This window comes from Cibotium barometz, chromosome 44 (genome assembly GCF_041138505.1).
Source record: "Cibotium barometz isolate CiBa-2024 chromosome 44, ASM4113850v1, whole genome shotgun sequence".
Taxonomy (NCBI): domain Eukaryota; kingdom Viridiplantae; phylum Streptophyta; class Polypodiopsida; order Cyatheales; family Cibotiaceae; genus Cibotium; species Cibotium barometz.
The window spans coordinates 8,759,753-8,829,284 of record NC_141089.1 but is presented as its reverse complement, the minus strand read 5'-3'; the positions used below and the strand labels follow the sequence as shown (position 1 = coordinate 8,829,284).

Below are 69,532 nucleotides of genomic sequence, written 5' to 3'. Positions count from 1 at the left end.
GCTTTCCCACATACACACAACACCGCGATTACATCTCTCAACAATGGTCTTATGGGTCAAAAAATTACAAAGAAAATGTTGGTTTGACAATAACTTGAAACAAAAGGAACTAGAACGGGGGACCTTGTCCTCATGTATGGTGTAAGAAGCACCAGAAAAAAGAAACTCAAGTACAGAGGATTAGGACCTTTTCGAGTGTCCGAAATCATACCTCAAGGATCGGTTAGAATTGAAACAATTGAGGGTATAAAAATGGAGGGTTGCGTCAATGGAAGCAAACTTAAAAATTATTTTGGACCACTGACCCAAGAGATGCTCATGCAAGAGCATCTTTTAAAACAACAGAAGGTGCTCGCAAAAGAAAAAATTAAGCAAGCTTAGGAAGAAGCTAAGGCAAAAGAGGCCAAGGCCAAATAGATACTCCAAAAGAGGGTATTGCATGTGAACATGACTTCACTAACCCTCCTTGATGAGGATGAACTGGACATTGAGCCAGCATGGCTCAAGGTGGAAGTCTCCACGACTAAAAGTCATACAACAAGCATTGCATTAATAGATTTGGGATCAAGTCATAATCTGATCTCATATGAGACATGGGTAGCTCTAGACAAATCACACCTTCTTGAGGCTACCAATGCACAAGTATGAAGTGTGAACTTGTCAACTACGAAAGCTGAGGTATTAATGTTTCCATCAGAAATAAGCCCTTGGTTAGGAGGGTGTTTGTTATGCCTGCAGGATCTATAGAAGAAGAAATGATATCGGTCGATCTTGGATTTGCGCGAGTAATTGTAATATCCAATGGGAAAAGAGAACGGCACAATTGAACGAGGGAAATGATGTCATTTTTTACTCTCAAACAGGGTATATGCACAAACTGTTTCACGGGATTATACCCTACATTTTCATAGAAAATAGTTTCACGGGATTACACCCTACAATTTCACAAGGTTACACCCTGCACTTTCATGGTTTAGACTATCTCATGGGTTTAACCTGTCTCACGAAAATACCGTTTCACGGATTTAGAGTATCTCATGGAAAAACATCTCACGGATTTACACCTTGCACTTTCATGGTTTTAGACCATCTCACGAAAAAACTAATTCACGGGTTAAACCATCTCACGGTTTTAACCCATCTCATGGTTTTAGCCCATCTCACGGCTCTAACCTATCTCACGGAAAGATTGTTTCACGGCCTTAACCTATCTCACGAAAACAATCTCACGGGTTTCACACCCTGCACTTTCATGGTTTTAGCCTGTCTCACGGCTTTAACCAGTCTCACGGAAAAACTAATTCATGGGTTAAACAATCTCATGATTTTAACCCATCTCACGGTTTTAGCCCGTCTCACGGCTCTAACGTATCTCACAGAAAGACTATTTCATGGCCTTAACCTATTTCACAGAAAACAGTCTCACAGCTTCACACCCTACACTTTCACAGTTTTAGCCCATCTCACGGGTGTCATACCCTGTCATCTCACGATACATAAGCCTGCACTCTCACGATGTGCACCTTCTTACCTAGAAATTCATACCTCCTTATTTTCTCACACCACTAACACACTTCTCATCAAATATAACCTTACACGAAAGAAGAGAAGAAGAGAAAACAACGAGACATGTCACATGCTCTCACAGTCATCAGACTGACCTTCTTCTCATTCTTACAAATGTCAACCTCAGCTACCTCTGCCGAGGAAACTCTGGCAGTAACACAAGCCAGTGTAAATGGATCATCAATTACTAAAAAGAAAAGTCCCACAAGAGGCCCAAAATTAAGCTATTTGGGTCAGTATGCACAGGCGTTCCATGGCTCCATCATAAGCAAGGAAGTTCAGACTGCTTATGGAAAGATAGCTCTGTAGTACCATAGCCCAGAGTGATTGCAGATCTTGGAGGATGCAGAGGTCAAAGACAAACTAGATATAGTTGGCCTAGAAAGAATGGTTGAATGTCTCACCCGAACCATCAATACAGAATCGTGTGTGCGGAGTACCTTAAGTCTTACGTGACAAGGCCACTAAGGGGGGAAGGTGGCTAAAGCAGATGGAACCACATAACAGGTATTACTCTGAGAAGATTTGATAATGGGAGGCTCTCCAGTTACACCACCTCTTCAAATAAACTCTCACACTTTGAGAAGATGCCCCTGGACGCCATGCTGAAGAAAAGTTCTTACAACTCCAATGGGGCTGAGTATGACAACATCAGAGATGAGGTGATCAAAAAATCCTACAGAGCCATGTCCCTCATAATGCAAGTAAAGCCAGTGGGACAGGTACAACAGGGTTTTTTAATAGGATAGCCAAAGTACATGAAGAAAAAGAAGATGACTGGGCATGGTATATGTTGAAATATACAAGTGAATAGGGTGTGTGTGGGAACAAGCCCTTGGCTAGAGGCTGTAAAAGACAATCTGTAAATGTAAGAGAGCCTGTGAAAAGGTGAGAAGAATCTACTGGGAGAGAATAAAGGGTAGCATGAGGAGATTTAGGAGGTGTGGACATATTCTGGGAGAGGTGGAGAGAATCAAGCAAAAGAGGTGGAGTGAATCAAGGAGAAATCAGTGGGATTGGATGCTTGGATGTAAACTCTATAAATTGAGGTATTGGCCTAATGAGAATTTACTGGTTTTTTATTATCCATGCCTACATTAAGCTATTAGTTAATTGCTCACTAATCACATCTTAATTATCATCTAATCTCTTTGTTAATGATGTTGATTCTAGCATTTGATCCACCATAGCTCATCACATTGTTGTAATATTAACATGGTATCAGAGCCTAGCCTAGAATCCATCAATTTGTGAGCCCATTCTCTTGCTAATGACCTGGCTAATTATTAGGATTAGTAGCTAATTAATATTTTTACCTCTTTTTTCAACTAACCTCTGCACCCCCAGCCAGTGGAGGGGCTTGATCTCCCTCCAAGAGAAACATTAGCTCAAAAGCTTTCAGCCATAGCTAGCCATACTCATTGGGCTCCAGCCCATTCAAAAATTTTGCCAAACCGCCAAGCGCAGCTCACATTTTTAGCTAATTTTCCAGCGCTTCTTTTTCTGATGAAAATGGAGATCTTGTCTTCCACAAATGCAATGGCTCTAATTCCTCTTGGCCCTAGGGTTTTCAAGGGTGCTCTACAAGCTAGTGAAGTCAGAATTTGATTTGATCAAGTCTACAGTGAGATCCAAGCTCTTCATCATCATCAAATATGCAGGTGACTTTGGTAAAACAGAGATTAAGCATTCAATGTTTGGTCAAATCTTGTGTTTCTTGGCTTAATCCCCTACTAGACTAATTGCTATTGATGGCCTTGAAAGCGTTTGAGCTCATTTGAACTCTAAGACCTCAAATATGGGCTCCCGCATACTCTGTTTTCTACACACAAAACAGAGGATTAATTTACTAATTAGTGATTAATCAATGCTAATCACTATATTTTGGTGCAATTGAGGGTTCAAATCAACCATTAGGTATCTGATAATACAGATCCCTATAACTTTATATTGCAATTCGGAGATGGTTTGATACTCTAACCATTCCGTACAAATTGGTTACCCTTGATTTAATGTAATTTCTGGTGATTTTATGTTGATAAATCTGTTGTAATCATCTCCTAAACACCAGTTGAGTTGTAGAAGGATAGACACTGCCCTTGAATCTTGAAATTGGATCAAGAGGTAAGACCCCCTTCACATTATCATGAGTACGGTACAAGAAATAGCCAAATTTAATGGGGAGCAGTTTTACACATGGCAAACAAAAACCATGTATCTGCTCATGAGGAAAAATCTGTGGGGGCTAGTTGAGGGAAGAGATAAATGCCTAGAGGTGAGAGGGAAAAATGAGTGGAAGAGCAGGAATGAAAAAGCATTGGGACTTATCACACTCAGTCTAAATGATGAAATCATTCATCACATCACAGGGATACAATGGGCAAAAGATGCATGGGATGAACTTAATAAATTATTTGGCACACAAGCTAAAAATTCAAAGATAAATCTGTTAATGCAATTCTACAAATTGGATATGAAGGAAAGTGAACCTTTAATCACACACTGGAACAGATATAAAAGCATTAAGCAACAACTGGCAGCTATTGGCAAAAAGGTAGAAGATGATGAGGCACTAGCAGTGCTTTTAAAGAGTGTGGACAAAGGTGAATATGAAAATATTGTAGCAACACTAAAGAATGTACCTGAATTGAAGCTACACGAGATAGAAGGAGCTCTACTAGAGCAAGAGACCAGAGACAAAGAGAAGAAATGGCTCAACTCAACAGCAGGAGAAGAAAAAGCATTCTTCACCCGAGGAGGATTCTCTCAAGGACGAGGACGAGGAAGAGGCAGAGTAGGAGGAAGGACCTTCTCTTGCCACAACTGTGGAAAGCTAGGACACATGGCAAGAGACTGCTACAGGCAAACCCAGTGGAGAAGGAACGACATCGGCAAACTTCATGGAGGCTCCTAAGGAAGTGGAGTCGGATCATCTTTTCTGAGAGAGAGAAACCCCACAACCCAATGTAACCTGCCCCAATAGAGTAAAACCATCTCTGAGCCACTGATGATGTAGGCCATGTGGTAGATGTATGTGTGAGCACTTTAGTCAAGGTCATGGGCACTTGTAGTAGCCTTGGACACATAGAGAGAGAGAGAGTGTCAAGGACTATAAGTTTAGGGACTTGAGGCACTGGTCACGGACTATCAAGTAAGAGGGAAACTTGGTATAGGGTCCAGGTGTGCTAGGAGTATTCACTTGAGGGGAGGTGTTGAAATATACAAGTGAATAGGGTGTATGCGGGAACAAGCCCTTGGCTAGAGGCTGTAAAAGAGAATCTGTAAATGTGAGAGAACCTGTGAAAAGGTGAGAAGAATCTACTAGGAGAGAATAAAGGGTAGCATGAGGAAATTTAGGAGGTGTGGAGATATTCTGGGAGAGAGGTGGAGAGAATCAAGCAAAAGAGGTGGAGTGAATCAAGGAGAAATCAGTGGGATTAGATGCTTGGATGTAAACTCTTTAAATTGAGGCATTGGCCTAATGAGAATTTGCTGGTTTTTTATTATCCATGCCTACATTAAGCTACTAGTTAATTGCTCACTAATCACATCTTAATTATCATCTAATCACATCTTAATTATCATCTAATCACATCTTAATTATTGCCTAATCACATCTTAATTATCATCTAATCTCTTTGTTAATGATGTTGATTCTAGCATTTGATCCACCATAGCTCATCACATTGCTGTAATTTTAACAGTATATCCATAGAGAAATGGAGAATTATGAGAAGGCACACCAGTCAAAGGTATTCAATCCATACTTTATGACAAAGGTGCTGAATCATATAGCATAGCGGCCTCTTCCAAATCCAAAACAAGAAGAACAGATGCAATTGGCAATAGAGATAGCGCCACCACCACTTACCTCTCAAGAGTTCTAGGAAGGACAAGCCTTATTGATGGACACAAAGGAAATCATGAAGGAGCTTAAAAAAGGCAGAAAGAAGAAAACTTAAAGGAAGATAGCGCCACCACCACTTACCTCTCAAGAGTTCTAGGAAGGACAAGCCTTATTGATGGACACAAAGGAAATCATGAAGGAGCTTAAGAAAGGCAGAAAGAAGAAAACTTAAAGGAAGATGAGGGGAATAATGCGTGATGTTGCAGAGGAAACACAAAGAATAGAGGCCAAGCAAGCCCAAGAGATAGAATCTTACGAGGAAGTACTGGGGCAGCGGCGGCGGGAAGCAACAAGTTTCAACTTATCAGCACCTCCATAGGGGACGGCAGCGGAGACACATCAACAAACCCCACCTCCAAGCCTAGTGCAATCAATTTTCAAAAACGTTTCCCCTCTTCGGAATTCAACCATGTTAGATACACCTTCCGCTGAGTTGCATACAGAAAAAGCCACTCAACAAGAAAAATTGCCATAAGAAGAGCACCAAAGCCAAGAAGAAACCACGTCATTACAAGAAGGACTCCCTGAAGAACGCCTGGATACAGGAAAGCGAAAAAGAATTGAGGAGACACCAAGCCCTAGCAAGAGGCAACATTTGGATGATGTAGAGGAGATTCCAGAGATGTCTTTCCTTCATAACCTAAATTATGACAAATTCCTTCATGAGACTATGGAAGGCCTAGACGATCTCTTACAGTCGCCACACTCTGGATTGGAAGGAGCAACAATGGGAACAAGTGCTTCAAGAGCAGAGGGTGTGACGATGCCATCTCTTGACCACCCATATGCTTCATGACAGAAATACAACACTATGGAAGCAGGTCCAGGATGCAACTAATCAAGTTCAAACAATCCCAAGAGCATTTAACATCAACAGAAGCAACACACAGAGCTGTAATCCTAAAATGCTTAAAGGCTACCGAGGAGCAGGAAGTGAGATATCAAACACTCGAAGTAATAATCTTGTTCTCAGCCAAACCTTGGTACAAAGAATTACGGAAAACACAAACTTGAAAGCACAACTCGAGCAAGAAAAAGAACACATTCAAAGAGAAGTGGCACACAACAAGGAATAAGAAAGCATCCAGGCTCAACAACTATAGGAGTTCCAAAATACATTCCATGCTAAGGAGGAAGAACTACAAGGTAGCCTGAAATCAATATCTGCAACCCTTAAGGATGTTGATCAAAGAGTGCTCCAACTTCAACAAGAAAGAGAACAACTAAATAAAGCAAATGCAAAAAAAGTACAGGCATTGAATAAGGCCATCAACACCAAAACCTTGGAGATGTAGAAGTTGAGGGACACACACAAAGAGGAAATGTTGCAGATTACTCAGTAGCTCCAAGCTAGTCAAGCCTTGGCCATTGAAAGGCTTCAAAAGATTGCAGAGGCTCAAGAAATGGAAGCTGTGGGCCAGACGAGCAACAAGAGGCAGCAAGACGCTTTGAAGAATTGGATGCTGCAAGAATGGTGCAGGAAACCACCATATGAGATATTCTCACCTCTAAGGATTCTCAGATACAAGAATTGGAGCATCAACTGGCAATCCAGGACCACAGTGAAAGACCAAATCCTACTACCAACAACGAGTTGTGACTAATTCTTGAGCAAGCCTCGAAGATAGGTTCATTGCTAGTAACTCCTTGGGCCTCTCCCCTCAAACTTTGACTCTCTTTTTGTCTACACTAACACTCTCTTTACTACAATATGATATCAATCTGTCTCATGATTTGAGCCTAGGAGAATTAACACTTATTAAACAAAATACAGAGCATGATGCTGACCCTACTATAATCATGGGAATTTTTTGGGGGGGACCTAGTATAGTACTGACTGATCCAAAGGATATTTTCTTCTATCCATTACACCCCATAGTGCTCAACCTTTGTAGTTGGTGTCAAGTGTTATAAAACTCAAACATCCTGGACAACAGTGTCGATAAATTAGACTTGTATGTTCCAGATGATATTCCTGATACACAAGCCAATTACGAGGTTGTAGCTCACAGTTACTAGTGGATCATAAGCCATGGGTGGTTAGAAGTATATAATACTCACCAACATTTAAATCTCTATGAGTCTATACTATATCATCCTTTTGGCATTCTTAAACTATATCAAAATATCCACAAACATCTAGAAGCCATGCTGACTATCGTACTTTATAATTTTGATAAAATACATATTGAATATGCTAACATATCCCCGAAGGATATCACTGAGCTACACGAATTTATGAAGCTCAACAAACCCATCCACCCACCCCCTAGTTCCAGCGAGGGTCAAGAGGAAGCATCAAGTTCATCACCTAATCCAACTTACCCTGTATTTTCAAATGTCACAAGTAAATTACTTAATCCATACCCAAGTGCTCCTCCTACTGAAAAATCTCAAGCCGATTGTATATTTTCTAGACTTCTTGCTCGACCCTTTGATTTTCCCACTAACACTCTCGCCCCCCCCCCTCCCCCCCCGAGGAGTTGCTGCTGGCGCCCGACCCATCTCCACCACGGCCAACTCAAGAGGTTAGTCACACTCTACCCCAAGATACTCTTGAGCCATTTACTAATAATACTATTCTTGAGTCTTTGTCTGCTCTATAGAATATGAGGGTTTAATCAGAGCATGGAATCCTGTACTCAAGCCAAAGTTAATGTTCAAAGTGTTAATGCAAATAAGACCTTTTGAACCTACTCACTGGATCCTGCCGCCGCCGCCAGAGGCCTATTTTGATGTTACTCCAACGAAGCAGCCATATGTACCATACCCTATCTAAGCACCAAAGGCAAAATTAGAAGAGTTATTACCCTTGGCTGGAGAGGGAACATTATGGTCAAATGTGGCATGACATACAAAGCTGGCAAACCTGCACCACTAGGTAGATCTACTTGAAATTAGAATTGTTCCATTCATGATCAGTTTATATAGCCACTATCATAGATGATGACAACCCCAAACTAGAAGATTTTGGTATACAGCCAGCATGGAGGAAAGAGTATCTGACTATTCCAGAATATAGTCATCAATATATGTGTGTGCCTCCCCCCAACACGAAGAGTGGACCCTTTGTATATGCCAGTGAAAAGAAGGTGGACACCATTGGAGTTCCAAGAGGCAAAGAAAAGGGATTCACATGTCTACTGCAACTTTCCTTTATTCTTGCCAGCAACATTTACAAATATAGGATAGAAAACTTGGATACATGCATGGTGCCACATCCCAGACCCTGCCGTTGTCGCCACCAGTGTCCGATTTTTGAAATTGATCGTGGTCCTCATAGATCAACCTAAAGAAAGATATGATGGATATGATGCTAATTAGCTACAATTCGACATGAATCGCATCCCAGACCCTGCCGTTGTCGCCACCAGTGTCCGATTTTTGAAAGTGATCGTGGTCCTCATAGATCAACCTAAAGAAAGATATGATGGATATGATGCTAATTAGCTACAATTCGACATGAATCAAGGCCCTAGTGATAGAGGCATGATGTTATATTATCATCGCCTAAGGTGTCTACCCGCCTACATGCATGTAACATTCAAAGATATGGTTGACATCGGGTTCTGGAGATCACACTCTACATTCAGAAGAACCCTCTCAAAAAGCTTCAGTCACGCCGGAACTTCTATCATCATGAGTTCGGCGACCAGATCTTTAAACTTCGGGTGATAGGTTCTAAGAATAGAACCTACATTAGGTAGGGGGATGTTAATCCCATTTGGTATTAACAAATATGCTCCTCCATTTGAGGACATTAATAAGTGTCATTCAAAGGCACTATAAAAGTTATACATTATGAGATATTGGCCACCCAAGGCCTTAGTTAGTAAGTTTTGGGCACCCAACTGTGAATAAGGGCTAATTGTATATAAGGCATTTTCTCATAATGAATGGACACAATCCCCCTTTGTTCTATGAGAGTTCTTACTTTTGTATTGAGAGAGAGAGAGAGTACTCTAGCACATGTGCCTTCTCTATACTTATATGCTTGTGTGGAGAAGTGAGAGAGAGTGATTGCCTTGTGTGGTGGTGTGAGCGACTCTACGATGACAGCATGGAGGTGAAGCTTGGAGGATTGGAGCTTCTCAAGAGAGCTTGGAGTCCTCAAGGGACACGAGCTCAAAGCATTAGCAAGTGCCCTATGACAGTTGTGATCTATTGCTTCTTCCAAAGGTGAATGCATAGATTTCCTTCTTGGAGGTGTGGTAGCCCATAACAATGTTTCCTTGGTCATAGTACTTAAGGAAAATATGTGCTGTGTGTATTGCTTTCCTTGTTGTAGTACTTAGGGAAGTTACAGGCATTGATGACTATATGGTCTACACATACAGACACTTGTTTATAACTTTTTGGACCATTTTCGCAAACAAAAACTCTTCTTGAAGGGAAAAGTAAAAAGGCCAATATTTGACCAACTAATAGGATGTGAAAACAATTGACTTTGAAAGGCTCTTTATCAAGCATCTCTACAAACGATGTGGCCTACATGCACAGATATAGTGGGGTAGAGATAGAAAGTTTGATAGTCATCTTTGAAGGAAAATCTTCAAAGGTTAAATATCACTCTTAGAAGAGTGAGGTCAAACCACCCGCATAGATTGATGGTGGTCAAACTGAAAACCCAACAAGGTTCTAGAGTAAGGTCAACCACCCGCGTAGATTGATGGTGGTCAAACTGAAAACCCAATGAGGTTCTAGAGCATGTGCTTGTGCTGCATAGATGAATAATCTAGTCTCACCTCTGGAATCTTCTTTTTTTTTGTTCTCCATTTACGTTATTTTATGGACTCTAGTCTAGATCTCCTATCACTGTAGAGCTATGCAAGGAGAAGAGCTATGCAAGGACAAGAGTCAACAAGTTGGTAGCATAGCATGGTAGCGTAGTCTACAAATGGTTGCTAGTGTAGTCTACAAACTTGAGTTCCCCCCGAGATATCTTCTAACTTTTGAGCTAGTGGTGGCATGCAAAAACTAGGGCACATAGTTTGTCTTGAAGTTGTCGTTGAGAGATTGGAACACGAGGTTTACTATGTATTGATAGACACTTGTTAAATGACTGGACTAGAAAATATGGCAAAAGTGTGGGGGCATCAACATCATAGAGATAGAGATTATGCTTGGTGGGTTATCATAGATTAATGTTTTATTATGTACCGCAATGCTTTTAGCATATATGGAGCATGATGAAATTAAGAAGACCAAGATTCATCACCACTTGGTTTGTTTACCAGGGTGCTTGAAAAGAAGAGACCATACATGGAGCATGGTGAAATTAATAAGAGCAAGATTCATCACCACTTGGTTTGCACACCAGGGTGTTTGAAAAGAAGAGACCATAAGCACTATTTTTTTCAACTCAACTTGGTCCGTTGCTCGACACGCCTGTAAATTTTCTTCCTTGATCCCATTTGATGAAATATTTGTAAAATAAGGTTAATGAGGGGAGGCCATGTTAGTCCTAAGTCTTGTATTTAAGGAAGTAGGCATCCCTTTTTGACTATTCTTTTTTGGAGCTATAGTGTTGGGACATAGTGTTGGGACATAGTTGCAATTTAGCTCTCGAATTGCAGTAGCCAGTGTTCATCAACAAAAGGGACTACCTATGGCATGGATACCATCACATGGGGTGTCTCATCCCCAATGCCCTAGAGACCATCACATGGGGGGTCTCATCCCTAATGGCATACCTATTGGTGGCTAGAGCACTTATGGGTGAGAGAGGATTTCATCAAGCCATTGGATTAAGACTAGAAAGCTTTGTGTTCTTCTAATGTTTTACCCCATTAAATGTCATGCATGTGTTACGAGCTACGTGACATTACTCCCCCCTTCTAAAGAGTTTTTTTTCATGAAAATAAACTGGGGAAAATAGTTGGTAAGCATGTATAGTTGTTCTCACTTGAGACCCATCCTCACAAGAGAAATTGTACAAGAAACATCCAAAAATCATACCCCTTCTTCACAAAACATCAGCATATGTAATGAATGACCAATTTCCAAATAAATTCCTTTGGCTAATTGACCACCTTTACGAGACATGTATTTTCTTTACAATATCCACTTAACATGCTTGAAAGGATATCACAAAGATCCTCATATTTGGACTTACACAATTTTTTTTGCATCTCTTTGAATAACTATAAAGCCTTGTCTCCTTCACTTTGCTTCAATCTCTTTGAATAACTATAAAGCCTTGCATCTCTTTGAATAACTATAAAGCCTTGTCTCCTTCACTTTGCTTCAAATACGCCTTTCACACAACCCACTTTCCCAAATTGCATTAAAAATATCCTTGTAAGAGAAGGAGTCCAATAAAGAAGTTCATATCTGACTTAGCAGATCCTAATCTATGGTGGCAAGATACCAAGATTATTCAATTGAGAAATAGATTGCACACCAATTGATAGAGTAAGTGACATGCTCAGATGATGAGATCAGAGCATCCGATCCCTTCTCCTCAAATAGCTACCCACTATATAGAAGCATGCCCCCTCTCAGCTCATGGTGATGCTCCTACTTTGTCAGATACCCTAACCACATGCTCATTGGTGGGAAGGGCAAGAATCCCTTCTTTCTTCCTTCCTCTCCCTCCGTTGGGGCTATACAAGGTACCAAGGTCTAATCCCTTTTCTTCTATCCTTCCTCTCCCTGCTTTAGGGCTATGTAGGCTACAGGACTCTTTCGACTTTTCTGAAGGTGGTGTCTTCTTCCTTCCTTCCTCTCCCTATGTTGGGGCTATGTAGCCTACCAGACTCTTTCAATTTTTTTGAAGGTGGTGTTTGCACAAGAGTTGATGTGGAAACCACTACTCTCTAATCTTGCTTAAGCTTTAGAGTTAGCATCAAAGAGGCGTGACTTTTGGTCTCCACACCCACAATGATTTGACGTTTGAGGGTGTGTGCAATGGTCCAAGGCATAAGTTTCTTTAATTTCGGCACCTAGATGTGGGGGTTTCCCTTGTAGAATCCTTGTGCTTCTAGCAATTTTATCGAGATCCAATGAAGCATAGAATTCTGGGATGGTACTAGCTAGGTACTAAGGCCATTTTCCGTCGTCGCACCATAAGGGATTGCTAAGGTTGAGGTTTGGGAGGTGGTCTCTATCTTTGCTAGTGAGATTTTGGATCTCCATAATGGTTTGAGAGGGTGGCTGATGCAGCCGTGACGCGAGAATAAGATGTAGTGTTGGGTTACCTCTACTGGCCGTGGTTTTGGTAAGTGGAGAATGAGGCTTGGGATGTTGATAGGTTCAGGTGCCCTCATGCACCAAGGGTACAGTAACCATTCCAAAGAGGAGCTCAAGCAACATGATCCTTCTTCAAGGGTTCAGGTTCCCTCATGCACCAAGGGTACAGTAACCATTCCAAAGAGGAGCTCAAGCAACATGATCCTTCTTCAAGTGACAATGCAATCCATGGCTGTGATCCATCCCCTTTTGAGGATTATGCTCTCTTTCAATGTACCTAGTGACAGTGGGGGTCATATAAAACTTGCATGATGCACGTTTAGATCTAATAAGAAACTCTACTTCAAAATGACCAACGATTATAGATTAGGAATTATTTACCAAATTAATGGTTACTATGGATGATGAGGGGTGGGTGGCCTAATGAGGTCCATGTCTCCCAAGACCACACACGTTGTGGCTAGCCCCATTGTCAACCAAGGCTCGACATGCAAATAGGTGGTCTTTTTAGGGGAACTCTAACTCAAGGTAATCCGGTTTCATTGTTGGTTCTATCTTCAATGCACAAACAAAGGTGGATGTGATTTCGACATGCAAACCTTGTCCCAAAGCTTTTATGAAAGAGTGTCCATGGTTGCAAAAACATGAATCCAGTCCTCAAAGTCGGCAGGCTCCGAGAGAAGCTCATATTCTTGGTCCTCATCTTCAACACCCAATTTCTTATTTACAAGCTCTACAGATCAATCGATGTGATGTGAGCTTCTACATTGTATGCCCTCTGTAAATATCATGTAATTGAAGCACTCCGAGAAATTGTGTCTGACTTGTTAGCAAGAATGCCTCTCCCCATGGTTGCAAAAACATGAATCCAGTCCATGGTTGCAAAAACATGAATCCAGTCCTCAAAGTCGGCAGGCTCCGAGAGAAGCTCATATTCTTGATCCTCATCTTCAACACCCAATTTCTTATTTACAAGCTCTACAGATCAATCGATGTGATGTGAGCTTCTACATTGTATGCCCTCTGTAAATATCACGTAATTGAAGCACTCCGAGAAATTGTGTCTGACTTGTTAGCAAGAATGCCTCTCCCCATGAGTCTTCCCTCTGTTTCAAGTTTATCTTCAAGGACTAGTTTGCTTTACATCTATAGATGTGATTGGTTTTCAAATCATGAACTAGCCTTGCTTCTCTCATGTAAGGCCTTTCGAGGATCATCGTGTATGACCCTCTGCCAAAAATCCATCACCATAAATGTGTGGTGAAAACTTAATCAGAAGGTCTTAATCTTTGCATCCTAAAGGACACCCATTCATCCAATTTGATAAGTCTCTCCAAAGTTAAGAATTTCCTTGTAAAAAAGAGAACTTATCAGGACTCAGACTTTCGAGGATAAGAAGGATGTAAGGCATTCTTTTTCTATTGTGCAATATTCATATTCACTTGGTTTGTACTCACTCATAAGTGAGCTAGAACCTACTAATGTGTAGGGGATGTGCAACACTGACCTTTCCCTATAGGAGGCGGTGCCTCTAATGGAGTCAAAATGAAGTCATCACCTATCACATCAAAGAAAATATTATGGTGACTATGATGACCCATGGAAGGCCAACTTTCACCTCCCACACTCAATCCTCCTTCATTACACCTAGCAATGTAAAATTTGGTCAGATTGGTTCCATATGCAGAGGATCTAGAACTAGCTCTTTTTGTGACCTCTTAAGAATGGTTATAGTTCCAGTCAAGGCCTTTAGCACGCTCCAAGGCAAAGGCTCCGAAACTGGCTCTTTTGGTTGCGACCTCTTAAGAGCCAATTCTAGAGATAAAGGCTCTAGAATTGGCTTGTTTTGCGAACTTGTTCAAGGGCTTTAGCACACTCCGATGTGCTCTTATTGAGTGTCATTATTGGGTCTTGCCTTCGAGTTGCAAATGTAACTTCCCATTGTGGGTGTACTATCTCGTTCATCATCCTCACTCCATTGTCACACCAGAATGCTCCTTGCCCAAGGGGTTAAGGGAGAGCTCTTAATGCCCAGAGGGAGGCAAGAAGAGATCCGTCTTCACGAGCATGCATCGATCATGCAAGCAAGGTTCAAAAGCATACAAGCAAGCAAGAAGAGGGAAAAAGGAGAGCTTACAAGTTAACTATTGCAAGGGAATTAGTGTGTATTGCTTGTTGTCAAAAATGACTTATATACCAGTGACTAGTTTTCATACTAGGCAAACTAAACTTAAAAATGATCCAGCCTCTATTACTAGTCTTAAGCAACTATGTACACTACGTCCATAGACTTTTTTTATTTGACATTATGCTCATTGTAAGACTACTTTATATGTTCAAGCACCCTCTTACAAAAGTTATGCTTTATATGGTCCGGCCTTTATTACTAATCTCAAGAAACTATGTACACTAAGTTCATAGACTTTCCTTATTTGACATTATGGTCATAGTAAGACTGCTTTATATGCTAGCATGCTCTTACAAAAGTTAAGTGCATGTTTATGCAACTAAGATGTCAAAGCACCTTATAGGTAGGCTAGGTGAGTAAAACCATGTTAATGTATGGATGGTTAACATACCCCCCTCTTCCTAATGGTGGTGGTGGTGACCTTATCCTCACCTCACCCAAGTCAATGGGGTGAAGTTGCTGCTGAGAGGAGGTGGATGGTGTGGATGATCCTAGATACACCATGAATATATTCCAGCATCTTCTTTTACAAAATTTATGTGCCCATTCGCATGGGTAAGATGGCATAGCTCCTTATGATAACATACCCCCCTTCCTAATGCTGATTGCATCCTCACATCATCTAATTCGATGGTGAAGTACTTCTAGGAAGTGTGGATAGTCCCCAGTATACACTAGCCAAGATTAAGTGGGAAATTTTTGGAATGATCTGCAAGGGAAAAGTGGTAGGAAGCTTTGGAAACCCTGATGAGTAACAGGCAACTTGTCTCACAAGGCAGTATAGAAAGGGATAGGTGATGTAGAGGTGCTTCATGCTAGGCCTCTGTTGGTTAAGTGGCATGGACTCTTCAACATTAGGTAGTTCTTAGAAGTGTTCCACACCCTGTGATTAGCAGAATGAGAGCCCCACAATGTAATGATTGGCGTGGGTAGATGGAGGTCTGAGACATCTTAGCATGATAGGGTATTATGCTTGGATCTCATAACATAATGCCTAGAGATTGGGCTTTTTCTTGATGAATATGTCGGTGAGGGTGAGGTGTTATTAGTGTTGAATTGGAGTCAAAGCAAAGGATATATGCATGAACGCTCGAGGGTACCTAAAGTTTGAGGTTCTCCATGTGATGGCTCTTACTATGGGGGCAAGGCTTTCTCTTGCCATGGTCCTCCCATCCAAAGATGTACCTAGAGGGTTGGCATCGATAAGTTTAGGTGTAGGTGCATGTGTGTGTGTGCTATGAGATGAGAGAAGTGAAAAAGTTGTGATACCCATAGTGAAATATGAAAATGATGTGCATGGTAAATGAGGAAAAAAGGTGTGCTTGTGTGAGGAGGTAGGAAGGTGTGCTTGTCTGTGGGTGCACTCCTCCAGCACGGAGGCTTCTCCACAACACAATAATACAATTGTGTTCTTCAACTATTCTTGCTACTTTCTTTGAAATTTACTTGACAGCCCTTTTCTTAGGGAGATAAGAAACATAATAATACAATTGCGTTCTTCAACTATTTTTGCTAATTTCTTTGAAATTTACTTTGATAGCCCTTTTCTTAGGGAGACAATATGAATAGAGTGTTGGAGGCATGGCAGTGGATTTGCACATGGTTGTGCCCACACAGCTGGGTGGCTAGCCTCTGTGGCTCAAGGGATGTGGCATTGCCAAGCTTGTGGGATAGAGACGGTGTGGATCAAGGCGTGGTGTGGTTGAACACAAGGCCATCGGAGGTTCCTAGTGTTGATTGTAGGAAGGTCTAGGCAATGGGTAGTATCATGGGCCACGCTTGTGAATCTACCATACTCCTCCCATCCAAAAATATACATGAAGGGTTGTAGACTTACTACAGGTTCATGTATGAATAATGTCTATCTATAACATACAGAGCCCATGTATATATTGCACATGGATACATGGGCATTGGGAAAAAGGTAGGACCGTGTAGAAGCTTCATCCAGTGATGAAGACTTCAACACACTGCCTTCTTTGACACTCATTTGTCTAGTTTCTTCAACTCTTACACATGGTTTGAGATAGAAAATTGTTAGTTGATGTGTAACGAGGGCTGGTTGATAAGGTGGGTGGGAACGAGATTAGGTTGTCCATGAGAATGGAAGAATTTAAGACACCTAATCTAGTAGGTACATGGGTAAACCAAGAACTATGGTGGATGGCGTGTCGGACATGGTCAAAGGCATTCAGGTGCTTCTTAAGCCTCTTTTTGAAATGTTGGTGGCTATTGAGTCCACTTTCTTGAAGCATGACAATGTTAATAGAAAGAAGGAAAGAAATACAGAGTTTATGTGGGTGGGGGCTGAACTTTTGGGATGTTGGCTTGCCGGGTCCAAGGAATCTAGGTGCTTCTTAAGCTTCTTTTTGTAATGTTGGTGACTATTCAATCCACTTGCTTGATGCGTGGTGATGTCGGTGGAAAGAAGGGAAGCAATAGAAAGCTTGTGTGGGTGGAGATTGAACTTTTGGGACCCTGACAAGACCTTGGGCATATGCGATGCTTTGACCTTTTGGGCATCTCTACCTTGGTTGATTAATATGGATGTAGGCCCGTTTTGTGCCTTGGAAAGAGATGCAAAGTGTGGTTGTTTAAATCACCACATTTGATGGCCTCCATTGCGTTGGTGGCTCTTCACCTCGGTTAGGTGCTCTTCTTGATTCTATTCTTAGGGGAGGTTTTCACATGCCCTCTCACCTCCTCTTTCTCCCTCTCTCTTTCTTTCTTCTTCTCTTATGTTCTATGGTGCGCTTTCTCTCTCTCTTTCTCTCTTCTTCTTTGACGTCTCTTTCTCTCTTCTTCTCTCTAAGTCTCTCTCTTTCTCTCTTCTACTCTTCTTTTTGCTTAATTTCTTTCTAATATTTACTATGATAATAATAATGTATTTTTAAAGAGTTCTTTTTGGGTGCATCATAAGCCTACATGATGATGTGGCCATGTGAGCTTGACATGAACCTTCTTTTTTTACTTTTAAAGGATTTTTTTGGGTGATGATGTGGCAATGTGATGATGTGGCAATGTGAGAAATTTTTTTAAGATTTTTTTTGTGATAACGTGGCGATGTGAGCCTATGTGATGACATGGTGATGTGAGCCTACATAATGATGTGGCAACATGAGCTAACTTTTTTTCTCAAGTTTTTTTCAGGCAATGATGTGACAACGTGAGCCTATACGATAATGTGGGAACATGAGCTTATATGATGACATAGTGGTGTGAGCCAACTTATTTTTTTTATGATGATGTGGCAACGTGAGCCTATGTGATGGCATGGTGATGTGAGTCTCCGTGTGATAATGTGGCGATGTGACAGAAAACCTTTTTTTTCAAGAATTTTTTTCCTATTTTTTTCGAGTAATGATGTGGCAAGGTGAGCCTACGGATGACATGGTAACATGAGCCATGTGATGATGTGGCAAGGTGAGCCTATGTGATGATGTGTCAATGTGTTTTTCTAGGTAATAATGTGGTAATGTGAGCCTATGTATGACATGGTGATGCAAATCCTACATGATGACCTGGTGATGTGAGCCAACTGATAGAGTGTGCACAGAGTGGAAGTAAAGGGAGCACTAGAATGTGCTAAACTGAGAGTGAAAGAGAGAGAGATATGAAGCCAAAAGGCTAAATATCCTACAATGAATATAATCCCAAAAGCAAGAGACCTTGTAGGCTCATAAGTGAAGGATACAAAAGGAGGGAGGTGTGTCAACACATGAACCACACAACTCTAATAAACATATGAATGAGAGAGGCCATCCCACCTATATATAGGTATGGGGTTGGCTGACTAGTGGAAAAAACTAAAAAATAAGGGAAAAATAAGGGTGTCTAGCCCACAATCAAGGGCCATAAAAAGGGAACAAATATGGGCTAAATATGGGCAGCCCTCTCAGCACACCAAATGCTAAACAAACTCCAAGAAGTTAAAGATGAGGAGCCAATGAAACCTGAGACACCAACTTGGTAAATATTTATATTGTATCCTCTTCTGAAGGATAATACTCCAAACACAAATCTCCCACAAGAAACCATTCACGAACACATTGATTCTGGATCTCAATGTGTTTCATACAAGCATGAAACACAAGGTTCTTGGCAATGGCAATGCAACTCTAATTATCACACCAAAGAAGAGAGGATCCGGTAGCAGGACAGCCAAGTTCTCCCAATAATCTCTACAACCAAATTGCCTCACATGCAGCATAGCAAGTTGCTCGATACTCTACCTCCGTAGTAGAGGAAAGCGCCATAATAGGCTGCTTTTTATTGCTCCATGAAATGGCTCCCAATCCAAGTGAGAAAATACAACCAATAGAGGTAGGTGAGTAGCCAAGAAAGTGCAAAGCATAGCATGAAGCCACATGAGCAAGGGATATATCCCACATTGATGCACAAGCCCAAGGGTGTACCTCATATAAAAGGGGAGAATTTCAAGAAATGAAATCATATCACTTGTACACATCTCAAGCCTCTTTATGAGTACAAGTCTTAATCTTGCGACCTAATTGTGCTTGAGTCTATTGCACATACTCAATCATCATGATGAGTAAACTTAGATTACACCCACCTTAGATTAATTCACTCTAATCACATTAGATAATTATAGAATTAGCACTAATCACCTTTCACATGCACATGATATCCATGAGTTTCAACATAGTATCAGAGCTTACTCTATCCCCACATCACTAATCTTAACTCACATTAGTACAATTACTTCATTAATGATCTCACTAATCTTCACCTTATCCAATTTCTCCTCTTTGTGGCCAATATTGACTTGCTAATTTCTCCTTAATCTCTCAACCATTTGCAAAACCCTTCAAGCCACCTCTTCTCCTCTACAAGGCATCCATTCTCACAAGAGGAATAAATCAATTTCATCACAAATTGTCGGTTGCCATTTTTCTGCTGGACTGGTTATTCACACCATTAGCTGACTGTGCTTCGAATTAATGCCTTTTAGGGTTGCCTTAGCAATGCTATTACCTACTCATAGCCTAAGTTTCAGCCCTTTTCATCGACTAGTCGTGGCATGAGATAAAAACTAGTCGCTCTGCAAATCTACGTAGATCCGTCGTTTTTGGTGTGTTTGAGCTAGTTTGGGTACTCAAATCCTTCATCCTCATCAAGGGGAACAATCTTGGTTGAAACCCCCCTTCAACGTTTGCTTCCTCAAGCTCAACTTAAGCCTCCAATAATTAGTCGTATGATTAAGCATTAATCACTATCATTAGCAATCCTTAGTAAAAATTGGGCCAAATTAATGTTAAAATTGGACACTTGGAGTTTCAATATATTGTGGAAAGTTCTCTCTTGCATAAAACTCATCGCACCCATTTGCATTTGAGTACTTTTTATTGCATTTAGTGCATTTTTAGCACATAGTTTGCATTTTGGTCATCTTGCAATCATCATTTCCATAGCACATTGCTAACCTTGTACGAGATTAGACACTACCAGTGAAGCAAAACACAAGCTCGTTAGTAAGACCTTCTAAAAAATGGAAAATATTTTGCACTTCAAGGCATCATTTGGCAAAGGGTTAAATCCTTGGAAACGCGTCATGGAAAAATGCATGTGCATATGCATCAAAAGCAAAGAAAAGGTACATTAAACACTATCATGAACATGCTCAAAGAACAAGTGCATGAAATGACCATAGAACACATCATGGCATCCACACTAAAAGCATCAAAGGAAGCATCAAGTGGCAACAAGAAGAACGACGTCCAAACCAAAGAAGCTGTAAAAGAGCCAAGAGTCAAGCCAAAGAGCAAAGACCAAGAGCCAAGAAGCAGTCAACAAAGTGAAGAAAGAAACGTAATTGATAAGAAGAACAAAAAGTGGAGTCAAGGCCATAGCAACCAAGAGGCTACCACGATATCGACATCAACATGAGCGACAAGAAGCTACCACCACCACCCTAGCCATCTATTGTAAAAGAGGGGTCACCATATGAGTAGACACCCATCTTCTCATTTCATCTTGTTATGTGTATCCAACTACCTGAGAGTAGCAAGTTAGCACCCAAGGGGGGCAATAATTGTTGTAACCCTACTCTTAGAAGAGACCTCTAGACCTCAAAGATAGGTCAAGGGGGGTACCTCACTCTCTTAGAGATGACCTCTAGGCCTCAAATATAGCTCAAGTCACCATCAGGGGGGGGGTGAAAATATGTTGTAAAACTCGACATCCAGCCACCTTAATGAGAGTAGCCCAAAGATTTGGCACCAAGGGAGGGTGTTGTGAAATGTAGTTCCAAAGAGCACAAGGAAGAGGTAGGGAGTGAGAATGAGTAGCCAAGAAAGTGCAAAGCATAGCATGAAGCCACATGAGCAAAGGGATATATCTCACATTGATGTACAAGCCCAAGGGTGTACCTCCTCATATAAAAGGGGGTCATTTCAAGCAATCAAATCATATCACTTGCACACATCTCAAGCCTCTTTATGAGTACAATTCTTAATCTTGTAACCTAATTGTACTTGAGTCTATTGCACATACTCATCATGACTCATGTAACCTAATTGTGCTTGAGTCTATTGCACATACTCATCATCACTCATGAGTAAACTTAGATTACACCCACCTTAGATTAATTCACTCTAATCACATTAGATTAGTGTAGAATTATCACTAATCACTTTGCATATGCACATGATATCCATGAGTTTCAACAAGTTTGAATCAGTCCATCGAAGAAGAGTCCATGCCTTGCCGAAGATGCAAGTATCTAAAGTACCACTCAAGTATCGAAGCACCATGATAGCACACCGCTAACGGGGATTTAATGTGAGAGAACTCAATAAGTTGACTGTGAAACAAATGACCAATAGAGAGTAGGTCAACCATACCAAACATCCAATAAGAACTTGATACTTTCCCAAATCAATCCCTAGAGAAGCATCAAGAAGAGAAAGCTTCTCACTAGTGTCTATAGCGAGGAAGATACGCATCTACACCCAGTCATTTGAAACCTATCAAGAATCTCCCATGTGTGTACTGCTGAGAAAAGAAAATTTCCTAAGGGGTCTACCAAATCTCAAAGCCAAGAAAGTAATGCAGAAGGCCAAGTTTCGTCATCTCAAACTCTTGCTCCATAGTATCCATGACTGAACAGATCCTCACAGAATAAGAACCTATAAAAATGAGGTCTTTAACAACATAGACGACAATGATAACAAATAACCCCCTCTCAGGAGAATATAAAGATTCAAATCTACATGAGAATGGTGTAGGCCAAGCTGAAAGAACTCATCAATCTAATGGTACCAAGCTCATGGAGCCTGCTTCAGATTGTACAAGCCTTTCTTTAGTTGATACACCTGGTCTTGTCTTCTTGGAATCTCAAATCCCATTCGGCTGATCAACATACAATTCATGTGTAAGCTCTCCATTCAGGAAGGCCAACTTGGCATCCATTTAGAATATGGACCAGATTGACACCCATCTGGGATACTAAGCCCGCAAAACCTACTTCAAATCGTACATACACCTGGTCCTGTCTTCCTGGAATCTCAAATCTCAGTGGGGCTTATCAACATACATGTCATGTGTAAGCTCTCCATTCAAGAAAGCCGACTTGACATCCATCTATGATGTCCTTCAACAGTGCGAATGGGAATCGTCCGAGCTATCGGGGTGAAGGTCTCATCATAGTTTCACAGCACTAGGCATAGCCCTTTGCAACCAGCCTCACCTTGTGCCAAGCTACCATCAGCTTTAAACTTCATTTTGAAGATCCACCACACACCAATCGCCTTACGTATATGAGGCCTAGGCACCAAAATCCAAGTGTCATTATGTTTTGTAGAATCCAGCTCTACCTACGCTAGGCTTAATGTAAAAGAGCCTCATACACAAAAGTGGGATCAAAAGGACCATTAATAATAGAGGACATAAGATCATAGGCTTAATGTAAAAGAGCCTCATCCACAAAAGTGGGATCAAAAGGACCATTAATAATAGAGGACATAAGATCATAGTTAACAAATAAATTTACCTCATGAATTTGTTTCCCTATAACTTTGGAAGATCACCTAAGAGTACCAGGTGGAGGAACAGAAGTAAGAGAAGGAAGCTCTCTCAACCTAGAGGAACAGAAGTAAGAGAAGGAAGCTCTCTCAACCTAGAGGCACAAACTTGTTGATAATCATGGATCGAGCTCTCCTAATGACAAAATCACTTCCTAATAAGACACAAATCTAAACTAATTAAACATGATTAATCTAAGGTGGATGGATTCTAAGAGTGCTCATGTGATGAGTGAGTAGTGCTAATGAACTCAAGTATAATTAGGTTACAAGATTGAAACTTGTACTCATAGAGAGACTTAAGATTTGTGTAAGTGATACATTTCATTGCTTGAAATGGCTTGAATCCTTTTATATGAGGAGGTACACCCCTTGGGCTTGTACATCACTGTGGGATAAATCCCTTTACTCATGTGGCTTCATGCTACGCTTTTCACTTTCTTGGCTTACTCAACTCACTCCCTCCCTCTTCCTTGTTCTCTTTGGTACCACATTTCTAAACACCCCCCTTGGTACCAAATCCTTGGGCTACTCAAAGTCGTCGGATGCGAGATTTTACAACTAATTTCTCCCCCCCCTTTAATGGTGCCTTGACCTATCTTTGAGGCCTAGAGGTCATCTCTAAGAGTGGGGTCCCTCCCTTGATAGAGCCTTGACCTATCTTTGAGGTCTAAAGGTCTCTTCTTATTTATTTGTTTTTTTTAATCACTACGGATTTGCAATCCTACGTTTTTTTTAATAAAAAAACCGTTATCTTTGCTCAGCTGCTCCTCCAACAGCATCATTTGCTACAGCAAGGGCGGAGCTCTAATTTCCACAGCGATGCTGATGGCAACAGTAGAAGCAACCATGACAACTACTACAGCGATGGCAACGTCAACAATGTGTGCAGATGTTTCTGTGCTACCTTCTCCTTTCTCTCTTCTCTTCTACGCCCGTTTGCTATGCATTGCTTTGTAAATGACTACCAAAATGCGATCTTTCTCGCAAACCCACTCTGTCGATGATGGCGAATGCACTGCCTCTACGATTGCTAAGATTGCCACTTCTCTTTGCTTTGTGCTGACATGTCAACCACACCAACCAATTTGCAATTCGATAGTAGCTCGACCGGTTCTCTGTTATGCCTTTTGTCTTCTTCTTGTCTTTTCTTTTCTTTGACCGAGGTGCTATTGTTTGGCTACACGGCAATGTCAAAACAGGGAGATGGCAATGTGGTAGCTCTTTGCTTCTCAATATGCAGTTGTAGGTAGGCTCTTCCCCCTTCTACTAGTGCTCTTCTTTAGCTAATGCTTCTCCCCCCTTCTACTGGTGCTCTTCTTTAGCTAATGCTTCTCACTGCCTTATTTCACAATCTGCACACCCCAAATGTGCTTTGCTATGTGAGTGCCTTCTTTAACCTTCTTGCCCTTATGTTTGACTTTTGTTATTACCTAAATGCACCAACTCTGCTAGCTATAGATAGAGGTCTTTTATTGGCTGAGTGAAGAAACTCCTCCTCTCTTCTCTATGCTACTACTGAGATTGAGAAAACAATTCAGCTCAACCAAAAATGAACTAGAAGAAAATACCCTAACCTAAACCTAACACTTAATTACTTTGCTAATAAACTGAACCTAAACTAACAGAGCTAGACCTAAGCTCTGATACCATGTTGATAATCATGGATCGAGCTCTCCTAATGATAAAATCACTTCTTAAAATAAGACACTAATCTAAACTAATTATACATGATTAATCTAAGGTGGATGGAGTCTAAGAGTGCTCATGAGTGAGAGTAGTGCCAATGAACTCAAGTACAATTAGGTTACAAGATTGAAACTTTTACTCATAGAGAGACTTGAGATTTGTGCAAGTGATACATTTCATTTCTTGAAATGGTCCCCTTTTATATGAGGAGGTACACCACCCCTTGGGCTTGTACATCAATGTGGGATAAATCCCTTTGCTCATGTGGCTTCATGCTAGGCTTTGCACATGCTTGGCTTACTCAACTCACTCCCTTCCTCTTCTTCCTTGTGCTCGTTGGCACCACATTTCTCAACAAAACTATCTAATAATACCATCCATCGGTCTGCTCAAACTTTCTAGTGGAGGAGAAGAATCATCATCATCATCCAAATGAGAATCCATAGGGGAAATCCGTGCTTGAAGTGAAACAGAAGCAAGGAGAGGAGGAGGAGGAGGCGAAGGAGGAAAAAGAAGCTCACCACCCCCCTCGGAAGATGCAGGAGTCTCGTCGAACACCACATCTTGACCCACAACAACTTTGCTGACTTGTTGATCATAGAGGCAATATGCTTTGGACACAGAACTATATCCAAGAAAAGTCATACGTTGAGACTTCGAGTGTAACTTAGAGCAATGCTCCTTGGGCACATGTACATACACCATGTACATACACCGAACAGCCAAATACCCACAAATGAACAACAAAGGGCTTCTCACCATGGATAGCCTCATCTGGAGTTTTATCTGGAAGAACAATTGTTGTAGGAGACCTATTCTAAATACAGACATTTGAATATAGACAGCAGTAGAAGCTGCCTCAACGACCAAAAACATTGAGGTAAAGAGGAGTGCTTAAGCATAGCACAGGACATCTCCATGATAGTCTAATTCTTCCTCTTTGCAACTCCATTCTATGATGGAGAGTATGTTGTGGTTAGCTGTCTCCAAATGCCCTGATCCTTGCAATATTGCTTAAACTCCTCAGATGATGTAAACTCACCCCGTCTGTCAGTCTTGAGAGCCTTAACTGAAGAATCGATCACTTTTTCCACCTTAGTCCTCCAATCACTGAAAGACCTCATCCTTGGTCTTCAAGAAGAAAACCCAAGTATATCTGGAGAATCATAAGCATGTACAATGCCTTACTCAAAGATGTGGTACTCATCGGACCACACAAGTCTACATGAACAAGAGCAAGTGATGTTGAAGATATGTGTGTCACCACCTTGGAAAGGCAGCTCAATGTTGCTTTCCTTGTAAGAAAGAGGAATAGACAAAAGATGGAGCCTTAATGGTCGGTAAACCCTTGACTAACCCATCCTTCAAAGCTTGCTAAAGAAGTTCATAGCTCAAATGGCCAAACCGAGAATGCCAGAGAGCTGAAGAAGAACCGTGAGAGATCAAAGCAGGTATAAGCCACTATCGTGGACTCCATGAGCCAAGATGTTATCAGTCTCCTTATCACGAATAGTAAATCGACGGTGATGAGAGATCACTTCCACACCAAGGGAACTCACTAACAAAAGGTTAAATGCTAAATCTGAAACGTAAAGAACATCAAAGAGGTACCTCTTGTCGGCGGAGGAGCGAAAGATGGCAATGGTTCCATGTCCATGAACTAGCACGAAAGAAGAATCACCCAAGGTGATAGTGTCTATCCTAGCAAAAAAGTCCTCAAACCAATCCTAATGAGGTGTTATGTCCGTAGTAGCACCACTATCCACAATCCAAGACTTGGTTGGGGACACCGTTATAGAGGTAGAGTCCTTTCCTTCTTCATCTGACTTCTTCTTGTAACATATGGGCTATTTATGACCCTTCTTGCCACAGTAGTGACACTCTACGTCCTTGTTTTTAGAAGATTTATCTTTGTCTTTGTCGTTGTCCTTGGAGATCTTGTCAGAACCCCCTTTCCCTTTCTTCTGTCAACTCTTCCCTTTATCTCAAGCAACCAAAGCTCCATCAGGAACCACCAGACGTGCCGATCGGCTCCTCAAAGCGAGACCCAATCTGTATAATGGAGGGAAGAACTTCCTCCCAAGTAAATAAACCAGCTCGTGGAGAAGAAACAAGAGACTAAAAATAAGCATCGAACCTCTCCGAAAGCTTCAAGAGAGGCCAACTAGCCATGTCCTGAGTAGAGATATTCTTGCCACATGCGGCAAGCTTGTCCCCCATAGATATTTCATCCTCGTGATAAAAGCAAATAACAAAGGAAAGGCAGCCATTGAAAGATTTATAAGTTTCTTTTCTAAAGATAAAGTCCATCCCGCAAACTTAATCTCATAAAGATCTGCAAGGGCCTTCCAAACTTCATGTGCCGCATCTACTATGCACACATGGAAGAGTAAAGAATCTTTAAAAATTCAACATGAGAAAGGAGAAAACATGACACTCATTTGCCTCCCAAGTATCAACCTGTGTCTGAGTCACACCAACTATAGAGAGGGAGGGGAGGTGGCATTGACAACTGTGACTAGCTAGTCCTAGAGATCCACTCCATGCAAAGCCGACTTCACCTTCACCTTCAACAAGGTATAGTTGGAACATCCCAACTTGGCAGACTTAGAAAACATCTGAAGCATAGTCAAACCAACCATCACTGTACTCGAGCTCAAATCTTTGAAAAAAAATGCACGACTCAGAAAAAAGAAGTGTCCACACCACAGGTACCAAGATTCCTAAAAGAAACCAACCACACCACCAGACCCCCTCTGCAAAGTGATATGTGTCCACTGAAAGAAAACACAGCCAAGGAAGGGATTGTTGTCTGCAACAATGAAGGCAAGGAAGAGGAGATCCAACAAGCAACATATCAGAGAAAAAATACAAAAAGGAGAGGCTAAAACCAGGGTTGAAGATGAGGTGAAAAAAACTGGATTTTTTGAATTCCTTAGTCTTGATTCTCTTAATCTCGGAGTTCAACTTCTTAGTAGTGATGTTGCAAGAATTCTCTCTAGAGCTGATTTACATACTATGGCTAACCACCATTTATATTTAGCTGCCTACATCAGTAATGCATTGATCTGGGTGAGTATCCATCATTTTTCGTACAGCTTCCATCTCAAAGCCCCTAGAAATAACTTGTCGTAGCCATAACTCGACATAGTGCTCACACTCTTTCCACGATATGGTTAGAACACTCCCCTTAGCTTAACTTTTCTTATGCAGGTTTCTTCCAACCTCCCAACAGTTTCTAAATTCCCAACAATCAACTTCTAACATTTTTCAACTTCCCTACAAGCTATATCTCCTTAACTAGTCAATTCCCACAAGTCCCCAACAAGATCACCAAAAGTGTCAATGCATGTTCAAGACTCAACACTTTAGTGGCTCTTGCCCACCTAGCTCGCCATCACCTAACCAAGTTATCTGTCTCTGTGTACAATGCCATAAGTGGACAAAACATGCCCAACACATGTCTACATTCACTAGGACATTCTAGTTAGCCTAGAACAATCAAAAAACTATTCAAAAAGCTTCTAAATAAGCGCTCGGAGAGCTTACTGCTAGTAGCAGTGCAAGAAAGACTTCATGTGATCCTCACTGCATTAACATAGTACTCTCTTGAACTCAAGTAAACTTTTCTACAATCCCATAAACTAGACTTTTTGTCTCTCTTCTCTTATCCGGATACTACCCAATGTAAAAGGTTATTACAACACAAGAACGTTAGCTCATGATACATCAGTTATCGATGAGAGACCAGTCAGCATTCATTAGTGGTGAACTACGAGACTTGTTCACTCACCACAACGAGCTTGATCCATCACCTTCTCCCACAATCGTTGTCACACCGTCACATTGCACTAACATCTTACACACTTCTCACGCAAACTTATAAGCATGTGATTAAGAAGAAAATTACCAAGAGGATTATCAAGAGTAAGACTCAATTGCACAAAAAGACAATACATTACATTATTAAAGAAACTAACAAGGCCACAAGTGTTCACACACCCTCAAAGAATGATCAATCAAATACCCATGGCCTTTTGCTTATGCAATGCTTAACCCCTTAATAATATGTATAAATTACATTTATAAGAGATGTGTTCACACATTTCAAGAGATGTAAAAGAACTGTAAGGATTGGAAAAAGATATTATAGAAGTTGGATTGAAAAGTTTGACTAGAACTCTTCAAACATTTTTAAAAAAAACTTGGTCTATTGTTTTTTAAATGTTTTTAGTAAAAAAAGTTTTATTCTATTGAAAAATAATTTTGTGAGAAAATTTCTACTTTTGTGACTATGAGATAATTTTGTACATGGTACCTTTATTTATCTCAATGTGCTTCAAAATACATTTTTTAAAAGCTAAAAATAAAATTACTTCTTTTTACTTACCAACTATGATATTATTGACAATAGATTTACAATGTATAGTTACTCGTTCTCTACTTTTTTTTTTCGCAGAACATAATTACCTAGATACATATACAACAGTCTACTTCTTACCAAAGCCACTCATATCCCATCATAAGTTCTAGAGTAGCTCTTCACTATCAAGTAAACCACAAATTTGATCCCACCTCTCCTCCCAAACAAAAGATGAATGTTCCCAAGAAATGTTATATCGCCTTGATAGAGAATCCTGTTGGAAAGAGACTTGATGTGAATATTCAAACCAAGAAAGAGTTCATGGAGAAGCAGACTTGAAAGATGCACCACTGAGTCTCTACTGGTGGCAGGCTTGCAGTTGGCATAAAGGTATGAACCGGTTGCTTCTCCTTTAGATACTATCTTTAAGTCTTAGGTCCAAACTTTGGAGAGCTTTCCTTCAAATCTTTCTTTCCATAACCCTAACACATGCCATTAATTGGGTAGGTTACCCTAGTATGTACAATCTTCTCAACATGAAAGTGGCTCAACCTATCCTAGACAGTAAAGCCTACACTAACTCTACAAATGTATTTTCATTCATCTTATTTACATAATATACAAACCAACACTAATGCACACATTTATACATCAATGTTATAGCATCCAACCCCTGTCTTAATCCCTTTTGAAATACCAACCAATTTCTAGAGGTCCAAATATCCCAAAGGTAACTATATCTAATAACAAGGTTGAACACAAACAATTGCCCCCTCTTACTCTATCAATCTCCCCATCAACAAGTCCCCCCAAGACCCCTTTACCCCTATGCTAGAAAATACCCACTTTTATCAATTCTACTCCACAATCCCCTCATAGTGGAGCATCCCCAAAAAGCATGTCTACCATCCTCAATTGTAGATCCACATCTAGAACAAACCCCATAAGTAAAATTTCTATAAACCAATTTGTATCCGCCTCTCCACAAAAAGGTTTGTACCTTCATAGGTACATCCATACCACAATTTCTACCTCTTCCAACTACTTAGACTCCACCTTACTCTCTAGATTCTATTACAATACATCACATTCATCTCACTCTTGCTCGTCTCCTCATACAGACACTTGGTGGTCACCCTCACCAGCTTGGCCCCATTAATCCATATGCCCAATCCTTTAAGTAACAAGCCTCATTGGAGGAATTAGAAAACCAATTCTTCCCAATCTCCTCCAAAGCTTGTCTTGCCACATGCTAGTCCCTTTGATGTATCACAAACTCGACCCTCATCTTCCCCAATTCTTTCCACCCAACCTGAGATCTATCCCAACAATCTCCAATCCATATCAGCCCCTTTTGATTCAATCTTCTGGTTATTCTTACATCCAGCTGAGCTAAAGGGGGGATAAATTTGCGAGACCATCATAATCCTAAACTAAACAAAGAATTCCCTATGGCCCTGGTACATCATTCCCACTTCATCAAGCCCATCACCTCCTTCCAGTTAAGACAAAGGAACTACAAAAGGGGGAGACAAAGAAACTACAATAGGGGGAGCTCTAGATTCTCAATGGAGCATTTGAGAACAGCTTTGCTTTCCAATCCAATCCACTCCACCTCCCCTTGCATTGCACATTGGATTCCTCAAACCACCTCTTATCATTCTAGTCCAGATTTCCTTTTGCAATAAGCATTCAAAATATCCTCTTGCAATAAGCATTTAGGCAATCTAGTTACTTGCTCTCTTCTCTTTATACTATTATGTAAAGAATATACTTGGAACCATCCTTATGAAATACTCACCCCTCATACTTAACAACAAAACTACTTATAATAAGGTTCACTCCTCGGTTCTAGTCTAAAAAGGCCTTGACTTACCACATTATACATGTGCCTCCACCTTAGAGGTTGTGAACACAAGCTGTCCAAACATCACTACTCTTCTGCATTTTCTTCCTACTCTTGAATGAATGGTTGATCTCCTAGGATCGTTGACATACAAAATGTTCTACAATACAAGGTCGCTTTTAGAGACATGCATAAGCAAACATGTTTTTAGATATGAAAGATTACATTGTACTAATTTAAGGATATAATTATGTCTCTATACCCCTGATTTAAGTATTGAGAGTATCCCTTCCACCAAAAAAAAGTCACAAAAACTACCTAAAATTATTTACCTTTTCATGTTTCAAGTTCAATTTTTTTTGGAGGGATCACCCAAATGGCGCACTTTTATACAAAGTGGTCTGAAAATTAAAAAAACTGCTGTTGAATGGAGGAAACTACATGGTCTAAAGTGCCCAGCTCTTGTATAGAGAAATTCACATGGTCTAAAGCACACTGCATGTGGGCGGAATTTTAAAGAAAATTTCATTGACTAAACCATAGTGCATGTAGTAGTACACATGATCTACCTTTTGTTATTCTCAATTTGAAATGTACCTTACCCCTCATCAGCAACCAGCTCATCATAATCAAGGATGGTTCTTCACTGTGCTTGCAACTGTAACTTATAGAATAAAAGCATAGTTTTTTGCTATTTTTGACAAGCTCTGTGTGATTTTCTTTTATGAACATATGCCAAGCTCTCCCTCTACATGGAAGAAAGCCATCCAATTCCAGCCAAACTCTTGACTCAGGCGCATCACATGCACTTGTTCCCAACACAGTAGTAATCTACCTACAACCATGATTGTTTGTCTGTCTGTCTTCTGGGGCCCAAAGCAATTGGGAAACTCCAGGTAATAAGCACTAAAAACCATAACAAAGAGAAAAGCATGCCAATCAAGGAAAACTGAGTAGCTAGCATCAAGGACCATCAATAAAGGGATATAAATACATGTCAACTGAAAATAATAACTCCCCAAGAAAAATACCACCAACATGGCTCGCTACATAATGGGGAGCCATTAATGACACACATAACCCTGCCTTATTACCAAAAGCACCCACTAATCTTATACTATACAAAGGAGTGCTTTCCTACTTCAATTCACTTCAAGACAACTTGGGCATTTCGCAAAGCAAGGTACCCCTGAACATACTCATTAGGTAGTGTTCTGATCTGCTTGAATATGTCCATATTTGCGAAGTGCAGCTTTGTTCTTGGATCTGTGTATGGTGCCTGAAAAAAGGCCATCAAAAAAGTCCCGACATTTGTAAAATACTTATCTATTAGAGAAACTGAACACTTCATGGGAAGATTTACAGACGCTGTTCATAAATACAACTAAAAATAGAATGAAAAGACTCACCTCAAAGCCTGAGATGTCGCAATACTTCTTAGCTGGATACATAGAAGGGGGTGCTTCGATATTCATGTCTTTAGCAGCACAAAAGTCAGACTTAGCATTTGTTCAAGGTCAACACCCGCGTGCATGCAGACACTTTTTTGTTTGTCTTTATATGTATGCATACATAACATACGTCTGTATTCACACACGGACGCACAAGCATATGTACATTGTTAATGTATTTATTTGCAGATGTACATCATGTACATGTATGTATAGATGAATGTGTGTGTGTGCATAACACGCACATGCATACATATATATGTGTACATGTAAATGTAGGTGGACACACGTGCGCGCAAGCGCACGCGCACGTGTGTGTGTGTGTGTGTGTGTGTGTGTGTGTGTGTGTGTGTGTGTGCGTGCAATTATAACAGTAATCAATCATAACACAAACCATATTCAATCCTAGTTTCTTTTTTGAGTTTACTGGAAGGAGGAGATGCACCTACAGTTAGGTTCCTCAGCAGGATAAAGATGATAATTTTCTGCTTGGAGCATTTGCTTGAGATGTTTCCAATGTCTCCCTCTGGCTTGTCCTTTGGGGTATCTTTCAGACAATTGTATACGCTTGAAGGAAAAAGTTGTAGGTAGAAGAACTCCTGCCTCCTCTAGATCCTGCATTGTGGCACTTGAAGGAGCTGCATCTTTTGCTAAAAGGGGGCTGCCTTTCTGCACAAAAAAGTTAATACATGTCAACAGAATTATAAATGCATCTCAATCAAAGATTACCTTCCAATAGATCACCCTCCCCATTCTCACCATTACCCTCTCATGATTCATGACTATAAGGTATGATGTTATGTATATGACATGACTCCTGACGCATGATCCCATGATATGGAAGAGTGTTTCATGGAACATGCCAAGCAGATGGGAGTCATAAGAAGACAAGAAGAAAAAAATTGGATTTAGTGTAACGAAATTTTGTATACCAAACAAATTGGGGACATGAGAACTTTTACTATCTCTACTAACAGTTTTCCTGAGCCTGTCATGATTCGTGAGGATAGGAGCATTCTTGGCATTTCTTTGATTTCTCATCTCCAAGCCCAATGAGCTATCCCCAAGGGAGCGGAAGGAGCATTGATTTATGTTCGTACTCAAACAACTTCTATCTCATCGATAGCAGTTGTCTCATCTTCATCTTCAGTCCCTCAGTTGGCAGATCTCCTTTCTCAACATTGGGACATTATGCTTGAGGATGATCTTCCACCCAGCCTCCCACCCTCTCGTCCTGAGGATCATCATATTGACTTGGTCCCTAGAGCAAAATCTCCTAGCAAGTTTCCCTATTGTCTTTCCACAGGGCGAGCTAGAAAAGCAGTTAATGATCCCTGCACTCAAATATTGGAAGCCTTTTCTTCATGGCCGGGTTTTTACAGTCAAAACAGATCACCAAGCACTTAATTGGTTCCAAACGATGCCAAGTGCCCAGTGCCCAGTGGAGTGATCGACACTCCAGATGGAGTCAAATCTTCCACAAGTTTGGAGGAATGATCGAGTATATCCCTGGTAAGCATAACCCAATTGTTGCAGATGCTCTTAGTAGAAAGACCAACATCCAAACCATGCAGGAGTCTACCATTCTCGAGATCTCTAGAAAAGTCTTCGATAACATGAAAGATCTGTATGTCGATTCCTCAGAGTTTGGTACTCAATACAGTTTGGCCCTCAATTCTGAGCCTGGCCATTATTCAGTGAAATTTTCAAAAAATCTTGACCGTTAGGCTAAGGCCTTTTGAGCAGATTATAATTTATTTCTAATGCACATTAGGAAATTCTTTTTAAACTTCTGTTTCGGGGGAATTTAGTTTAATAAGAAAGGATATTTTTTCATCCAAAGATATCTAAAAATTGAGTTACCTCTCTCTAGAATATTTTCTCTCTCTAAACCAAAACAGGTAAAAACAAGATCTTTTATTATTCTGAAAAGGGGATTGATTACAGGGGAAGAAACTCGACATCTTGAGGGACTGGGGAGAAATCTTACATTCTCTTCCACTTAAAAAACGCGAGATGTCCTCATCTCACAGATGGAGTATGATCTCTTTCATCTTGTTCTTCTTCTTCAATTACTTTCAGCGTTACTGCCTTAGAAGTGGTTAGCCAATTTGAAAATATCTCTCTTTGCCTTTCTCTATTTTGAGGCGGAGGTCTTGCATTACTTTGGATTAAGACTGCGGGGTGGTTAGAGGGTCTACCTCTGGGATTTTCTTGATTTTAGCGAAAAGAAACCTAATTACTCTGGAAGGAAGGAGCTGGAGTCTGGAATCTTGATCCCTGATTTCCCTGCCCCGAAAACCTTGATCCAAAAGGTGTTGGGCAATCCACACTGTGATGTCCAAATCCTTGACAGTTATAGCATTTCACTCCCTTGTTCGAGGGTGGAACTTCTGAAGTTGAATTCCAGGAGATTGAGTTTCGGGAAAAGGACATTTCTTCCATTTTGGAACTTCCCATACATCGATCAAGACTAGTGCGACTGAGCATTATGCTGAAATGTGAATCCAGGAGTGTCTGGCATGAGCCGTCTCCAGAGATCCAAAGCATGCAAACCCTCAATCATACTATGCCATTCTGCTTGCTCAGCCCGCAACATATGGAAACGATGTGAGGAGTTATCCTCATGGCTAGGTGAGTTATTGAAATCCCCTATGAGAAACGCATTTGTAACCCATGGGTAACACCGGATGGAGCGCCAAAGTTCCGCTCTACAAAGCGATATCTGTGAAGTATATATACTAGCAAACTCGTAAACCTCGCCAGCAATGAGACACTGCACTACCATCCACCATCCATGTGGGTCATTGTATGCGACACATGGCTGCAAATCGTGTTTAACCATGATGAAAGTACCCGAAAAGTTGCTTCTACAAGCATAAAAATTTTGATACCTTGAGAAAGCGCCATTTCTACCAGCAAACAGGTGTTGATTGTGTTCTTGCACACACACTACATGCGGTTGCATACTATTTACATATGCCCAAAAGAGCCTCCATTTATTGGAGTCGCAAAGGCCATGTATGTTAAAGCTAATGCATTTCAACGGTATATATGGAAAGAGTTAGTTCTTGATCTTGTTGGAGAACAGCCAGGTGGTGAAGAGACTCAGTTGTGCAGGGCATGGGGCAAAGTGAGAGATCAAAATGCCGTGATTTTCTTTGACACAGGTGCTAGAGCCAACTTTATTTCACCGGATTTGGCTGGCCGACTGGGGATCCGTGCAAAGGAGATGGGGCCTTTGTATGAGGCTAATATGGCTTGTCCTGGGTATGCAGAACCCGAAACTCCTATTATTGGGAAGCTTAGGCTTCATGTGCAGGGTTATGTGGACAGTGAAGAGTTCTTCATCATGTCACTTGATGGATGTGATGTTTTGTTGGGTATGCCATGGTGCCATAGAGTACATGCGGTGGTGGATACATACAACAGGAAGATTACTTTGACTCATAGAGGGAAAGAGCATATTTTGGATGTAAAGCTTAAAGGGGAATCTGTTCCTATTGTATCAGCTTCGACAATTTCATCAGTAATGAAAAAGCATCTTTCCGCGTACTTGATTTTTGTAAAGGATGCAAAAGATGATGAGTCTAAATCTAATTTGTCTATGTTAGATAAAGACAGGACTGATTCCTTACGAGAGTTCCAAGATTGTTTTTCCGAGTCATTGCCAGGAGAACTTCCTCCGGAAAGGCCAGAAGATCATGCTATTGATCTAATTCCGGAGAGTACTCCACCAAATCGACCGCCGTACCGTGTTAGTGCAACCCAACAAGAAGAAATTATGAGTCAAGTACAGGAGTTGTTGAATAAAGGGTTGATCCAGCCTAGCTCATCACCCTTTTGCTCACCTGTGCTCTTAGTACAAAAGAAAGATGGTTCTTGGCGCATGTGTATAGATTACAGGGCGCTAAACAAGAATACCATCAAGAATCGATTCCCTATTCCGAGAATCGATGACATATTGGACCGCTTACAGGGCTCAACAGTCTTTAGTCGGATAGACTTGAAAAGCGGGTATCATTAGATACGCATTAGACCCGAGGATGTGCACAAGACAGCATTTCGGACCACTTTTGGGCTATATGAGTTCTTAGTTATGCCCTTTGGTTTGACAAATACTCCTGTTACATTTAGCAGGATGATGGACAGGATTTTCATCAGGAAATTACAGCCTTTAAAAAGCTTAAAGAAAAGCTTACTTCGGATCCCGTATTGGTATTACCGGATCTCCGAAAGGCTTTTGTTGTCCAGTGTGATGCTAGAAACAGCATTGGGACAGTTCTCATGCAGGAAGGACATGTGATAGCCTATGAGAGTCGTATATTGCAGAATGCCGAGAAGCATTTGCAGGTTTATGAGAAAGAGATGTTGGCTGTGCTCTTTCTACATGGAAACACTATTTGCTTGGGGCTGATTTCACTGTGCAGACAGATCATCAGACCTTGCGTTATTTCCTCGCGCAAACTAAACTTTCTGAGAAGCATATGCGATGGGCTAACTTTTTGTCTATGCTCCACTTTCAGATTGTTCATGTGGAAGGCAAAAAGAATGTTCTGGCATATGCTTTGTCACGCAAGCCACGGGTCTCAGCAGTTTCACTTGCTTATCATCATGAGCTTGATGAGATAAAAAAGCAATATGCCCATGATGAGGATTTTGGAAGGCTCTATGATCAGATGTCTGAGGGTCAGCAGCATGATCATTATACTCTCAGAGATGGTTTTTTGTTGATGCATGGTAGACTGTGTGTTACCAGGCATTTACGACTCAAGGTTATGATTGAAAGTCATGCTCCACCGTATGCAGGTCATAGACGTATTGACGCCACGGTAAAGGCAGTTGAGACTTTCTTTTATTGGCCGACCTTGAGAAGAGATGTTGATGCTTTTGTTAGGCAATGCATCGTATGTCAGAAGGTGAAGTTTGACCGTCAAAAGACACCAGGGTTACTTCAGCCTTTACCTATTCCAGATAGACCATGGGAGAGCATTGCCATGGATTTTATATTTGATCTTCCACGTACACAAACGGGGAATGATGGCATTTGGACTATCATATGCAGATTCAGTAAGCAGGCTCATTTCATTCCCGTGCGTAAGACGATCAAAGTTGATCATATGGTGAAGTTGTTCATGGCGAACATCTTCAAGTATCATGGCTTGCCTTCCTATATCATCAGTGACCGTGATCCACGGATGACGAGTTTATTTTGGAGAGGGTTGTTTGACAACATGGGTACAACTCTCAAGTTTTCATCATCATTTCATCCACAAACAGATGGTCAATCGGAAGAGGCTAATTCTACAGTGCTAGATCTTCTTAAGTGTTATGTGTCAGAGCACAAGCAACAATGGAAAAAGTATCTTCCTTTGGTGGAGTTTGCTTATAACAACACCGTCCATACCTCGACGGGCAAGGCACCTTTTGAGATTGTGGCAGGAGGAAAGAAGGTACCACCTATTTTGCACACAAAGGATAAGATCTTTGCGGCTGATCAATATGTGGAGAACATGGATGAAGCTTATCGGAGAGTTAAGTTGGCACTCCAGAAAACTCAGCAAAAGCAAAAGAAAGCAGCAGACCGTCACAGACGTGCATTAGAGTTTGCATTGGGTGATTGGGTTCTTTTGCGATTTGAAAAAGCTAGGCTCAAGAAAATGAAGGGTAAAGAGCGCTTATTCCCTAAGTTGAGCATGCACTATTATGGACCTTTTGAGGTATTGGAAAAGATTGGTGAGGTGGCCTATCGCTTGAAGCTACCAGATCACTAGAAGATTCACAATGCATTTCATGTGAGTCTACTTAGACCTTTCCATGGGGATATACCTGAGGATGTATCAGATGAGGCTCAGCCGGCAGTTGAGGAACTTGATGAGGTTCTTATTCCAGAGCGGATATTGGCACATAAGAAAAGAAAGGTACGAGGTAAAGTTTCCCGTCGCTATCTTGTGAAGTTCAAGAACTATTCACCGATGGATGCGAAGTGGATGGAGGAAGGTGACTTAGCAAATTCACCTCAGGTTTTGCAGCTTTATCTCGATGCCTTTGAGTTAGAGCCTACTCTTGTTACGGCTCATTCAGGTTCAGCAGAGCATGGGTCTGGAGCATTGCCTGATGCTCGAGAGTGGTAGCACCTCCACTCCCTTGATACAGACAGGCTCAGATGACATCTAGAGGTCGCTTGGTGCAGCTTTTGTCTCATCCGAAGGTACTGATGACTGACAGTACATCTGTTTATGGGACTTCTATGATATATGTATACTAGTCACATTGGATGTTGTGGTTGTGTATGGTTCACAGTGGTATGCAACTTGGACTACTACTACACCATTGGTTTCAGTGAATGTTGTTACATCTGCATGGCTTAGAGAGATTGGGACGCTGATCTTGCCATATTATACTTTTCACTTTGGATATTTTGCTATATCACCAGATTGCAATCGAGGACGCTTGCCATTTTTCAAGAGGGGGGTATGTCATGACCCTGTGAAAGTGGAACAACATAAGTGTGAGCATGGTGGTTGGTGAGCAAGATAAATTTTTAAAGATGCATACTTGGGTGTCCGGACAAAAGTAATATGTGTGGACAACCCCAAGTGTGAAGGGGGGGGACCAAGGTATTAAATTTTATAAGGTTTATAAACCTTGGGTGGCCCTTAGTTTGTAAAAAAAAACTTTAAGGGAGGGCCACTAGGATAATTTTGGGGGGGGAGGGGGGGCTACTCTACTTTTAGAGTACACGCCTCCCTCTCCATCTCTCTCTTGCTTTTTGGAGAAAGGGGAATGGTCGGCTAGCTGTGTGGGGGAGAACATGTATAGGCTGGCTGCGTGGAGAGGAAGCGTGAGGATCGCCTGAAGAGATCCGTGCAAGCCAGTACAGAACAGCTGGTGTAAGTCGCTGCTGCAGGTCAACTGGTACAGGTCGACAGGTGTAGGCTGGTACAGGCGGCTGCTAAAGGTCATCTGGACGGGTACGGCTTGTTGCAAGTGATGTTTCCTATCCAAAGGCAGCTGCTCCCTCTGCCCAACAGGCGGCTGCCTCTTCTCCTCTGTAGACGGCCATAGCAGGCAGCTTCTGCACCCCTCAGGCGGCAGCACTTGCTCTCCAGCAGGCCACGCTTGCTCTTCAGCTGGCGGCTGCACCTTCTCCTCTCCAAAGGCGGTTGTTTCATCCTTTGCAGGCGACTGCATCTCCTCCACAACAGGCGGCTACTCCTCTTCTATAGGCAGCTGCGCCTCTACAAGCGACTGCGTGGGGTTGCACCTCCCTTCCATAGGCGGCTACAGGAGGCTCTGCACCTCCTAGGTGGCTACACCTTCTACACAGGCAGCTCCTCCTCCTCCTCAACAAGCTGCTGCACCCTGGTATCCACCTCTAGTAGCTGCACACAGACACCTCGGGTATTTGTTTTCCATTTGCGAGCTACAAGTAAGTGAATTCAAATTTAAGTAAAGAACTTTGTTGGAAATCTGATAAGGATTCTCTCTACCGCTAACACCCGTTCGGTGTCGGGTAGTCCAAGCTTTTGGAGAACCACGGTCCAAAGGTGCCGAGATCGGGAGAGCCAGGCGTTAGTATGGGAGCGCCTGTTTGTGCGTGGTCCTAGAACACCAGTGGGGCGCTCTCCGCGCGGATTCCAGTGAAGGCACAGGACCGTAGAGACTGGACCACTCAAGTGGTCGCTCTCCTTCGAACTTCTACTTCGAGCCTCTTGTTTGGTACTGTATTCATCTCAGTTGTACATGGACATCATCTGGTTCATTGAACCCATGGAGCATTGTATTTGTTAAATACTCCCAATAATATATCATATATTGAGGGAAGTTGTCCATTTCAAATTGTGATATTAAGTTGTGCTATTACGCGTGTGGGTGTCCAACGGACTCTATTCCCACTTGACGGGATCGGTTTCACCGGCTGCTGCCCAGTGCGTCGCCCGCGCCCGAGCACCACCCTTGCTCTGTGAACCAGCGCCCCCTTTGTCTTCAGCCACAGCTTTTGCCCTGTTGTGCTGCAGCCTTCACTACAGCTGTGCGCTGCCCCTGAAAGTTCAGCATCATCCCTGTTTGCAGCTGCGCCGCCTCCTCAGTTCTCTGCTCTGAGCATAGGCTGCAGTGACCTGCCCTACAGAACCTCCTATCACCGCCGTCTGCACACCGCCGTCTGCACCCTCAAAACCTGCAACACATACCTCAGTCAGCAGAACCTGAATCTATCTTGTGAGCCGTCTCCTTGTGCTGTCTTAAGGCACTGCCAAAAACCAGTACTAACCAGTTTTCTAGAACCTTTACAAATAAGGGACTTTCTTGTGGAGATATATACCCATCTTAGTGTGGGAGAATCTTGGGATTACCTTGTCCGGATAGGATTGACAACAAAGAGCTATTTGTGGATATTTGGGAACATCAGTTGGATTCATTGGATTTCAGTTAGCCCGGTCATAGTTTTTTTCCCACGCGTCCACCTCGAATTCCGGACGTCTGCCCATGCCCGCATCCACCAGTGTACAGAATGGTTTTCCGTACGGTGCCCTAAAAATTGGGGGTTTCCAAAAACTTTTGGTGCCGTGCCGATTTGACGTGCGTGACTTTCTGTGCTATTGCTACGCGGCTGTACGCAATTGTGAGGCCCCCAAGCAAAGCAAACTCGAAGTTTGAAGCTGAGCCGGGTAAGAAAATGTACAAGCTTTAGCCTTTTTTCCCCACGGGCCACGATTGTGTGGTGTCACGACTCGCTGTACTATCATACACTGTACAATATACAGTATACTGTACAGTGCATACTTATTACTATGTAGCGGCAAGCCTAGGCCCTATGTAGTATGTATTCTGCAGCCAAGCGTGCCTTTTTCTGCCCCCCTCGCCAGCGTGCCTTTTCCAAGACATGTTGTAGCTTCTCTGGGGTCCAAGTAACATGCACCTCCTTATTGGCCTGTACATAACCGCTTACCAATTCCAAGAACTCCTGCCCGGGAAGATGGGATGATGTCTCAATAGCAACCCTGGCACTATCCAAAAGCTTCTTTGCTCCATCATCTGTGGCTACCCTTTTCACCAACTGCTTCAAATCTGAAAGCAGATCGTGATGTGAGACCTTATGCGCATATGGCAACTCCTTTGCCTTGACTCCTTCATCGTACTTCTGGTTGACCGCTTCACTCATCCTTTGAAGTGCTTCTTTGCCAAAGGATGTTCTGCTCCACTCTGAAATCAAGCTTCTGAGTGTTATGCCCGTTACCAGATTTCTCTTCACGTCATCCTCAAAAATCAGGTCCTCCTTTCTTTCTTTCTTCACTGCTGCCTCCACTGCATCGTTAATAGCAACCTTGATCAATGTGTGAAGATCTGTCCCTGCATCAACCGGCTGCATTGTTACTGACTTCGTGATGCCAACTTGATACGGCCTCAATTCGCGCCGCTTCTTGGCAACGGGAGAGACGCGATAACATCAGCCTTATGTTGCAAAGAATTTCTGAGGAGAACCATGAGAAACGACCTCCATGAGTGCTATCCCCTTACGCTTGGCTTGAGGAGTCTCCATCAGAGATAGAGAACGCTGTGAACGCACTCAGAGACCGAGAACGCTGTGAACACGCACGCTTTGGCGATAGGTTAAAAAGGAAACGATGGGAGTTGGAAAATAAACAAAGAGCCTTAATCCTGGGCTTTGGCGATAGGTTAAAAAGAAAACGATGGGAGTTGGAAAATAAACAAAGAGCCTTAATCCTGGAGTTCGCGAGTGCATAATGTTTGTTTTTTCTTGTTTTTTTTTTAAGCAATCCAAATATTACAAGCAGAGAGAGAGAGAATGTGTGTTGTATGTATCGTATAAGCACAAACGTGTGGGTGTGTGTGTGTGTGTGTGTGTGTGTGTGTGTGTGTGAGAGAGAGAGAGAGAGAGAGAGAGAGAGAGTTCTATATATTGAGCACAGACGATGACCTGTTACGTCTTCTGCTTTGCTGCCTATTTCACCTCCGGCTTTGCTGCCAACAACATCTAGAATCTGGATACCCCTATGCCCTATGTGCACACTTGATTCTTGACTTGGATATGGTTGGTGTAGATGGGGGCCATTTGCGAGCTTCTACTTTCGTGCTTTTACTACTAGATTGCCAATTTTCGTGCTTTGAAGCAATGAACTATTTTCTCATATATGCTTTTACTACTAGATTGCCAATTTTCGTGCTTTGAAGCAATGAACTATTTTCTCATATATGAGAAAATAGTTCATTGCTTCAAAGCACGAAAATTGGCAATCTAGTAGTAAAAGCACGAAAGTAGAAGCTCGCAAATGGCCCCCATCTACACCAAACATATCCAAGTCAAGAATCAAGTGTGCACAGGTATCCAGATTCTAGATGTTGGCAGCAAAGCCAGAGGCGAAATAGGCAGCAAAGCAGAAGGCGTAGCAGACCATCGTCTGTGCTCAATATATAAAACTCTCTCTCTCTCTCTCTCTCTCTCTCTCTCTCTCTCTCTCTCTCACACACACACACACACGTTTGTGCTCATACAATACATACAACACACACTCTCTCTGGGATGACAAAGGATACCCCATATAGGTACTCCGATTTGTCTCATAGGCCGAGTTCGGTCTTTTGGAAGACGTTAATAAAATCTTTCTTTCTTTCTTTCTAGAAAAAACAAACATTATGCACTTGCGAACTCCAAGATTAAGGCTCTTTGTTTATTTTCCAACTCCCATCGTTTCCTTTTTAACCTATCGCCAAAGCCCAGGATTAAGGCTCTTTGTTTATTTTCCAACTCCCATCGTTTCCTTTTTAACCTATCACCAAAGCGTGCGTGTTCACAGCGTTCTCGATCTCTGAGTGCGTTCACAGCGTTCTCTATCTCTGATGGAGAGTCCTCAAGCCAAGCGTAAGGGGATAGCACTCATGGAGGTCATTTCTCATGGTTCTCCTCAGAAATTCTTTGCAACAGAAGGCCGATGTCATCGCGTCTCTCTCGTTGCCAAGAAGCGGCGTGAATTGAGGCCATATCAAGTTGGCATCACGAAGTCAGTAACAATGCAGCCGGTTGATGCAGGGACAGATCTTCACACATTGATCAAGGCTGCTATTAATGATGCAGTGGAGGCAACAGTGAAGAAAGAAAGAAAGAAAGAAGGACTTGATTTTTGAGGATGACGTGAAGAGAAATCTGGTAGCGGGCATAATACTCATAAGCTTGATTTCAGAGTGGAGCAGAACATCCTTTGGCAAAGAAGCACTTCAAAGGATGACTAAAGCGGTCAACCAGAAGTACGATGAAGGAGTCAAGACAAAGGAGTTGCCATATGCGCATAAGGTCTCACATCACGATCTGCTTTCGGATTTGAAGCAGTTGGTGAAAAGGGTAGACACAGATGATGGAGCAAAGAAGCTTTTGGATAGTGCCAGGGTTGCTATTGAGACATCATCCCATCTTCCCGGGTAGGAGTTCTTGGAATTGGTAAGCGGTTATGTACAGGCCAATGAGCAGGTACATGTTACTTGGACCCCAGAGAAGCTACAACATGTCTTGGCTTTTTGTAGAGGCTTTGGCAGATGATTTGGGTAGAGATGTAACTCAAGGTGCATTGCGCAGGGTCCGCATCACACGGAAGTACACAAGTCAGCGGTAGTACAAATGTTGGGTCATCATGTAAAAAGAGAAAGATGTCTAAAGGAAAGGGAGATTTAGCCAATGCATGGAACGAAAGCAAGCAACCATTGCAGTGCAAGCAGATTCTTTTATGCAAAGGACATTCTCCATTGGAAAGTGAGGAGTCCTTACTTTTTGAGATGGTGAAGACAATTGGACATGCCGGTCCTTCTTATGTGCCTCCGTCTTACCATTGCTTTTTTTTTTTTGGGAAAAACGATCCTTCTATTAGTTAATGAGAAAACGCCATAAGGCTACAAAGCTCACCTCACAAGGAGGGATAATAAACACAGTGAACACCGGAGCTCCACCCCCGTGGCTGGCCGCTCTCTGGGGGGGGGGCTACCTAGTAGTACATGCGGGAGGTGAGGAGAGCCAAACTGGAGGCCTGTAGTGCCAAGTGACATCCTCGCCCCTCGCGATGAGGAAAGGGCCAGGCTGCCAAGTGCGGAGGAACGCCTTGCGGCGATCTCTCATGCGATCCGAGTCGCCCTGAAGTTTCCCCCAGTGTCCTCTCAAGGCGTGAATGATGTCCACCCAGAGGGCCTGTATGACCTCCGCCGGTGGAGTCGCCTGGCGGTCTATGGCCTCCCTGCATCGGGCTCTCCATATGTGCCAAGCCATCATGCTGCTGATCATCTCCCATCTGTGCCCGTCCCCCTCTTGGGAGACTGTCGAAGAGAAGTCTGGCGTCAGAACCACCGCCATCGCCGTGTCAGAGACCTGGATGGTCACACTGCCAGGGACGTCCTCGTATCCAAGGGCCGGGCCGCTGTCCGTGGCCCAAGCCACCGCACCCCACGTCACCATCATCTCGCCTGGCGAGCCTGCAAAAACCATCCTGAGAGCGCGCTGCCAGACCTGCTGTGCCTGTGGGCAATCCCATAAGCAGTGCCGTTGCGACTCCTGTGCGTGGCCGCACCGCGGGCAGGACGCTGGGTGTCTGCCAAAAGCTAGCCAAGCCCCCACAGCCAGTCCTCTATGCGCTGTAAGCCAGAGAAAAAGCGTCACCTTTCGGGGCCGGAAGCTGGCCCAAAGGCGCTGCCAGAAGTCCCTAAGGAAGGCAGGGGAGAGCCCCTGTCGCCGCCAATGCTCGGCCGCCGCCGGGGTGCCCGCTATCCTGTGCCTCTGGATCCGCCGCCCCAGCCTCGCTGTGTACTGAAAAAAGGGGGTGCCTGGGCTGGTAGGGGCCGAGTAGGGATCTCGCCAAAGCCACTCGCCTGGATCCCACTGAAGGCGAATAAGAGGCCTGCTGTCCCAAGCCCATAATCTCCAAGAATAGTCCTCCCCTATCGAGGCCGGTGAGGGGTCTACATGCCACTGTCTCTGATGAAAGCCGACCACCCGCACCCTCTGAAAGATACAACCCTGGAGCTCATCCAAATCTAGTCGGGTCCTCTGAAGCTGGCCTCCCTCTCCCACCTCAAAGGTGAGTGGGGCGACTCTCTCTGCTGAGCCGCAGACCGCTAGAAGGATCTCATGCCGAGTAAAGACGCCCATCCACTGTGGAGGTGGAGGATCCTGTACTGGAGTCCGCCACTCCCGGGGGATGGCCGCCTCAATGTCCTACCTCATCAACTCTCTGCCCCTCATCCCGCTGAGTCTCCTCTCCGGAACCTCTAGAGGCAGCTGCTGAAAACATATCCAGTCGTCCAAGGACTGGGCTGGGCCGGAGCTCAACGGGCCCCACGACACATGAGATCGCGATCCAACCATATGACCACTGGGAAGTCGGATCAAGGGGTTCCAGATCAATGGCTGCCTCAGGCGCTCCTCATCGGTGCCCGGGGGAGTCTGGAAGAGTGACGGCCTCAGATGCTCCCAGGCCCTCAGAAGGCTAGCTGCAAACCGCTCCTCGAAACCAAGGCCCACTCCTCTGGATCGCTGCTCTGTAAAGATCCACCTGATGCTGGGGGTCCAGGGGCCGCTAAGAGAAGGAGTGCGGCTGAGAATCCTGGAGACAAGAAACTCCTTCCACGGCTCAGCGCCTGGTAGGAGGCCACGAACCACCAACTTGCCAAGCAAAGCCCGGCTCTGACAAATAGGATCAACTATGCCCAGGCCGCCTCTCTCCCTCGACTGAGTGATCACAGCCCATGCCACCTTGGCCCTGGCGGGCCGCCCATCGCCATCGAACCAAAGAAAGTTCCTGATGAGTCTCTGCACCTGGCCAATGCACGCCCGAGAGAAGGCCCAGCAAGAAGTGATGTACCACATGGTAGCAAGCAGAACCTGGTTGGCCACAACCACTCGGCCAGCCAGAGATAAACGAGCGGTACTCCAATACAGAAGCTTCTTCCGAATACTCAGAAGAAGGGGGGCTATCTGCTGCTCCGGAGATATGTCGATGCCCACATAGCATCCCAAATAGCGCACTGTAGTGCCGGGGGGCAGCCACTGAAACCCCTCAACTGGCCTCCAAGTCGGGGGGGGACACAAAACTGACCCACAACCCACACGACTTGTGCCAGTTGATCAAAGCGCCCAAGGCTCTGCAAAACCAGTCCATGGCTGAGGCAAAGCGGCGGAGGTTCTCCTCCCCTCCCTGAAGATAGACAGCAGTGTCATCCGCAAACTCCGAGTCTAGGAGCTCCTCCGAGGTGCGGATGGGGAGCTAGAGGCCCCGCAATCCTGTATCCTGTGCCGTCAAGAAAGTGCTCATGGCCTCCGCCACAAAAAGAAAAAGAAAGGGCGCCAAGGGGCACCCCTGCCGCACCGAGCACGAGAGCTGGAACCTCTCTCCGCGCACGCCCTGTATCAGCACCTGGCTATGAGCCGATGTGTAGAGTGCAGAGACCCCACGGATCCACTGAGGGGGGAAGCCCATCTTCTCCATAGTGCCTTCCAAGAAGGCCCAGTCCACCCGATCATATGCCTTCTCGAAGTCGAGTAGGAGCACTGCCAGATCCTCCTGCCGAAATCTAGCCAAAGCCGTAGCCTCCCAGAAAGAGAAGATGTTATCCAGGATGCTCCTATCCTGGATGAAGCCAGTCTGCGTGGAGTGGATGATGTCCGGAAGGTGAGGCTGAAGCCGCCTGCTGATCGCCTTAGCTAGGACCTTGTAGGCCGTGCCTAGCAAGGTGATCGGTCTCCACTGTCTAATCTCCAGTCTGTCTCCTCCCTCTTTGGGGATCAAGTGGATCAACCCCTTTGCCATGCTGTCCGGCATGTCTCCCGACTCCATGATCTCCTGGAATGCCAATCTGAAACCCCTATGCAAGAGACCCCAATACCTCTGGAAGAAAGCCACTGAGAGACCGTCCTCTCCTGGGCATTTGCCCCGAGGAAGTGCCTGAAGAGCCTCCTCCAGTTCCGTATCCGAGAAGGGGGAGAGAAGGGAGTGCTGCAAATGGGCCGGCACAACCGCTCTCGTGAAGCTCCAGACTGCCTCCCGAGCCTCTCTCACCCTGTCATCTGCTGGCTCAGCAGAGAGTAGATCCCTGTAAAAATCTGTGGCGATCGCCCGAACCCTGGGGGGATCCACCACTACCTGGCCATCAGCCTGCCGAAGACGCCTGAGACCCTCTCGTCTGTAGCGAGGCCCTGTCGCCTCAAAGAAATCTCGAGTCACTCTGTCTCCAGCCTGTGTCCAAAAAGAAGCCCGAGCATGGAATCGGAACTCCACCCTCCTCTCCTCGATGGATCTGATCTATGTGCGAGCTGACTCCATCTACTCTGAAATCCAAGGGCTCGTAGGATCCCTCTCCTGAAGTCTCTGAAGGGAAGCTAGACTCCTCCACCGCAGGCTCCTCTCCTGCTCTCTGAAAGCCTCCAGACGGTCCAGGGCAGCCTGTCTGAGCATCCTACTGATCTCCTGCAAACCCCTGTCAAGATCGCTGGCTGCCGATCCTCTCCTGAACTGAAGCTCCTGCCAGACCTGCTCAACTCTGGTCGCGATCTCAGACTCCTCTATGAGACAATCTGGAATCCGGACGCTCTGGCCTCGCTCTCCTCTCGTAGGGTCCTCGATCTGGAGAAGCACTGGAAAGTGGTCTGAAAACGAGGAGCCTGCAAGTATACCCACAGTGCCACCTCTATCGCAAGCCCACTCATCAATGTAAAACCTGTCGATGCGAGAAAGGTTAACTCCTGTGGCCCGTCTATCCGAGCGCGAGAAAGATAAGCTCCCCTGCAACCTGCCAAACTCCGAGAGAGTCCACGGATCTTGGCCTCTCACCTACAGCACTAGTTCCTCCCAGGCAGCGAGCTCCGGCCCATGAATGGTCTCCTGGCTGCCCCCCATCCTGTCCGCTGCATCCTCCAGCATGTTGCAATCCCCCCCTAGGCACCAATGGTCTGCCATGGGGAGGGACTGCCTAATGGTGCTCCAGAACTCAGCTCTCCCGGTCGCCCCATTAGGGGCGTAGAAGTTGAGGAAGCCAATGCGGTCTTCCCCAACCCGAAGGATGATCCACTGCGCTCGACCCTGGACCAGAGTGCCAGAATCCACAACCTCAAATAGAAGCTGCTCGCTGACTGAGATGCATACTCCACCCTGGTTCCCCTGGGAGCCATATGCCGGTGACCAAAAAGTGTGACTCCTGCCCGGCAAGATCTTCCCGCAGGTGCGGGTACGCCCGGCAGAAAGGTGGTGCTCCTGGATGAAAAGGATATCTATGGGTCCTCCAACGAGAGCCCTCTGGATCTCTTGGCGAAGTCTGCCCCGACCAATGTAGCAGCGAGGTCCACCAAGACCCTGGATCTTCCATGAGAGGATCCTCATGGATGAGCTATGGCAAGTGAAGCAGCCGCCACTGGCTCACCCCTCTCAGCCGGCCCGGATGAGCTGCCCTCCACTCTGTGAGTCTTGGGCGCCGGCTTGGAGGGAGAATAGTCACTGTCTGTCCGGGTGCGGAGTCTCTCCAAAAAGAGGGTGACCTGTCTCTGTGTCCAGCCCCACTCCACCTTCGCCCTGTCCAGAGCATAGGCGTGAGACCAATCCTCTGCATATATGTAAAGGTAGGCTGCATCCTCGGGGCGGCGTGGAGGAGAATCAGTAGCACCGCCTCAACGGAGGTGTGGACCGGATCCGCCCGTCAATCTCCTATACCAAACAAGCTCATGCGGGCTGAGTGTAATCGGGTCTGCAATAGGTCCGTGAGCCCCAAGTCACTGAAGTGGTGAGAAAACTCCAGTATCTGATCACGCAAAACTTCCTCTACAGAGTTGCAATCCCATGCTGTGCCTGGGGCAACACTGAGAGGAAAGGAGAAGGCCACCATGCTGCTCACCACTGAAGGAGAACGAGAGGGATGACACACCACGCAAACTCGCAAGGGCGCGACCAGTGTCTCGAACGGGCCAGCATCCAGCTGGAGACACCTGAAAAAACCGTAATCCACTGGGAGCCCCATCACTCGCGGGGGCCCCCCAGGGGAGGCTGGAGAGAACTTTGTGGCGCGCGAAGCTAGGATCGCCATCTCCACCGGCCCAGAGTGGCGGTGGAACAGCCGCTGAACTGAACTCTGGCCTACCCAGCTGCGCTGCCCCGGGGCAGTGGGTGGTCTGGAGGAGTATCCTGGAGAGGCCGAGGGAGGGATGGTGGCTTGCGGAGAGGAGGGGGGAGAGCGAGGAGAGGATGGAGAGGCATCTGCCAGAGGAGAGGTGTCAGGGGGGGCCGCCGGGGGAGGCGGGAGAGGGGGGGCTGGGGGAGGAGAGGGGGGGTGGAAGGAGTGCTCTCCGAGTGAGGGGAAGAGGGGCCTGGGGTCGCAGAGTGCGGCCCGGGATCCTCAAGAATCTGCTCCATGGAGGGGGCGAGGCCCCCCGCGGGGGGGGGCGGGAGCGGGGTCTCCGCGGGGGGGGTCCACCGGCGGCCTCAACGGGCACTGAGACTGAATCCTCGTCCATCGGGGTGGGACCTGCTGGCCGCCTATCCCTGACTGGAGCATAAGTGCGGGTAGGTGCCTGGACGCCAATCGGAGTCGCCTGTCCGCCAACCTGTGCTGCCTGCTGGCGTCTGCGGCGGTCCCTGCGGGCCGGGCGTTTCCGCCGACGAACCTCCTGCCATCCGCCAGCCTCCTGGGTCTGTGCGGCATCCTCCGCCGGAGCCTGCTCGTCAGATGATGGCACCTGCTGAGACGAGCCAGGGATGTCCGGTCTCTGAGGTGGATGGCCACCCCTCGGGCCTCCTGAAGGGGGTCCAGAGGCAGCAGGGCGTGAAGGACGAACCCCCTTGCGGGGACAGGCGCGTGCGAGGTGGCCCATCTCCCGACAGATGTAACACTGGCCGGGGAGACCCGAATACTCCACGCGCTGTATCAGATGTCTTCCAGAAAGACAAGGGAGGAGGATCGTCTTCGGGAGGGACTCCGGTGACGGAACCACAACGCGAATGGCCGGGAGTCCTGCTGCCCGAGCTATCACTGAAGCCGCTGTCTGAGGCGTCTCCACCTCCTGCCCGAACGCCTTGCCAATGGATGACAAGAGGGGCAAGTACTCCCTGCGGAGTCCAGGAAAGCAGATAGTGATGGGGAAACCTGTCGCGCCTGCTAGCGGGTCAGAAGCGGGGTCGAAACCGTGAGTCCATCGCGCCAGGAACGCCCGGGATGCGCGAAGGGCAATGGGGCTCCGAGCCAGCACCGTCTGAGCTGCCTGGGGGGACTCGAAATCCACCTGGTAGTAGCCACGTCCCAAAAAATCGACGCTGACGATCTTGGCAGGCACGCCAACGAGGCTGCCTCGCAGAAGGTCGCGAAGCTCTCTCCGCATCGGACGGCTACCCACTATCTTGCAGACCAAGGAGGAGGCCTCAAGAGCGGATACTGTGGAGACAAACAGCTGATGATCTGCATCTGTGAACTCCAGACGGAGACCGGAATCGGCAGGGGTAGTCGGAGTGGCTTCCATGGAGTCCTCCACAGGGAAAAGGCCAGAAACCGGGGTCACCAACGGGAGGGACACAGCCCTACGAGGAAACGGAGAGGCGGAAGGAGAGAGGATAGCGGGGGCGGAGCGGGGGGGGGGGAGGGGGGAGCTGATGCGGGGGAGCTAGCGGTGAAGGGAGGGGCGAGACGGAGGGGGAGGTGAGGGAGAAGGCGGGGGGAAGAGACGCGAAGCGGAGGAAAAGGCGGGGGGGGAGAGATGGCGGGGGAGGAAGCGAAGAAGGAGGCGAGGGGGGAGAGATGGCGGGAAAGGAAGCGAGGAACGAGGCGGGGGAGGATAAGGCGGGGGGGAGAGAGGGCGGGGGAGGAAACGAGGAAGGAGGCGGGGGAGAGAGGCGGAGGGGATGGCGGGGGACGGGGGGGGGGGGGGGAGAGGGGGGCGCACGTCGGCGAGAGGCAGCGGGAAGGTAAACGGGGGGGGTGAGGCGGAGCTCGCAGGAGCAGATCGCAGCTGGTATCCTCGTCCCACCTAAATCTACTTTCTTGAGAACAAGAAAGTGTCCAAAGCTCTCACCGGGACCATTACTTTCTACTGTAGTTACTCCAAATGACACCCAGCCGTCTTACCATTGCTTGCACACCACTGAGTGAGTAAGTGGATGAGGTCAAATGCATTGATGATGAGATCATGGGTATGCGCGAGAAATGGAAAAAATATGGATGCACCATTGTTTTTGATGGATGGTCAGACACCAGGCGCATGCCTATCATAAATTTTCTTGCATGCTCCATTCATGGCACTATATTCTTGAAATCTGGACACATCTGGGGAGTTCAAGTCAGGGTGTCACGACCCTGTGAATTTGTGCAGCATAAGTGTGAGCATGGTGGTCGGTGAGCAAGACATATTTTTTAATGTTCATACTTGCGGCAAGGGTTTTATTAAAACAACCCCATGTGTGGAGGGGACAAGGGGACAAAGGTGCTCAGGTGCTTTTTGGGGGCTCACGCTTTTGAAAAGGCTGGTCCGCTAAAGACATACACACACGTCGGCTGACTAGCTTGCGTCTAGTTTTTGCAGAAGGTAAGTATGCATTTATTTTCTAACCCTTGCTACAGGCTATGAAGAACATGTACCATCAAGAACAAGGACATCCATCAAAGAAAAGCATAAAGATGTTCCCAGAGAAGCAAAAGGCACCACATGTATGAGGAAAGACCGGATGCACAAGAGCACCACATGGGACTAGTACCCCGATCATATCTATGCCACAGTTGAGGACAACTGTGATGTAAGGAGGAGGGAATGTAACTATTTCGTCCTCCAGGCTTCATACTCTTTTCACATGATAGAACTCATGCCTAGACACATGGACAGGATGACGGACACATGGAAACAAGGTTCCTACAATTGGAATTGGAAAAAGCACTCGTCTAGGTCAAAAAGCAAGAAAAAGTAAAAGTCAAACATTGTTGACCAAAAAGCTGAGGGCACTGTTGGAAAGAGCATGTCGAACTGAGACAAAAAGCTATAAGCCGTTTTTTTTTTCAAAAAAGCAGCTCAAGGGCCAAAAAGCAAGGCCCTGAAGTTGTAAAAGCATAAATCAAGAACTTTGACTATTATTAAAGCAAAAGCAAGGAGGCAAAGCAAAAGCTAGGGAATAGAGCAAAAGCGTGGTAAAAAGCAAGCATCCCCTCAAGTATTTAAAGACCATGCACCCTCTTGGTGGACCATAGAAGAACTCTTGGAGACTTATAGTAGAAGTACATGGAAAACTCCCTTGGGAAAAGCAAGAACATCATCTTCATCACCTTACCACCTCCTTTCTATAGGCGGCCACCTCTGCAGCACCTATAACCACCGTTGCTCCATTGGATTGCGCCACCCTTCAGCCCCCTGTTCTGCCTCTGTTCCGCCAAGAAAGCAGCACCGCTTTTTGGTATTGTGCCCACCTTTGCCTACTGTCGGGCCTCGGCCACCTACACCACCAGCTCCTCCACCAGCTACTGCTACAGCACGCTGCTTGCGCCTCCAGTTCCCCCACCAACTGCTGCCCAGTGCGTCACCCGCGTCCCTAAGCACCGCCCTTGCTCTGTGAACCAGCGCCCCCTTTTGTCTTCAGCCACAGCTTTTGCCCTGTTGTGCTGCAGCCTTCACTACAGCTGTGTGCTGCCCTGAAAGTTCAGCATCGTCCCTGTTTGCAGCTGCGCCTCCTCCTCAGTTCTCTGTTCTGAGCATAGGCTATAGCAACCTACCCTACAGAACCTCCTATCACCGCCGTCTGCACCCTCAAAACCTGCAACACATACCTCAGTCAGCAGAACCTGAATCTATCTTGTGTGCCGTCTCCTTATGCTGTCTTAAGGCACTGCCAGAAACCAGCACTAACCAGTTTTCTAGAACCTTTACAAAGAAGGGACTTTCTTGTGGAGATATATACCCATCTCAGTGTGGGAGAATCTTGGGATTACCTTGTCCGGATTGGATTGAGAACAAAGAGCTATTTGTGGATATTTCGGAACATCAGTTGGATTCATTGGATTTCAGTACTAGCCCGGTGTAAGACTCTTGTGGGTCATCCTCGTGGTGAGCTCGGCATCAGCTATCTTGTGCCTCGACATCGACCTCGGCCCGATCTTGACATCGACACTTTTGTTTGATATTGTATTCATTTGTTGTATTGGTCCTATCTTGAAACAGCCCGTGGATTGTTCCTGAAATAAATTCCTGAAGAGGGGGCGAGGCCTATTCCCCGCTCAGCGTGGTGTACTATGTGAAACCCCCCTATTCCCATCTCTCTCCCCCCCCTCTCTCTCGCTATCTCTCTCTCTCATACACATGGTTGCATGTCACTGCACGCTCCATCGGGCTTACAACTTGTCGTAGCCCATGGATATTTTGTTGAGGGGAGGTATTGGAGAAAGCAACAAATAAACCATGCCTAGTGCCTAGGGGGACATAGTGCATTATGTCAAAGACTAGGCAAAGGTGTGCATGGGAACAAGGGCTAAGCTGGGGAATCTTCATGTGACCTGAGCGATGATGTCATTGAGAGGATAATATCTTGTCCTTGCTCACCTATTTAAAGGGTGCTTATGCTCAATGAAAATCAATTCAAGTGTTCATTATCTCCTGTGTTATCCACTACTAAGCAAGATGTAGCCTTCTAATCACACTCGTGCTTTTTAGGTTTATTAGATTAGATTAATTGTTCCTTTCAATCTCTCTCATCCTCTTGCTGCTACCCCCTAGGCCAACAGGGACAAGGTTAGATCTACAATTCATCGGCTAAATTTCAAGTACAAGAGATGATTGCTATGAATGTTGACCGCAATTCCCAGCCCAATGCTCTGTTGCTGTAGTTCTTCTTGGCTAGCTTGTACGCTAGAGAATCACTTGTAGCCTAATGCGCTTGAGAATTTCCAACTGATAATGACGATTTTCCCACGTGCATATATATAGCACCTTACTCTGCTGGTCAGCCTGTTAAGTGATGTCAGACAATATTGAGGATTGCCCACAACCTAATTACACCTTGCTGACTTGATGTCCATTGGCCGATTGTCACGTGGCGCCTGCATCTGTCCAAATAGCTACGCCTGCTTCGCGACTGCCCTACAGGCTGCTGCACCATTGCCTGGGCCCTGCAGACTTGGCAGATTTTTATGAACTGTTTCAAACATGTTTATGAAACACGTTTTTTGAACACCTGGTACCTATGAGCTCGGAAACACAAAGCTTCTGACTCTCATAAGCGATTGGGTGCCCATGCTATTGCAATGTCATGTGCACACACATGTACATGCTTATCTCAAAGGCTAACCCTAAGAAGGCAACAAGATAAAGACGAAAAGACCAGAACAGAACCAGATTTTGGAGCATTTACGGTGGAGTATCTTGTGGAGGGACACAAGGAATATTCCTGTCAGCTGCAGCATTTATGTGATTTATTTGTCCAAGAGCTGGCCGTCCGGCAATCGGCCAGTCCATGACATATTCTCCAGCCTATTTAAGGCTTAGGTGCTCATTGTTGTGACCATTCAGCCTCTTGTTGGCTGGGTCATAGTACTAGGAGTTTGTTAGGTATTTTACAACCTTTTCAGGGCAGCCCATGGCTGCAAGGAGCTATGTACCTTTTTGTACCATATGAAATACTGCATTTCCAGCTCACTCTCTCTCTCTACTCTCCCTTCTGTCTGCGTTTTTGCATCAGCATGTTCTAGATGGTGTTTAGGGCTGAAAGAAGCATCTCAGAGCCTCTGCATGTAACATTGGTATCAGAGCATCAAGCTTAGCAAGGCTAAACCCTGATTCAGTCCCATATGAAGGTGTTTAGGACCCAGGTCCAAGGTACAGGAAAGTGCACAAGTAAGAGGCCCAAGGCAAGGAACACAAGACAAGGAAGAGCTCCCAGGAGGTTGGTTGGTGGTGTTCCACAAAGCCCAAAGGGGATGGAAATCCCGTGAGCCAGGAAAAGCTTTCGGGCAACAGTTCCAAGGCAGGATGATCCTCCAAGGGGTGGAGTGAGAGTGCCAGACTCATTTCTCAAGAATGAAGACCAAGACGGTGTTCAAGGACACGGCAGGAACGGATTGGGGACTGGATGGAACAAATGCATAGATCTTATTCAGAGTTAGAGTGAATTTCGAGACCAGGCCGAGCATTCAATGAAAAGGTTGCCAGAGTAGGAAGGATGACAGAGGGACTCCGGGAATAGAACGGGATGATGACAGTCATCCAAGAAGCAGATTGGAATCCTGTCATCAAGTTTAGCAGAGGGGGATGTCATGTGCACACACATGTACATGCTTATCTCAGAGGCTCACCCTAAGAAGGCAACAAGATAAAAAGAAAAGACCATAACAGAACCACATTTTGGAGCATTTACGGTAGAGTATCTTGTGGAGGGACACAAGGAATATTCATATCGACTGCAACATTTATGTGATTTATTTGTCCAGGAGCTGGCCGACCAGCAGTCAGCCAGTCCATGAGATATTCTCCAGCCTGTATAAGGCTTAGGTGGTCTTTGTTGTGACCATTCAGCCCCTCGTTGGCTGGGTCATAGTACTAGGAGTTTGTTAGGTATTTTACTACCTTTTCAAGGCAGCCCATGGCTGCAAGGAGCTATGTACCTTTTTGTACCATATGAAATACAGAATTTCCAGCTCTCTCTCTCTCTCCTCTCCCCTTCTGTCTCCTCCACTGGCATCATAGAAACAGTCAAGGCTTCATCCAAATCCGACAAACTAAGAACAAGAGCAGCATGACATGAGTACCATAAGCTTCTCAAAACAGACCGCCTCAACCGAGGTCTAGCAAAATATCCAACCTTCCTTTGTAGCACTTGCAATAGAATACCGTGAGGCCAAGAATATTCTCCAGAACTAGTCATTAAACAATGTCCTAAATCCTCTCCATCCTTGAAGATGACATGCCCTAAAGGTGTGATTTTGACCATAAAGAACCATGTCTTCCCAAGGTGAAGCCATAACTAGTTGGCATTGATTAACCGTGTGGCCGCCTCTACATGCTTGCCATGCTCGTCTTTGGTTCTGCTATAGACCAAGATGTCATCAAGAGATACAATGATAAAAAGACTTAAATCCATGACATCATCTTGTTAAAAAAAGGTCAAGACATTCGTCAACCCTAATGGCATCACTAGGAACTAAAATATAGTCCGGAAAGCTATCTTCTAAATATCACCTAGATGTACTTCAGCTCCAGCTTTCTAAATCATTTTTCCCCTGCAAGATGACATTTTATCAAAGACACTCGTGGGAAGACTCATTTTCTTGCGTTAACACTATGCCAGACATCAACTTTGATATTAGTGTCTTAAGCAAGTTCTCCAACTAGCCACGAGAACTGTTGAAAGATACATATGTGAGTGCTATGTCCGTGGACACTAGCTTATGGCATCACTCATACTTTGGAAAAGAGTCTTTGTGGATTTTGTGACTCAAACTGGGCTAAATGATAGGTTATTGCTTCATACTTAGATCAGGATGCATATCTTCAATTAGCAAGAAGTTGGCGAGAAGCAATCTATTATGGCACTCTCTTCGAAAGAGAGAAAGTATAAGGACGAATGCTTAGCCATTCTAGATTAAGTAGATCTTGGAGGACATGGGAGCAATGGAAGAGTAACCGACAATGTTCCAATGAACCAAAGTTACAAGGCAATTTCAAAGAATCTAGTGTTCCTAGCTCACACCTAGCACATTGAGACTTACTATCACTTCGTGCGAGAGCACGTTATTTCTAAGAAGGTGCAAATGGTCTACTACCCCATGACAAAGAAGCGTGCTAATATGTTCATCAAGGCTCTTGGCAAGGATTGCCACATGCACTCTGCACTCGGTGCTATGTGACACACTCGCTAAACATTTTATGTAACAACATCCAGTATTAATACCCTTTTTAGGATTATTTGCAGTGTGACGTGGCCCTGTTGTGAGTCTCAGTCCAAGACATGTCAGGCACACAAGCTATGTAGGTCATTCTCCCAACCTTAGGTGTTAGGGTCAGTCCCTTAGCCCACTTGGAGAACATAAGCATTTAAGTCACCTGAGGATAGTGCATGTAGAGGTCAGTCCAGTAATGTAGATGCATGAAAAAGCATATAAGAGCAACATGTAGGGGCATGTGCACATGGGCCAGCCTGTGGGTCAGCCTATAAGACACCCCATGATGAGGATCGCCTTGTGTATGGTGTTAAGACACCATATGCCATTCCTAAAGGTCATGTCGGCCAGCATAGACATCATAAAGGAGCAGCCCACCAGCATAAAACAGGAGCTCTACGAATCTTTGTCCGGCCTCCAAATCAGCATCGGATTAGGCAGCTGCTGCCAAGTTAGCAGCAGATAATGCTCTAGTTTACCTCAAGTGTTCATTGGGAGGGGGTGTTAGATATCTAGGTTTAGTTAGCTCATGTTTTGTAATCCCCCCATTATGAGATAAAGGCATGGTTTAGCAACTCGACGCATCACACATACCATCATAAAAGTGGAAACCAACCATCTAACATTTAAGGAGTCATAATTGAGCTTCTATCCTGCTTTAAAGAATTGAGCCCTGAGGAGCCATGTTCTTTTATTGACAAACTTTTTACTATTTTTACTTTTAAGTTGTGCTCTTATATCTTATTGAGGGCATGTAACCAAGAAATGATCGAGCTTGGGGCGGGGGGGGGGGGGGGGGGGGGCGGGGAAAGACATCTTTCTTCTTGAGTGTGTAAAAGACCCTGACTAGCACTACAGTCAGAAAATCGACAGAAAGTACCAAAATTTAGCCACTGTCAAAGGCCTAGATCCTCTCATTTGAGAAGCAAGGGCACAACCACTAGCCAGGTAACCGCTGGACTAGCGGTTGCTACCTTGTCTATGTGAAATGAGAGAGGTAAAAGGTTCGAATCAATGCTTGTGACATGTATTTCAATACTCTCTCTCTCTCTCTCTCTCTCTCTCTCTCACACACACACACATCAAAAAAGGTCCTAGACCCTCAAGCCAAGAGCTGTGAAGACAGCAGCCCTGGAAAACTGGGGAACACCCAGCAGCTACACTACAGCTTCCCAGCTCCACTACCATACATTTTCACCCTTTTTCTGACTCACTATGAATACAACCAAAGTTTTGTAAGGGATAGCAAGCATGAACCTAAACCAAGACTACAGAAAACATACCTTGGCAACTCTCGTGAGTCGATCTCCACTCTCACCTACCGACATGTTCAGCACGAGCTTCTGCACCTTGATCTCGTGCATAGGGTTCGCAGTCTGCTTCTCGGAAACGGCCTGCAGAAGACATGGTAGTGGCAAAAAAACCTGAGGCCAGGCAAATAACAGAAACCCTATCGATAGACATCAAAACCCTCAAACATCAATCGTCGAGACGCTAATGTTTGGAACAACGCTCGGAGAGGGAAAAGCCTGGGTGACCGCAGAACCCTAGCCATTAGTAGGTAGCGGAACCCCATTTTGTATCATCAGCGAGGCAGGCCCTCAGCCATCTCACGCTTGCAGAGCCTACCCAGCCCATATCAGGTTCGCTGCGAAAAGCCCCTGCACTAAGAACGCGCCTGACTGAGAGTCCTCGCCTGCATGGAAGCTATCGTCCTCCATGCAGAGCATCAAGCAAAGTAAAGATCGCAATGTGACAGAAAGACAAACGTTGAGCGGACAAGCGCGAATGCGGGACAGAGAGAAAAGAAGAGAGAAAGTGGAAGGAAGCACTCTGCACCTCGAACTGTCGTCCGCAGTGCACACCAACAAGGCGCATAATCAAACTGACCCAGCGCCAAAAGAGAAAAACTCGTTTTGGAAATATATATATCGATTGCTCAAAAAAAAAAACATAATCAAACTGGACAGGATGAATAATTATACGACCTTGACTAAGTTAGATGTAAAATGGACCTATCTTTGTTGGGAATGAATTGGCCCTTCATTCTAAACAAAAATGCATTATGCTACAATTGGATCTTGAAAAGGCATATGACAAAGTTCAATGGTCTTATTTGAGTAGGGTTTTTGGCTAAGATAGGATTTGGACCCTTAATTTCCATGATGTTTATGTGCTTTACTTTGAAGCAAAATCCTTCTGTCGAATAGATTTTTGGAGGGGAAGTTCACATTATCCAATTCTGTCAAACAAGGTGTCGTTTAGATCCTCTCCTCTTTGTAGTTCCCACACATCCATTTAGAATTAGTTATTGAAGAGGGCCGGCAATTCCTCCAGAACTTTTCTCTAACTCAGATCAGGGAAAAGATTGCACTTGGATCATAGAGACCAACGCTTTTTTCCTTATTGAGAGGCACAGCCATTGATTCTTTTCCATAGAACAATTTTTGTCCGGGATTTACTTCATCTATTGTACCATAACAGAATTGAGTCTCAATTTAAGGATCCATCAGTCCAACCTAACCCCATCCACTCCCGTGGGTTAGCCAACCGCCCAACCACTATAGTGATGGGATCCAATTAAGAATTTGGTTAGGTTTTGTCCCGGGTACCAGGGAAAAGAGTTCCCAGGCCCCCTAGCCGGATATTCATGCAAACTTAAAACTAGTCACACCACTTACACACCCAATATGAAATTGCCTTTTTCTCAGCATCAGCTATCTTTAAAACAATCATTTAATGAAACCATTGTGTCACTGATCACAATCCTCAAAATCTTCGGTTAAATCCTTATTTCCAATCATTCCTTCATCGGTGTACCTATGGCATCATTGGCAACAACAACCAGAACGCTCACCACCTGTTCACTCAAGGGCCTTTTCGATAGTTCCTAGCTCATATAGTAACCGGCAATATATTCACATATCAAAATGGAATCTCCGTTGAAGATCAGCAAGCTCAACCAACGGATCCATATAAAAGAGCCATGGACTCATCCGTTGAGGACCAGCAAGGTCAACCAACTAGAACCATGCCCGAATTCAGAAAACAACTCTTACTCCTTGTTCCAATATCTTCCCCGATATACGTGCGGGTATCTTCGACAACTCAGACCCCGAGCACCGTATGGTCAGCACCCTCTAGGATCCTTCGCAGGTCACTAGCGCTTCACTCATAGGCCGCTTCCTTGGTCCCTCATCCCCACCACTGTACCGGAAGCTCACCATTTAAATCAAATCGAGGCTGGTCAAGACCTCGGCGACCTTGCTACGTGAGACGTCCTCCGTTGACTCTCCGTCAGCAGTTGCAACTTTAACAGATAGGTCTCCATGACCTTATTCACAAGACAGTCAAAATGCTTCCCCAGCATTCTTGACATAAAACAGTCATTTAAAAACAAATTTCACATACAAATACAGTTCCAACAATATTTTCATTTTTTCTCATCACTCCACATCCTTTCATATTAGTCCCCATCTTTTCTCATCTTCCCACAAATTTTTTTTCCATCGATCCCTATCACATCACATCATTCCCACATCAAATCACATCCAATCGCATCATCCATACATCCATCCATAACTTCCATACATCCATCCACATCAAATCACATCCAATCGCATCATCCACACCAATCCACATCATCCATACATCCATCCACATCAACCCACATTATCCACACACATCCATCCACATCTTCCATACATCCATCCACATCAATCCACACGTCAATCCACATTACCCACACATCAATCCACATCATTCATACATCCATCCACATTATCCACTCATCCATCCACATCTTTCATACATCTATCCACATCAATCCATACATTACCCACACATCAATCCACATCATCCATACATCCATCCACATCAATCCACATTATCCACTCATCCATCCACATCAATCCACACTATCCACACATCCATCCACATCTTCCATACATCCATCCACATCAACCTATACGTTAATCCACATTACCCACACATCAATCCACATCATCCATACATCCATCCACATCAATCCACATCAATCCACATTACCCACTCATCCATCCACATCAATCCACATTACCCACACATCAATCCACATTCATTTCATAAGTATTCCCATTCTCATCTAATCACATCTTTTCTATCTCATCACTTATTTCCTCATTTATCCTCATCATCAGATCACATCTACTTGCATCTACCCATACATCTCATCACTTCACATACATTAACATCTATCCAGTTTACATCGCGTCTTATCACATCCATTTATCCTCATCATCAGATCACATCTACTTGCAGTTGAAGCAGGAGAGAGGAGAGATGAAAATATCTCATTATTTGTGAGTTTAAAACTCACCCACACCTGTGAAATAGGCGCCTCCTTCATGAGGGGAATTCCCCACACTGAGGTGTCAAAAATGCATCATTTCTTCTAAATATCTCTTCTTTTTTAACTAATAACCTTGTCCTTAGTCAACTCTTCATCTTATGTGACTATTTACTCATTTTTGGGCAGATTTCCTTTTATTCTTCAATTTATCTCCTCCCTACATTTGGATTAATCTAATTGGTCCATAGGAACCTTAATTCAAAAATTTCAACAAAACTGGACCCTTAGGCCTTGGTCCTTTTTACCTTATTTCAATTTATTCCAATTGTACATTGGAAATTTCTTTTGAATATCTATTTCAAGGGAAACCATTTTAGACACTAGGAGGATTTTTATATCAAAAAATATCTCAATTTTGAATTTTCTCTCTCTAGATATTTTCTCTCTCTAGGCCAAAACAGGGTAAAACATGATCTTTCTTTTATTTCAAAGAGGAGAATAATTATAAGATGAGAAGGGGAGGTTTTTAAACCTGCACACCTCAAAAGTCGGAGGGAGGAATCTTACATGCTACCCCACTTAAAAAACGTGAGATGTCCTCATCTCGCAAAATTAGAGGAGAACTCTTTTCCTTAAGATCCAACTGATTCTGGGGTTCCTTATAGTCTGGTGAACCCAACAGAATCCTAGGATAAAGATCCCTTATATAAAACTCATCATCAGATAATAATTCACTCAGATCGTATCATTCAAATCCTTATCACAATAATGGTCCATTAGACCGAATTTTCTATCTGAACAGTCCTTCATGGAAATTTTCAATTATACAGATTTTTAATTTGACATCCCTTAACTTGATCCACTGGGTCAAATGTTAACAGCAGCAATCTGCCAGCACAATCCACTAATCTCATAGTGATTTGCTGAAGTCATTAACATCATTCCAGCTATGAACATCATCACAGGGACTCGTCCCATTCATCCTCATTATGGTTTTGCTTAGTTTATTACATTTCAACCAAAATTCAAGAATCTTCATTTTTCAATCAGAACCAAATCAACTCATCAGTTCTCAACCAGAATTTAAAATCATATCAACCACATTCGAATTCATCATCTGGATGGTATTAATGCTTATAATTTCAAGTCTTAGATTTACTCGTATATACTACCAGTAAGAGCTGCAGTTATACCCTCGGTATATACGGGTAGTCACGGTCCTTGAAACTATAAGGTAAATACCATCATGTCTAGGCCTCAAGCAAGTAAGGGATTCCATACATTTGCGGTACTTCCATCTGAAGACCCAATTACCAATTTACGAATTTCAGTTTGAATATCAATTCGTATGAATTTTTTCACACAATTACAACCTTTTACTCCTTTTTCAGTTTAAATATCAATTCGTATGAATTTTTTCACACAATTACAACCTTTTACTCCTCCTTCATAAATTTTTGACATTTTTGGCTTCTCGGTTGATCCTCATTAGCCAATTCGCTTTGATACCAGCTGTAAGGTCCCTATCCCCACCGCGCAACGAATTCAGGGGTTCTAGCAGCGGAAGTAGCACTTCTAACATGAGATAGGGTCTCACACTCGGGGCCTTGCCCACGGATATCCGGACAAGAAACTAATCCATCAGTTCTTCCAAAACCGATCTCGGAAAAACTTCCCTTGCTCGGAAAGCACGGGCTATTCCTCCAGGATAACTTTTCTCTAACGTAGTCAAAAGCCTTAACTAACTGAATTGATCTTACCAAACCCGTAAGTCCCAAATCAGATCAGGGAAAAGATTGCACTTGGATCATAGAGACCAACACTTTTTTCCTCATTGCCGTTGATTCTTTTCCATAGAACAATTTTTGTCCGGGATTTACTTCATCTATCGTACCATAACAGAATTGAGTCTCAATTTAAGGATCCATCAATCCATCCAGTCCAGTGGGTTAGCCAACCGTCCAACCATTGTAGTGATGGGATCCACTTAAGAATTTGGTTAGGTTTTGTCCCGGGTACGAGGGAAAAGAGTAGCCAGATATTCATGCAAACTTAAAACTAGTCACACCACTTATACACCCAATATGAAATTGCCTTTTTCTGAGCATTAGCTATCTTTAAAACAATCATTTAATGAAACCATTGTGTCACTGGTCACAATCCTCAAAATCTTCGGTTAAATCCTTATTTTCAATCATTCCTTCATCAGTATACCAATGGCATCATTGGCAACCAGAACGCTCACCACCTGTTCACTCAGGGGCCTTTTCGATAGTTCCTAGCTCATAGTAACCCACAATATATTCACATATCAAAATGTAATCTCCGTTGAAGATCAGCAAGATCAACCAACGGATCCATATAAAAGAGCCATGGACTCATCCGTTGAGGACCAGCAAGGTCAACCAACCAGATCCATGCCCGAATTTAGAAAACAACTCTTACTCCTTGTTCCAATATCTTCCACAACGTACGTGTGGGTATCTTCGGCGACCCAGAGCCTGAGCACCGTATGGTCAGCACCCTCTAGGATCCTTCGCAAGTCACCTAGTGCTTCACTTCTCATAGGCCGCTTCCTTGGTTCCTCATCCACTGTTAACGGAAGCTCACCATTTAAATCAAACCGAGGCTGGTCAAGACCTCGGCCGCGACCTTGCTACTACGTGAGACGTCCTTCGTTGACTCTCCGTCTCAGCAGTTGTAACTTTAACAGATAGGTCTCCACGACCTTATTCACAAGACGGTCAAAATGCTTCCCCAGCATTCTTGACATAAAACACTCATTTAAAAACATATTTCATATACAAATATAGTTCCAACAATATTTCCATTTTTTCACTCCACATCCTTTCACATAAGTCCCTATCTTTTCTCATCTTCCCACAAACTTTTTTTCATCGATCCCTATCACATCACATCATTCCCACATCCAATCACATCCAATCGCATCATCCATACCAATCCACATCAAATCACATCCAATCGCATCATCCACACCAATCCACATCATCCATACATCCATCCACATCAATCCACATTAATCCACACATCCATCCGCATCTTCCATACATCAATCCACATCAATCCACATTAATCCACACATCCATCCACATCTTCCATATATCCAATCGCATCATCCACACCAATCCACATCATCCATACATCCATCCACATCAATCCACACATCCATCCACATCTTCCATACATCCATCGACATCAATCCAGACGTCAATCCACATTACCCACACATCAATCCACATCATCCATACATCCATCCACATCATCCACATCAATCCACATTATCCACTCATCTATCCACATTATCCACACATTAATCCACATCTTCCATACATCCATCCACATGAATCCATACGTCAATCCACATTACCCACACATCAATCCACATCATCCATACATCCATCCACATCAATCCACATTATCCACTCATCCATCCACATCAATCCACATTATCCACACATCTATCCACATCTTTCATACATCCATCCATACGTCAATCCACATTATCCACACATCTATCCACATTATCCACACATCTATCCACATCTTCCATACATCCATCCACATCAATCTATACGTCAATCCACATTACCCACACATCAATCCACATCATCCATACATCCATCCACATCCATCCACATCAATCCACATTATCCACTTATCCATCCACATCAATCCACATTACCCACACATCAATCCACATTCATTTCATAAGTATTTCCATTCTCATATAATCACATCTTTTTCTATCTCATCACTTATTTCCTCATTTATCCTCATCAGATCACATCTACTTGCATCTACCCATACATCTCATCACTTCACATACATTAACATCTATCCAGTTTACATCGCATCTTATCACATCCATTTCACATCACATCTCATTCTCATTCACATCCCGATTCACATGCTAACACATTCATTCACGTCCCTTATTGTTCATTCACATCCCGATTCACATGTTATCACATTCATTCACGTCCCTTATCGTTCATTTACATCCTGATTCACATGACATCACATCTCATCTATTCATTCACATTTATCTGATTCGCATCACATATCATCACATCTATTTACCTTTCATTCTCATCACTTCTATTCTCATCACATCCATCCATCCATTCTTTCCCATCTATCTGATTTGCATTACATCTCATCACATCTATTCACCTCACATTCTCGTCACTCCTATCGCATCTATCCATCCATTCATTCCCATTTATCTGATTCGCATCACATATCATCACATCTATTCACCTCTCATTCTCATCACTTCTATTCTCATCACATCCATCCATCCATTCTTTCCCATCTATCTGATTCGCATTAAATCTCATCCCATCTATCTGATTCGCATTAAATCTCATCACATCTATTCACCTCACATTCTCGTCACTCCTATTCTCATCGGATCCAGCCATCCATTCATTCCCATCTATCTGATTCGCATCACATATCATCACATCTATTTACCTCTCATTCTTATCACATCCATCCATCCATTCTTTCCCATCTATCTAGTTCGCATTACATCTCATCACATCTATTCACCTCACATTCTCGTCACTCCTATTCTCATCGCATCCATCCATCCATTCATTCCCATCTATCTGATTCGCATCACATATCATCACATCTATTTACCTCTCATTCTCATCACTTCTATTCTCATCACATCCATCCTCTATTCATTCTCATCTATCTGATTCATATATCACATCTTATCACATCTTATCTGATTCTTATCACATCTTATCTCATCTATCTGATTCATATCATATCTTATCTCATCTATCTGATTCATATCACATCTTATCACATCTATTTAATGTAAGAGAATTCTTAATTTTGATATAAAGATTCTTTACGTATCTATTTATGCATAAGAACAACTTCAGTGGGAAATAACACTTTTATAAAAATTCGTTTATGCATCTATTTATGCATAAATTCAATTTTAAGGAGAATAACACTTTCGAAATAAAAATAAATCTTTTATGCATCTTTCTATGCATAAATTCAATTTTAATGAAAAAACTCTTTTGAAATAAAAATAAATTTTTTTATGCATCTTTCTATGCATAAAATCAAAATTAATGAGAATAACTCTTTTGAAATAAAAATAAATTTCTTTATGCATCTTTTTATGCATAAAATCAAAATTAATGAGAATAACTCTTTTGAAATAAAAATAATTTTTTTAATGCATCTTTACATGCATAAAATCAAAATTTGATGAAAGTAACGCTTTTATAAAAAAAAAATTCTTTTATGCATCTATTTATGCATAAATTCAATTTTAATAAAAGTAACACTTTTATAATAAGAAAATTCTTTTATGCATAAAAATTCTTTTATGCATAAAAATTAATTTTGATGAAAGTAACACTTTTATAATCAAAATATTTTCAATATGCATCTTTCTATGCATAGAAATTAATTCTAATGAAAATAACACTTTTATTATAAAAATATTTCTAATATGCATTTTTCAATGCATAGAATAAAAATAACACTTTTAGAATACACAAAAAGCAGTGGGGATTACTCTTTTTGAATAATAAAAGATAAAACTTATTTCACAAAATTTAAGAAACTTTTGCCATAACTTCCTTTGTATGGGTGACCATTTTTCAAAATTTTTCATTCTCAAGTTACTTAGAAATTATCCCAAATGGTTTAAAGCATTCTAAACTAATCGAATTCCACTTTTTAAAGAGAAACAATATGAAAAGTTTAATTCTAACAATTTGATTACACATCTAGGATAAAGAAAGGCTGAATTCAAGAATGAAGAGAGGGGGAAAGCCTTTCCAACAAGGCATAGCATCATTTTTCATTTTAAAGAAAATAAAAATTAGAAAACCATTAAATGGAATAAAGAAAAAGTAGGATTTCTAGCTTACATGAATTTTTGTGAGCTTTCCTTTGGCTTGATGGTTTGAGGGATCTACTCTTGTTTGCAATAAGAGTGGCCACCAATTCTTTTGAAGAGGAAATGGTAAAAAACTAATGAATTATTAATAAATTCACTGTTTTTGGCTCTGGGGAGAAGTAGAGTAACAAGGCATAAAACACTATTAACCATTTACAAAGGGAGAGGCTTCATTTATAGGAAAAAGTGAGCCTCTAACCAAGCAAACTGATTCTAGAATTTTTCAGATCAGTTTGGTCATTTTTTGACCATTTTTAGGTGAGTTTAGCTTACTTTTTGGATCTAGTTGAAGCAGGAGAGAGGAGAGATGAAATATGAAATAGGCGCCTCCTTCATGAGGGGAATTCCCCCACACTAAGGTGTCAAAAATGCATCATTTCTTCTAAATATGTCTTCTGTTTTAACTAATAACCTTGTCCTTAGTCAACTCTTCATCTTATGTGAGTATTTACTCATTTTTGGGGGGATTTCCTTTTATTTCTTCAATTTATCTCCTCCCTGCATTTGGATTAATCTAATGGGTCCATAGGAACCTTAATTCAAAAATTTCAAAAAATCAGGACCCTTAGGCTAAGGTCCTTTTTACCTTATTTCAATTTATTCCAAGTGCACATTGGAAATTTCTTTTGAATATCTATTTCAAGGGAAACCATTTTAGACACTAGGAGGATTTTTATATCCAAAAATATCTCAATTTTGAATTTTCTCTCTCTAGATATTTTCTCTCTCTAGGCCAAAACAGGGTAAAACATGATCTTTCTTTTATTTCAAAGAGGAGAATAATTATAAGATCAGAAGGGGGGGTTTTTACACTTGCACACCTCAAAAGCCGGAGGGAGGAATCTTACATTCTACCCCACTTAAAAAACGCGAGATGTCCTCATCTCGCAAAATTAGAGGAGAACTCTTTTCCTTAAGATCTAATTGATTCTGGGGTTCCTTATAGTCTGGTGAACCCAACAGAATCGTGGGATAAAGATCCCTTATATAAAACTCATCATCAGATAATAATTCACTCAGATCGTATCATTCAAATCCTTATCACAACAATAATGGTCCATTAGACTGAATTTTCTATCTGAACAGTCCTTCATGGAAATTTTCAATTATACAGATTTTTAATTTGACATCCTTTAACTTGATCCACTGGGTCAAATGTTAACAGCAGCAATCTGTCAGCATAATCCACTAATCTCATAGTGATTTGCTGAAGTCATTAACGTCATTCTAGCTACGAACATCATCACAGGGACTCGTCCCATTCATCCTCATTGTGGTTTTGCCTAGTTTATTACATTTCAACCAAAATTCAAGAATCTTCATTTTTCAATCAGAATCCAAATCAACTCATCAATTCTCAACCAGAATTTAAAATCATATCAACCACATTTGAATTCATCATTTGGATAGTATTAATGCTTATAATTTCAAGTCTTAGATTTACTCGTATATACTGCCAGTAAAGAGCTGCAGTTATACCCTCGGTATATATGGGTAGTCACGGTCCTTGGAACTCAAGGTAAATACCATCATGTCTAGGCCTCAAGCAAGTCAGGGATTCCATACAATTGCGGTACTTCCATCTGATGACTTAATTACCAATTTACGAATTTCAGTTTGAATATCAATTCGTATGAATTTTTTCACACAATTACAACCTTTTATTGATCCTCATTAGCCAATTTACTCTGATACCAGCTGTAAGGTCCCTTTCCCCACCGTGCAACGAATTCAGGGGTTCTAGCACAGAGAAAGTAGCACTTCTTGTGCGAGGCAGGGTCTCACACTCGGGGCCTCGCCCACAGATATCCGGACAAGAGACTAATCCATCGGTTCTTCCAAAACTGATCCCCAAAAAACTTCCCTTGCCCGGAAAGCACGAGCAATTCCTCCAGGATAACTTTTCTCTAATGTAGTCAAAAGCCTTAACTAACTGAACTGATCTGACCGAACCCGTAAGTCCCAAATCAGATCAGGGAAAAGATTGCACTTGGATCATAGAGACCAACACTTTTTTCCTCATTGCCGTTGATTCTTTTCCATAGAACAATTTTTGTCCGGGATTTACTTCATCTATCGTACCATAACAGAATTGAGTCTCAATTTAAGGATCCATCA

General features: G+C 43.5%; 1 protein-coding gene across 1 annotated transcript; it reads right to left on the bottom strand.

Moving 5' to 3' along the window:
* Positions 1 to 31,731: 31,731 nt before the first annotated feature.
* On the bottom strand, positions 31,732 to 59,084 carry LOC147612923 (chromatin-remodeling complex subunit). The gene is made up of 5 exons (XM_086782191.1): positions 58,965 to 59,084; positions 58,409 to 58,519; positions 32,693 to 32,912; positions 32,202 to 32,269; positions 31,732 to 32,071 (listed from the first exon to the last, which is right to left on the bottom strand). Exons 1-5 carry the CDS (start codon positions 59,001 to 59,003, stop codon positions 31,940 to 31,942), a joined length of 570 nt encoding a protein of 189 aa, XP_086638317.1. The 5' UTR covers positions 59,004 to 59,084; the 3' UTR covers positions 31,732 to 31,939.
* Positions 59,085 to 69,532: the final 10,448 nt, after the last annotated feature.

Bases quoted from the DNA above. Each gene is read 5' to 3' on its own strand.
- LOC147612923 (XM_086782191.1), bottom strand. From the start codon at position 59,003: ATGCGCCTTGTTGGTGTGCACTGCGGACGACAGTTCGAG. The intron at 58,520-58,964 runs GTGCAGAGTGCT...TGTCTTCTGCAG, and splicing joins ACTGCGGACGACAGTTCGAG to GCCGTTTCCGAGAAGCAGAC. The intron at 32,072-32,201 runs GTGAGTCTTTTC...GCCTTTTTTCAG, and splicing joins GCGACATCTCAGGCTTTGAG to GCACCATACACAGATCCAAG.